The sequence below is a fragment of the Epinephelus lanceolatus genome, chromosome 5 (genome assembly GCF_041903045.1).
Source record: "Epinephelus lanceolatus isolate andai-2023 chromosome 5, ASM4190304v1, whole genome shotgun sequence".
Taxonomy (NCBI): Eukaryota; Metazoa; Chordata; class Actinopteri; order Perciformes; family Serranidae; genus Epinephelus; species Epinephelus lanceolatus.
In genome coordinates, this window is record NC_135738.1 from 39809444 (window position 1) to 39881532 (window position 72089).

At 40.1% G+C, this 72089-nt stretch overlaps 2 protein-coding genes across 6 annotated transcripts in view; both read left to right on the plus strand.

The window, feature by feature from the left end:
* Window positions 1–7856: 7856 nt before the first annotated feature.
* Window positions 7857–60276, plus strand: cbfb (core-binding factor subunit beta). 4 transcript variants are annotated; one of them, XM_033636070.2, is made up of 7 exons: window positions 7860–8368; window positions 9001–9087; window positions 15136–15252; window positions 38032–38148; window positions 40532–40627; window positions 43153–43218; window positions 55402–60276. In XM_033636070.2, exons 1-6 carry the CDS (start codon window positions 8291–8293, stop codon window positions 43180–43182), a joined length of 525 nt encoding a protein of 174 aa, XP_033491961.1. In that variant the 5' UTR covers window positions 7860–8290; the 3' UTR covers window positions 43183–43218; window positions 55402–60276. The 4 variants fall into 4 exon arrangements, with proteins under 4 accessions (XP_033491958.2, XP_033491959.2, XP_033491961.1 ...); XM_033636069.2 differs by having other exon boundaries at window positions 7862–8368; window positions 55397–60276; XM_033636067.2 differs by lacking the exon at window positions 43153–43218 and having other exon boundaries at window positions 7857–8368; window positions 55397–60276.
* Window positions 60277–63690: 3414 nt separating this feature from the next.
* Window positions 63691–72089, plus strand: part of phaf1 (phagosome assembly factor 1) — a 17165-nt gene continuing 8766 nt past the window's right edge. The window contains exons 1-9 of one of the 2 annotated variants that reach the window (XM_033636054.2): window positions 63691–64963; window positions 65178–65260; window positions 66220–66303; window positions 67137–67180; window positions 67583–67662; window positions 67773–67867; window positions 69999–70096; window positions 70556–70668; window positions 71505–71638. In XM_033636054.2, coding sequence (XP_033491945.1) covers window positions 64900–64963; window positions 65178–65260; window positions 66220–66303; window positions 67137–67180; window positions 67583–67662; window positions 67773–67867; window positions 69999–70096; window positions 70556–70668; window positions 71505–71638 — 795 coding nt within the window. In that variant the 5' untranslated portion in view covers window positions 63691–64899. The remainder of the gene's footprint in view (window positions 64964–65177; window positions 65261–66219; window positions 66304–67136; window positions 67181–67582; window positions 67663–67772; window positions 67868–69998; window positions 70097–70555; window positions 70669–71504; window positions 71639–72089) is intronic. The other variant, XM_033636056.2, reaches the window with a different exon arrangement.

Sequence of the window (72089 nt, forward strand, 5' to 3'; positions counted from 1 at the left end):
CACTTCCTGTGGCTTTAAGACCAAAAAAGACCCAATAACAGTAAAAGAGTGAAAAAAAGTCATATTATGCTTAAACAAGACGAGACTATAAAGATCAGGTTAAAATCTAATCATCAATAAACTATACCTAACAAACCTATTTAAAAGTGGGCATATGAAAAAGTCAGAAACAGAAACATACCATATAATTTTATTTATTTTTTACCTTTAAACTCAATTTAAACAGGCTAGACTAAAACTGAGATTAACAAAACAACTTAAAAATGAAATACCATAATCATTTTTTTTAAAGTATCTATAAAAGTTGAATTAAACTTAATTTCACCCTAGACTCAACACTGAGCATGTGAGAAGAGACTTTAAAACAAAACTATGTGAATTGACGTGAGCTGTGCTCAGTGTACTGTGTGGAGATGAGACCAGACTGCGTGTCAGAACTATTCGCCATGGTGACCACAGATTATCTGATTAATTAATGAACCTTTTACTGCATCACCAGCTACTGTTGTTAATCACTCACACCCCGTTTGGCCTGCAGCTAACACACAGAAATGGCCAGTTTGAGGCAGTAAAGTAGCGAGCTCTCTGTGTGTGATCCTCAGGCTATCTGAATGGAAGAAGTTCGGAAGAAATCAATGACATGGGTGTCATAAAAGGAATGTTTCTTTTCATAAAAAGGATTCAGAGCATATGCCGTAGCCTGAGGCCTTGTTTCTACCCCTAAAACCCTTGTAAGGATGAAAAGCAATGATTAAAACATTTAGCCTTTCAGCCTGCACAGACGCATCACAAGTACGCCAAAAACACTTTTTAGTTTTCGACTTTTAAAGGATAGCACCCATCTTATTCTCCATATTCTTACATGGAAATACGAGATATTAGAAAGACTGTCGTCAAGCACCTCCGCAGTTCTCTCCTGTTAGTCTGTGTATGTGTTATTAAAGCACAATTATATCTGTTTTCTCCTTCATTTTGTCTCAGGGGATCTTTGATACAAACACACACACACACACACACACACCGACAGCCTCACTAACACCAACAAAACAAACAACAAAACATGTCAGAACAGAAGAACTGCACGAGAGTGTAGACACACACACACAAACACACGCACACACACTTCAACCTGCAGGTTCTTGTTTATAGTTTAATTAAGATCTGTGTGGGTGATTATGAAACTCCTGTGGGAGTCTAATAGTCATATTTACTCTGTGCGTGTGCGTGTGTGTGTGTTTAGGTGTGTTGACTAGAAAGAAAGGAGCCGTCCTACATTTCAGGGGCGTGTTTTTATCCGCCTGTTCATTGCATAATAAAACATTCATTCCTCATTATGTAGCAAGTGCCAATATGTCTCAGCTGCAGAGCTGTAAATTTTAATTGTCTGCCTCTGAGGCTATGTGTGTGCGCGCAAAAAGAAAAATTGGAATACTGTTTTAATGTCTATATTCCCTAAACTTTCAGACATATTTCATAGCACTTTTTTAAAAAACATTTTCGTAGTACACTGATAGAATTTATAGTTACCCTTAAGCATTTGAGTCTGGGCTGTTTTATAACTCAAGGGCCTTTTTCACAGCAGACATTTTGACTTTGAAATTTCAAGTGCAATTTTAATGACAAGTCATAAATGACGTAGATATATAAGTTGTGTAACGTTATGTTAAAAATAACATTCACTTTTGGTTTCACATGGGCCAAGAACTGCGGTCTCCTTGGTGAAAGTCCGGTTCTGTTTGCTCCATCCACCTCCCTATCCTACTCAGATATCCTTGCTCTTTACACTACAGCCCCTTTTACACTGCCAGATTTTTGGCGAATGTTGGGCCATTTTGAAGGCAAGCTGCAAGCGTTTAGACACACAGGGATGGATTGGCGAGTTGATCCGAGCTGCCCAATTTTGGTTTAAAAAGAACGAGGTGCCCTTCCGCCTATTGATGACTTGTGGGAGGAGCTATTGATGACTTGTGGAAGGAGCTGTTGATGGCGCTGCACATGCGACCCACTGGCGGTAGACTAACAGGAAACAGCTGATAGCAGGAATGAGCAGCTAGTAGCAAGAGGGAAACACAAACCTGACAGCCACTATAAAGATGAGCAACTGAGGAGACAAGGAATTGCGTGCCCTCCTTGCCCTCGCAAACGAAGAAGCCATTAACCGGCAACTGATGGGAACGGTGAAGGACAGGCCAACTTATGAGAGAATCGCAGAAGGACTGACCAGCCGCGGCTTCCCTCAGAGTATGTCACTGTTTACGTCCAACGCTGAGCTACACATTTTGTTACTTGCTCACGCGCCCCATTGCCCCGAAAAAGGCGCATTCTGTATGAACAAAAGTAGGCAGGTGGCATTTTGCTGCACTTCCCGATTTTGTTTTTATACTGCCAATGCGGAAAGAAGACTGATTGGGCTTTCCTGCAAATTTCCACAGTTCCTATTTACAGTTTTTCTCGATTGTTTACACACATTTTCTGAAAGCATGCCTCATACTCTCAGAACTCTACACACAAATCAAAAAACACACACACAATGGGCAAAACCCCTCAATTCTCCTGCAAAATGAAACTTTACATTCAAAACAATGTTATTTCTTCTCAAAATGGTATTTTGTTTTCAAATGACACACACAAACCATCATATGAATAGACATTTATAAGAACCAGTTGAACACTGATGTGCTCAATGTAAAACACTATGATGAATGGAAAACACTTCTTCTCCATTCATCATAATGACTTAGGCCTTTTTTTTGTTCAGGGTTACACTTACTACAGACAGTACATATGTAAGTGTGTTGTAAAATATTTTAGAATATTATTTTTATACTCAGAACACACAAATACACAGTAACAAATACATTTTATTTTTCCCACAAAAACAATGTACACAGTGTACATTCCAACCAACACAAAGTTGCACATACAGTGGTCTACATACAAAACAACAGAAGTATTTACTGTATACAGTTAGAGTAAAAAAAACAAAAAACACTATGCTGCATCCTCTCTTCTGTTTCGGTCTGGCCATAGCACCTCATCCACATCACAAGCAATGTTTTCCCTGACCAAGCAGTGGGGGAAATATCGCCTAGCATGGCGAATCCAGCCATGAAAAGCATCAACTCCTATATCTCCACGTGTCTTCCATAGCTTGGAGAAGGGGTATACGCGTTTGTGGATTTCAGTCATACACTTTCCATCTCCAGGCAGAAAAATTGGCTCGGATCTCATCAGAGGCCCTGATATCAGGCCCCAGGAAGTGCGCTAGACTTTGAAGCCAATTTGAAATAATGGTTGAACCGTGTAACTACAACTTCCATCACATGATGAAATTGGGCCCAAAAGTAGTTTTCCCCATAGACTTACATTGTGAAAGAGACATCTGTAAGTCAGTGAATTCATGTTTGAGCATCACAACCTCTGTGAAATGACTCATTTAACTATCACAACTCAATCCATTCAGTCTGATAACATTTCAAAAGTCTAGAAGAGCCATACAATTATATCATTTTATCCCATTCAAGTTAGTGGAGGATTAAACTGGAAGTTAGACACTTGGCCGGCAAAGTCTCTAGTGCACCTGCTCTATAGGCCTAATAATGCAAAGGATCTGGATAATTTCACACCTGGGAAGTCAAACTTTCTCTCTCTCTCTCTCTCTCTCTCTCTCTCTCTCTCTCTCTCTCTCTCTCTCTCTCTCTCGTGTCCTATTACTGCATCTTGCTAACCATTCTGGATGCATTCTGGATGTCACTAACTCGGCTTCTTCTCCGGAGCCTTTGTGCTCCACAGTCTCTCAGGTTAACTCGAATTGCAGCGGTGCCTGGATAGTGTGATGTGTGTGGTTGTGCTGCTGCTGTGGTCCTGCCAGAATCAATCCTCCTTTTCTCATAAATCTAAACACATTTTGTCTTGCTAAAACACAAGTTGCAAAAAAGTTTGCTCAAATTATCAAATTAAAGCTCATGTGATGCAAAATGCTTGCCACAGTCAGCAAAATTTGAACACAATGAACACACCTGGCTTCATTCATTAAACATAACGACTCAAAATTGAAGACACTTGTTGCAAATGATGTGACCACACTTATAAAAGCCAGTTCAGAGTGCACAGTTTGCCTGGCAAGGGACAATATTGCCTGCGATGTAGATGTGGTCCTGTGGCCCGACCCAGCTCGACGACGTGATGCCGCACAATGATTGTGGAGTGTGTGTGTGTTGTATAGTTCCATAAATAAATAAAAAACATCACACCCTGAACATTGTTTTCAATGAGTATTGTTGTGTATAATGGATCCTCTGTAGTGTTTGCATTGAGTTGTGATGCAGTACAGTAGTGTACATACTGTATTTTCTGTAGATTTACATACTGTTCATATGAAACACACAAATCTATGAATGCCCAATACTCTACAGTGATATATTCTGAGAACAGATACTGTAAGCTTTCTAAAAATGTGCTTTGGCAGTTGTGAAAAAAAAGAACATTCTCACACACTGTACATTGTGTTTTCAGTTGTTTTGTTGTAGTCTGTAATGATGCGTATAGTGTTTAAATTTTTGCAGGCTTTGAGCAGCTGTTTTGGTGTGAAAGTTTGAGTTTTGAAGAGAGAAGGTGTGGTTTTGTTTATGTAGCTTTAGAAAAGTGTGTTGTGTTTAGAGTTTTGGGAAAATGGAGGAAAGTTTTGTGAAATGTGTTTTAGCAATTGAGAAAAACTGTATACACATATGATTATTGTCACACATGTATACTATCAGATATTAATATATTATTATTAATTATAATATTATTACTTTCATTAATGTTGTTGTAAGCTACTGTCATTACTGTCTGTCCTGCATCTCTCTCTGTCTGTCTGTCTGTCTGTCTGTCTGTCTCTCTCTCTCTCTCTGTCTCTCTCTCTTTCTGTCTCATTGTGTCATATGGATTACTGTTAATTTATTATGTTGATCTGTTCTGTACGACATCTATTGCACGTCTGTCCATCCTGGAAGAAGGATCCCTCCTCAGTTGCTCTTCCTGAGGTTTCTACTGTTTTTTCTCCGTTAAAGGGTTTTTTTTGGGGAGTTTTTCCTTATCCGCTGCGAGGGTCATAAGGACAGAGGGATGTCTTATGCTGTAAAGCCCTGTGAGGCAAATTGTGATTTGTGATATTGGGCTTTATAAATAAAATTGATTGATTAATTGATTGATTGATCACACGCAGAGGTGCGTGACAAGGCGCCTGCCTTTGACAACCTGGGAGTGAGAAAGGGCAGGGTGAGTCTAAGTTTGATATTTACTCTGTTTTTGGTCTCTATCAACTGTAACAACTACCAATATTTGGCTCCTCAGCTGCTAAATGCTCCAGCTGGTTGCTAACTGGGTCACTCTTCTGCTTGGTGCCTGCCAGGTGTAGAGTGGGTTTTCAGAGCTATTTCTCGAGAAACAGCCACCTGCTGTGGCCGAAAACAATGCAATGAGAGCGCTGAGGGTGAAACAAAACAGTAAAGGCCACACAGCTTAACAGCGAACTGAAATTCTCTATAAAGCCAATAAAAGCTGCAGATTCTGGTGATAAGCTCTGAAGGATCATCACTGTGAGTGACCCCTTTCACATATTCACATTTCCTTTTATACATTGTTATGAAAATATTAATCATAGCCACTTAGTAAACGTGGTATTATCTGCAAAACATAGTTTAAATACCAAAAGTACAAAAATACATTAGCTGCAGTGGTGTCAGGGTAGTTGATGAGGTGGGTGTACTACAAAGTAGATGGGTAGGTTATCGAAAAGGAAGTGGGTACACGCTTCAATATAACCAATGTTTTTTGGCTGATAGGTGGATAAACTGTAAACCGCCAGAAAGAGATGTTGGTTTACCCCATATACCTGTGTATACCCTCCATTACATCACTGATTAGATGAAATTTGTTTTGTGTGTAAAATATGAATCTGCAAATGAGCTAATAACTGTCTAGCTGTGTACACTAGGTGTACTTTACTGTCCCAGTGTACAATAATGGGTCAATTTATTGACTGAAGTATGTCTGACTCCGCTACCATAGGTGGCCCCCTTTTAGCTTGTTGGTATCAGACCTTTTTCTGGTTCACCTATTAAGTCATAGACCAAACAACTGAGTGGTGTCTAACTGTCCCACCACTTTTTTGATCAGGTTGCCATTCTGTGTTTTCCTGCCATCCATGTACTTTAAAGTATTTAACTTTTTCAGGTGACACAGCATGAACTGTGTCCACGTCTGTCCAAAAATGCACTACAGACAGTGGATTGTAGATTTTGCCATATTTTTACTGGCTTCTTCTTCTGTTACACTTTTATTGCTATTAAACTTCTGAGTCAAAGCCTGGGGCAAAAACTGTGGAGCACGTGCAGAGCGCCTAGGCCAGTTTGGGTCTGACTGACTATATGCATGAAGTAGTAATTTGACTCTCAATCACGTTATCTGGGTGGGTTAGTCTAATTTTGAGAAATTCAATTTGGTACGATTCCAGCGGGACTAACATATTTACATGTATTTTAAAAGTCCAGTTTTAGCCTGATTAACACAATGAATTGATTTTCTCTAATGTCATGTACATGTACTGACTGTAGTGAAGTATATATTGAAAGTAGCATTAAAGAAAAGCATCACATTTTTCCTGATCTGCCTTAAACAATACTCATATGCCTATATGTACACTGAAAAAGCTAAGTTCAAATACCCAAAGTACGCTGTGATAATAATATGAAGAAGGCAATGATCTTGATTTGCATAACACATTCCTCAAATGTCAGCAGGCCTATAAAACGGTTGACAGTGTCGCTGAGTTTTTGACTGATTTAACAAGGGTTCACTGTCCTGAGGCAAACTGTTCTGGAGAGCTGTTCCCTTCAGAACAGACAAATGTCTCACTACTTGTATTTCCCCACAAGGCCTGACAGAGTTTATTCACTTAGTTATTTCTTTAAATTAGATGAATAAAAACTAAACACTTGCTCATCACTCAGAATGTATATGTTTATAACATACATGTGCATGTTCTCCAAATATTCTCAAACATTTCTGGAGGATTTTAGGATTCTTGTAAGATTGATCTGATCAGTGAAACACAAACTATCCACCTCCCTTCTTGTCCCTCTCCCTCCTTTTTCACTTCTCACATAAGGATCCCATAAAGTTTCCAGCTCTGACGCATGCGCACTGGCAGCCCCGAGTAGCGTGTGTAGTAGTATTATTATTGTGAATGGGGGGGTGGAGGATGAGGAGGGGGTGGAGGTGGGGGGCGGTATTTTGGGTGTACAGTCACAAGAGCGACTCGACGGAGCCAGGAAGTAGACTGTTGCTGCTTTCAAGTACTTGTCGGGATTGCAGTAATTTTGAAAACTTGGCAGCTGTGCTGGAACGAGCCGCCAAAGTGTTACAAAGAACGAGAAACTAGATTAAAGAGGTTTGTTGCAACAAATGCTGGGAACTGTGACACACCTGTGCTGTTATATTACATGATGATACATGTTTTTAATTATTGTTTGTACATTTTTTTCCAATGTCTATTTATATAAGATTAACGCAGGTTTGAAGAATACAGCAAGTATCATTATGGGTTTTTTTTATGATGCTGTAACAGCTACAACTTTTGACTGGTAGGTGGATTAAAAAATGTACATTAGGCTACACGCCAGGCAGATATTTCCTCATCTGGTATCAGAGCAGAACACAGCTCTGTGCCATAACTTAAGCCGTCGCATTATAGGCTTTACTTACATGTGTTTCATGCATTATTTGTGTCCCAAATGTCCTGAATGCGCGAACCATCGGCAGGCCCACTGGGGAGGAGCACTTGAAAGTTGCAGGTAGAGCTGAGACACAGACAGAGAGCGCTCGTTTGTTGCCACTTGCTTGAGACCAGACGCTCGTCAAGAGGGAGAGAGAGGGAGGGAGGGAGAGAGGGAGAGACACACGGTCAAATTGAGCTTTATCTATCGCGGTGGGTCACCCAGTAAGAGCCATTTGGAGCCAGAGGCGACCCGTAGCGCGCAGGAGCCGCAGTCAAGAGGCAGATCATCAGCAGTCTGAATCACAGAGGCCAGCAGTCAGAGAGCACATTGCTCCACACACACACACATACACACACACACACACACACACACAGAAAAACACACAGACACGGAAGAGAAGTGAGAGAAAGAGAGGCAGAGTGAGGGACGGACGGTGAGACGAGCAGTTGAAGTTTGACGGTGCGGGATAATAAAAGGCGGAGGAGAGGCTCACACAGTCAAAGTCCAGAGGCCGGAAAGTGTTGGAGAAGATGCCGCGGGTAGTCCCGGACCAGAGGAGCAAGTTTGAGAATGAGGAGTTTTTCCGCAAGTTGAGCAGGGAGTGTGAGGTGAGTCTGCTGCGTGTCTACACACACACATACACACACTGGGTCCATTCTGTTAGACGGCGGAAATAAAGACAGAGAAGAAGAGGCTCGTTAGGGGAGAAAGGCATGCTGGCGGGACGAATTATTTTAAGCCTCATGCTTAAATTAATTTAATTACTTAAGTGTTACACAACCTACAGCTGAATACAATCCAAAACAGCAAAAGAATGATAGGCTACAATAGTGCAATAAGTTGTTTCACTTCTACCTCTGACCTTCTGAAATTGAAATTTTAGACTTTTAATTCTTGAATTATGTTTAACTCTTTACTTTTTTGCTTATTTAATACTAAAAACAATTGAAAAGAATTGTATAAAAAAAGTATTACTCTTTCCCTGTTTTTTAGTATATTTGATTGATAGCGGAGACAAAGACTGATGCCTTTTGCCTTAAATCAAAATTCCTGTGGCTTATCTTCAAATTACAGCTTCGCCTGCTGCTGGCAATGAGCATCGCCATTCACTGTCAAAAAGCCCCATATGGAGTGTTTCCTAGTCCAAATCAAACACATGCAGCATATACTCAAAGTATATTACTACACATGTGAGTATATGTATGTGGTGTTTAAGGTTTGTGTTTCCTTTTCATTGCAGATTAAATACACTGGGTTCAGGGACCGACCCCATGAGGAGAGACAAGCTCGCTTCCAGAACGCCTGCAGGGACGGACGGTCAGAAATAGTGAGTGTACAAAACTAAATATATTCTTTTATTCTTTGGCATCTCCTTGAAAAACAAGATCTATCTATCTATCTATCTATGAAAGAAACTTACAAACCCTCAGTAGTGAGCATTAATCTCAAGACAGCCTCCATTTAAACAGACAAATGAACTCTCATTATGAGAACACTTTGTGCAGCAGCAGTGTAGATACACCACACACATATTGCATGTGTGTGCCGATGTTTTGATGCGTCCCTGCACAAGGAAGTAGACGTGTTATCAGACATGCAGACCCACCAGGCTTAACTTCACTTACCGGCTCATGACTTCTTGCCTCTAAATTCTGCAGCTGCATCATCGTCTCAGCTTTGTTTTTGTAGACGCACACATTAACGCGGGTTATCACTCAGGTGCATTATGGTTACAACACACCAAGGGCTGTAATTTAGGGCCTAAAATTGCTCACCTTAAGTAAATATTACCTGTCATGTCTAATTTTGGTATAAAAGGTAAACATGTAGTGAATGACGTACAGCAAGTGAACAGAAAGATCAAAAGACCGTGTGATGTCCAATAATGGAATGCAGTCCTGCTGAATATGACTGTGCTTAAAATGATTCATTTTTGTTCAGAGCTAAAACTTTTGATCAGTTAGCAACAATTTGGATAATTGATTCATGCATTTTTCTCTGTAAAAAACAAGACAGCTTTGTCCGTCAGCTTTGTCATTGTGAGGATTTGCTGCTTTTCTTTGTCTAATGTGACAGAAACTGAATATCTTTGGGGTTTTCATCTAACAAAGCAAACATCCTGAAGATGTCACAGCAGGTTTTTGGCAGAGGTGTGGACTCAAGACACATCAAAAAAGACTTGAAACTTGACTTGGACTTACACACCAATGACTCGTGACTTCACTTGGACTTGAGCATATTGATTTGAAAAATACTTGGTACCTTCCCCCAGTCCAACAATTAAAAAGTGTGTTATTTAAAAAGTGTGCCTTGAATCAATTCATTTCCTGAATTAACCTATGCTAATGTCAATCTTTTTATTTCTTTTAGACATAAAACATAAAGAGAAGGAACGGTCATACAGAAAATGCCTGACAAATTTGGAAGGATAAAGGCAATTTTCAAATATGAGATATGATAAATACACAACAGCTCAGAAACATACAAGATTCATTCTAGTGTGGTACTGGTTATATGCTTTGAAAGTGCAATATCAGCACTACTTTTAATTCAGCTGCACATGTTTTAATAAACTTGTTTTAACAAATAAATACTAAATTTTAAATTTTGATACAGTATTACCATGTTGTTATGGTAGTATGAAATTTGGAGAGTGCGTTATGACTTGTTTAGGACTGGAAAACTCAAAGTTTTGGACTTGGGACTTGAGTGCAAAGACCTGAGACTTGTGACTTTCACAACAATGACTTGATCCCACCTTTAGTTTTAGGAAATTGTGACACATTTTTATTTATTTTCTTCTATTAGATCAAACAGTGACTCCAGAAAATAATCTGCAGATGAATCAGTCATTAAAATAATTATCAGCCTTGTTATTGTTTGAGTTCTTGTGCTGGTTCAGGTCTGTGGTCTGTCATTAGCTTTGGTGTTGTCTTGAAGTGGATTATACATCTGCAGTGTTTCTCCTCATTTTCATCTATGGAGGAGCAGCTGGTGGATAGTTGTTGCAGTAAGAGATAGTTTGTGTCACAGTGTCTCCCTCCATCTACAAACCGCACTTCTCTCTAGCCACGTCTTCAAATTCATCTGATCAGATGTCCAATTGTTTCGTTGCAAAACCAAGTAGAGCTCTTTTGTCTAATGAAATGTCCACAGTGTCACAACACCACAGTGTAAAATATTGTCTGTTATACGTAAGAATCCTGCATTCAAAATGTACTTAAAAGATAAAAGTAGAGTGTGCACTGTGCAGGGAATATGGTCTCCGTCGTGATTCTGTTTTTATTTATCATTACTACTGGATTATTAATACTCGTACACATGTTAACAGCATTTTAATATTATAGCTGGTTTATGCTTATTATAGGTTGTTAATAGGTTCTTAATCTGCACAGTAGCACAGCCAGGAGATAAACGTCCTCTACGAACACGTTCTCATGTCTTCCCTACTCTGCTGTGGTGAACTAAGTTTCCTCCACAAGTGCCACTGAACCCATGTGACCTTTTTTTTGTTTTCTTTCAAAAATGACTGTGTGTAGTGTTTGTGATGAGCAATTTATAACTTCAAAGGAAGTCACATTCATCTTCTCATTATGTAATTACTGTGTGCTTACAGTGTGAAGTCTGTTTAAAACTTACTATTTAATCGTGCCCTCAGCAAAAGGTGAAGTGAGGTGGAAATCCTTTAGGCTGCTCACACACACAAACACACACGCACGGGGCAACTTCTGCTGTCTTAGTCACCCTGGAGGTATTTTTCACAAACATGCTGCCATCATCGCAGGAGAGAGAGGGGGCAGGGGGTGCATCTAGTTTTACCGTCTTTTAGTGGGACATGATGCGTCCGTCTGTCTGTCTGTCCTCACTGTATTTATAAGCCTCTTCTGCAAGAATTGATGGCCACGGTTTTAATGGTTTGATGGCAGCTGTGACATCATGTCGCTGATTTATCTATCGGCCAGACGCCGCTAAAGACCTCCTGCTATTTTCATGGTCAGTGTGAACGAGTAGCCGACACAATGAGACTCGAACGTGCTGTGAAGGACCGCTTTTTATAGATGAGACAGAGCAGAAAACAAACAAACTGTCAACGGTGGGCGATTTATTAGGATGATACTGGATTTATGTAATGTTTAAAGTCCCCACCCAGTCAAAATAGTGTTTTGTTTATTGTTACTTCACTGTGTGGTCTTCACTGTGCAGAATGATGTCTGTGCAGTGTTTAGCATTAGAAGGCTGTTTCAACATTAATGTGCCGGAGGGGAAAGATTCTTTGTGCCCAACTTAAATCTGAGTTTAAGACGTGCACGTTGTGACATCACAACTAGTTTGGCAGCAATCGTGGCTCAAAATGAGACAAATGTAATGTGGAAACTTGAAACTTCCACTGAAGATACACAGAGAATTTTTCTCTTAAATGTAATGTAATTTCTTTTTTTTTTTTTTGTGGAAAAAGATGCAAAATATAATTGCAGACATTCCTTTTTGGCATTTTTAGAAAACATGTCTGTAAGGGATTTTTAAAATTCCTCATCTACTTAAACAGTGTTGTAAAAATTTTGCTCAGTCAAAAATGTAACCTCCACATAAGGAAAGTTTTTTGTTTCACTTACTGGTAATTTCAAAAAAGTGGTATTTATTTTACATTTCAGTTTACAACAAATTATTGTTTACAGGAAAAAAACATGGTTAAATAAATAAAAGACATTATAAAGTGGGCAAAAATAAAAGACAAACACTTAATACTCATGTACAGTATTAAGTTAATGTATTCCAACTGTTTGATATTTTACTTTTTTATGTATTTCCACTTTGCTTGTATTCTTTATTGGGTGTAGTTAATTTAATAACAAAAATAAAATATGCCTTTCATGTATTTGCACGTTAACAGATAATGATAGAATATATTTGATCAATAAGAAAAACAACATGTAACTCATCTTAAGATGCAGTAAATACAAACCTTTTATGTTATTTGTTGTTATTTATTAAAATTACAGGCTTATTTTACACATTATTTTTACCATATACATGTCATGTAAAAGTGTGAGTTCCATCACACACACACACACACACACACACACAAGGAATCACAGGGCGACACTAAACTGTTCAGGATTGATCTGATAAATGGGACAATAATTCAAAGTAAATTATCTTCAGCTCAGCTCATTAGAGATGAGTCGCTTTCTCAACTACTATTGATTTTCATGCTGCCCTCTCCTCTCCCGTCTCTCTGTCTCTCTCTTTCTGCTGTTTACTTTCTTTTATTTCATTTGCCCTGCTCTTCTTTGTCTTTATTCATTTCCTCTCTCTTTCTCTCTGTCTGACTTTACATTCATCACGCTGCCTTTACCACCGTCGTCCTGTTTCCCTTAATTTCTCTCCCCCTTTCTCATTTCCTCCACTTCTTTCTGCCTCCCCCTCTTTTTCTCTTTCATCCTTTGTCTCTCAGTTTCCCTCCATCTCTCTCCTCTCTTTGCCTCTCCTTCCCTCTTTTTTTTCCTCCCGCAGTAGTAGGCAGCAAATGAGTATCAGATGGTTGTAATCCAACACTTCAAATACAGCAGAAATGATGACTCGGGTGTTCTTTGAGCTCTCGTTTCTGAGTGTGCGTGTGTGTATGTGTATGTATGACTTTTTTCTCTGTGTGTGTCCATGTACGCACTTAGTCATTTTCAGCTTTCTCCTCCCTTTATTTCCCTCTCTTCCACTCTCTGTTGTTCTCTCCTTCTCTTTCATTCACTTTTTCTCCCTTGCTCTCTGATGAAGGACGCATTTGACAGGGTGCATAATTCATATGCTTCCAGCTCAGTCGCAGCCCTAATGCCATTAGTATTGATCTGTCTCAGCAAACATAACACACACACACACACACACACACGAAGAAAACAGATAGACACACACAGATGCGCATACAAAACAGACATTTTCTAACTTGATTTTCTGCCTCGCCTGCTGTAATTCATCGCTTTCTGACTGCAACAGAGAAATGCATTCTATTGATTTTCATTTTATTTCTGTTATGCGTGTGTGCATAAGTGTGAGTGTGTGTGTGTGTTTATCTTGATAGGAATGCCTCCCGTTAGAGCAAGAAACCATTTTACAGAAATGAAAAAATGAGGAAAGCTCCAGTATGATGTGATTATGTGTGTGTGTGGGGAGCAGTGGTTCACTTTGTGCTTTTGTTCTGAAAGGAGAGCAAAGAGAGACTAAGGGCAGACGAGTTTAAATAAAGGAGAAAAAGAACAATTGTGATACAGTCTGTCAAACTTAAACTCTTCCAGACTTAAACCCAAATAAGATATTTAAACTTGATTGAACATTGTGCTGTTCAAACTTCTGCAAGAACCCTCTGGAAACATTCCTATGAAATCACTATAACTGCCTGTACTTCAAAATTGAATTTCAAAACTTAATCTTGCACTGAAATGTGTTAGAATCTACAGTACTGGAACTTCTGTTTTTGATATTAAAGGGGCACTCCCAATGTTTACTTTTATCAATTTGGGGGCGTTGTGGAAAAAAACAGAATAATAAAAGAACCACTGCGGCTATTTTTATAATACTTGTATTTTAAGAAAAAAAAGGCAAAATTAACATATTCAAGCCTCATATTTTAGAAATATGGGGATTCATGGCTTTTCTTTGTTTTATGTTATTGTAAACTGAAAGGTTTTACGTTTTGAAGAATGCTTGAATTTCAATAATGCAACTCGAAAACATCCTTGTTTCGATCGTCCTTGCTCACTAAGTACCCGTTTCCAAACTCTGCGCCTCCAGTTTTGTCTCCAGTCTCCACTTTCTGTCAGAAATGTGAAGTCCCCAATAAATATGTACTCCCTTGGCCTAAGTTAAAGAATAAATGGGTGATGTCTCTTTAGGGATTTTCTCAAACTTGTCAAAGCTCCTCCAGAACCACAAAGAACATAAAACAGCTGTTTCTGCATGCTCTTTAATATTCCTCATGATGGTAAACTGAGTTGACATGTAAAAACAGTGGAAAGTTGTTTTACTATTCATAAAATGTAATGTGAGATGAACATTCGTTGTGCTGATCCAAATAAATCACACCCTACTCCGCAGCTTTATGCAGCACTTTTAGCCTCTTTTAGCTCAATGTTTCCGTTCTCCAACTGTATATAGACTGTACTCTCACAGCTCTTCTCAACAACCGTATTACTGTACCATATGAGACTGAGCAGCTCAGACAAGCAACTGCACACTACCTGACAGAATGAAACAACAGGACCAGAAATAAACAAGAAGATATTTTTCTTAGGAGTTGGTGGAGCCCAAACCAGACCTAAAATTCTGGCGAAATTTGTGTAATACTGACTGACATCATGCTCTCTTTCTCTCTCTGTTTCTCCAGGCTTTTGTAGCTACAGGCACCAACCTATCTCTCCAGTTCTTTCCAGCCAATCAGCACGGTGATCAGAGGCAAGTTCCTACAAGGGAGTATGTCGACTTCGAAAGAGAGACAGGAAAGGTAGGACAAGTGCAAGATATCCACCCTCTCCCTCAATCACACATACATACACTGGCCTGTCACAACAGTTAACATTACTGACTTTTCTATCTGGACATGACCTTGATCATTTTGCTGACCTTGATATTCCCTGCTGTGTTTACATGTGTTTGTTTACATAAAAATGTCACCAACATTTAAGCCAACATGATGCCAGAATAAACAGCAGGGTTTTTGCTGTCAATTATAAGTCTTGTGCAAGGCGATTCTCCCTTTTTTTCTCTCCACTCCCGCCTACCTGTGCAAGTGCAAAGAGAAATAAAGAACACTTCAAAGACGACACAGCGTAGCTTACTGGTAGCCTGCAGCTGCACTTTTGGAGTGGAAGAGGCACAGTCCTAATAGTCGTTAGCTTGCTTACCCCTGGCAACAAGCCAAAAAGTCAGTTGTTTGTAGTTTTAGCCTCCACAGCTTCATCGTCCACTCTGTAAATCCATCAGCAAATGGCCCGACTACCCGGCCGTCCATCCCCAGGAGCCAACTGCAGCACATGGAGGTAACTGCAGTGCTCCCAGACCATTGCTAGGCGTGTATATTAGTCACAAGAGGCATTACTTAGTTTTGATTCTATTGGCCAAATCTTTTATTAAGCCTCAAGCTGAATAATTTTGGACTCTCCCTATAGAGATAGTATAATTTTATATATACTTTATAGTATATACAGTACAGGCCAAAAGTTTGGACACACCTTCTCATTCAATGCGTTTTCTTTATTTTCATGACTATTTACATTGTAGATTCTCACTGAAGGCATCAAAACTATGAATGAACACATGTGGAGTTATGTACTTAACAAAAAAAGGTGAAATAACTGAAAACATGTTTTATATTCTAGTTTCTTCAAAATAGCCACCCTTTGCTCTGATTACTGCTTTGCACACTCTTGGCATTCTCTCCATGAGCTTCAAGAGGTAGTCACCTGAAATGGTTTTCCAACAGTCTTGAAGGAGTTCCCAGAGGTGTTTAGCACTTGTTGGCCCCTTTGCCTTCACTCTGCGGTCCAGCTCACCCCAAACCATCTCGATTGGGTTCAGGTCCGGTGACTGTGGAGGCCAGGTCATCTGCCGCAGCACTCCGTCACTCTCCTTCTTGGTCAAATAGCCCTTACACAGCCTGGAGGTGTGTTTGGGGTCATTGTCCTGTTGAAAAATAAATGATCGTCCAACTAAACGCAAACCGGATGGGATGGCATGTCGCTGCAGGATGCTGTGGTAGCCATGCTGGTTCAGTGTGCCTTCAATTTTGAATAAATCCCCAACAGTGTCACCAGCAAAACACCCCCACACCATCACACCTCCTCCTCCATGCTTCACAGTGGGAACCAGGCATGTGGAATCCATCCGTTCACCTTTTCTGCGTCTCACAAAGACACGGCGGTTGGAACCAAAGATCTCAAATTTGGACTCATCAGACCAAAGCACAGATTTCCACTGGTCTAATGTCCATTCCTTGTGTTTCTTGGCCCAAACAAATCTCTTCTGCTTGTTGCCTCTCCTTAGCAGTGGTTTCCTAGCAGCTATTTGACCATGAAGGCCTGATTGGCGCAGTCTCCTCTTAACAGTTGTTCTAGAGATGGGTCTGCTGCTAGAACTCTGTGTGGCATTCATCTGGTCTCTGATCTGAGCTGCTGTTAACTTGCGATTTCTGAGGCTGGTGACTTGGATGAACTTATCCTCAGAAGCAGAGGTGACTCTTGGTCTTCCTTTCCTGGGTCGGTCCTCATGTGTGCCAGTTTCGTTGTAGCGCTTGATGGTTTTTGCGACTCCACTTGGGGACACATTTAAAGTTTTTGCAATTTTTCCGGACTGACTGACCTTCATTTCTTAAAGTAATGATGGCCACTCGTTTTTCTTTAGTTAGCTGATTGGTTCTTGCCATAATATGAATTTTAACAGTTGTCCAATAGGGCTGTCGGCTGTGTATTAACCTGACTTCTGCACAACACAACTGATGGTCCCAACCCCATTGATAAAGCAAGAAATTCCACTAATTAACCCTGATAAGGCACACCTGTGAAGTGGAAACCATTTCAGGTGACTACCTCTTGAAGCTCATGGAGAGAATGCCAAGAGTGTGCAAAGCAGTAATCAGAGCAAAGGGTGGCTATTTTGAAGAAACTAGAATATAAAACATGTTTTCAGTTATTTCACCTTTTTTTGTTAAGTACATAACTCCACATGTGTTCATTCATAGTTTTGATGCCTTCAGTGAGAATCTACAATGTAAATAGTCATGAAAATAAAGAAAACGCATTGAATGAGAAGGTGTGTCCAAACTTTTGGCCTGTACTGTATAAACAGGTGTTAATTTTTTCAATTACTTTTCCATATTCAAATGTCTTCAAGGTCGGTGACATAAAATGGTCTTAATTACAATAATATTGTTATTCAAAATTATTTCTGGAATAATATATGTCGTCAAACAAATGTAGATACCTTGACAGGCCTACACACACAAGCATGTGCGCACACATACACACACACACACACACACATACTTCTCTCTCTCGCTTTGCACCTATTGCAAAGGTCATATGGTCTTACAAATGGTGAGACTCTCTGTTATCTGATTAAATGTGTCCAAAATGCATCTTAAACAACTCTGGACACAATCTCTGATTTTGGATTTGCTTTAATCATGTGCCCTTGACTAATCCGACATTGTTGACACACATGACAATGTGAAACTTAAACAGAAAAAAAATGGAGAAACACATACATCTACGTCTGCTCAGTCCGACTTTCTCTTCCTCTTTTATTTCATGAAACGAAAATGACAGTCCAGACACCCACACAAAGCCCAAAAAATTCATGTGAATTTATGAATGCCTGTGCTGAGTCCCATCCTCCTGAATATGTTGGATAGTTAGGTTGTGTACATTTACATCTAACATGTACAAGCCAGCAGCCCTTGACAGATTACAGATTGATTTGTGTGTCAGGTTGTGCACAGGTCAGCAAAGACAAATTCAAGGGCTAAGTCTGTAATCAGTGCCCTGTTGTTCAAAGTTTAGCCTTTAAACCAGTGAGTGCTGGGTATATACTGGTTTGCAGTGCTCTTCAAACGATGCCCGCTGTACTGAACCATCCACCAAATGTACTCACACAGGTTTAATCACTGCTGAGCTTCTTATCACACAACAAGCTGATGCTCGCGTTTGATCAAGATCAAAGTTAAACAACTTAAAGAGCTTAGAAGATGTTAGTCTGCTGCTGTTGTCAAGGTGATATCCACTGTACAGTGCAGCGGTGCTGCTGCTGTTGTGTTTATGTGTACGTTAATTGTTTCCCCTGGCGCTAAGCCTGGACTTTGTGTCTGTGTGCGAGTGTGTATGTGTGTCAGAGAGCCCTCCACGGACACTGGCCAGCTGAAATGAATGCTGGCTGGCGGCTCATTAAAAATGCATTCTGGGGAATCAATGGACCTCCATGCCCCAAGGCTGACGGACTAATCTCACACTGTTAATTATTTAACACAAGTGCCCTGATGGTTGGGAACAGTGTGTGTGTGTGCTTGTGTTGATGGGCGTTTTGCAGAAGAGTTTTAGATGTGGTGTGTGTGGCAGACAAAGAGGGAAAGAGACTGTATGCATGTGTATGGCAACGACGTAGAGTGTGTGGTCGGGCGCATGTGTGTGTGTAAGACGACACCCTCTTCTTTGTCATCTCAACGGTGCTCACAGATCTATGAAGTTTTAATGAGGTTAGGAGTTGTCAATGTAAAGCAGTTTCACAGTGGTTCTGTAGAACTGGAGCCGAGAGCTCTCTCTCTCTCTCTCTCTCTCTCTCACACACACACACACACACACACACACACACACACATCTGAGGATACTGATAAACGTGCTGACAGTCTGCTCTTTTCATCCATATTCAAAACATGTCATGATATACCAGCATAGCAACTCACATAAGTTACTCCAGATCTGAAACACTCTTTTCATGCAGCTCCAACAAAAGACACAAGTATAAGGTTTCACTTTTTACTTTTATGTAATATTCATTTATATTCCACTCGTATAAAAAAGGACAGGCGAGTGCAGAATGTGGTTTTCTGAGTGCAACACTGTGAAAAGACGTATTGTTTAGAAGAAAGTGGACAACCTTTACTCAGTCGTTCCAATGTGGAGCCTTTAATTGTGTACTGAGTGTACATTTTCTGCTGTGTTCCCATACCAGGATTCCAGCTTTCATTTCATACACATGCACACACATACACAGACACACATGCACACACACCCCGCCCTCCGATCCTGCCGGACCTCCCAGTAGAACAACTGTCAGGCCAAGGCAGAGATCTTGTGTACGTTACAACTTCTTCTCTTAATTACTGTCACAGCTAAACTACGCATGCACGCGCACACACGCACGCACACACACACACACACACACACACACACACACACACACACACACACACACACACACACACACGCATGGTGATAGTATTTCTCCTGCAGTAGGTTTTTATTGCTTCCAAAATGTTCTTTAGAGCCTGAAACAGTTTAGTAAATATTATTTACTTCATGGAAGACATACTACTTCATAAAACACACAAAGAAAGAGATTAATATCTAATAGCTATATACTACAACGTTGAACATAAATGTGAATAACAGAGTGATCAAGTTTGCTAACCTCAGTCAGTAGGTGCACAGTAGGCCTGTAATGATAATTACGTTATTAACTAATATATGGACATGACCTCGATCATTTTGCTGACCTCGATATTGCTATTTGTGTTTACATGTGTGCTTGTTTACATAATTATGTCACCAACATTTTAGCCAACATGATGCCATAATAAGAAGCACGGTGTTCCTTTTCTTTTTTTTTTTCCTCTCCACCCTCGCCAAGACAAATAAAACAATACTTAAAAGACGACACAGCGTAGCTTACCAGTAGCCTGCAGCCGCACTTTCAAAGTGGAAGAGTCACAGTCCTGTCAGTCATTAGCTTGCCAACCCCTGGCAATGAGTCAAAAAGTTTGGTCATTTGAAGTTTTACCCTCCAAAAGGTTCATCCTCCACTCCATAAATGCGCCAACAAACTGCCCAGCTCCCAGGTCGTCCATCCCTGGGAGCCGACTGCAGCGCACCAGCCGAATTATGGAAGTAACTATGGAGTTCCCAGAGCTTTGCTAAGCTTGTCTGTTAGTTGCAAGAGGCCCCGCTTGGTTTTGTTTTTGTTGGCCAAATTTTGTATTAAAATTCTTATATGTCCAATGGCCCGCCAGCGGGCCCTCCTTAGGTGATTTTTAAAGACTATGATAAGTAAAACAACAGCTGAATTTGTTGTTGTTTAAGTCGTCTACTCACATGTCATATTGTTCAAAAGCTACACTCCTCGCAGTGCCATTAATGCTGACCATTTCCAGATACAGTCACCACAGCAAGGTCAGTATAAATGCTGATCAAGCAAAAAACAATCAAACAGTTATAACTCACCTATGAAGTGTTATCATAATCCATAGATCCATATTATTCTGACTGAAACACAGCTCCCATTTCATTTTCCACACAATGACAATAGTCCGGATGATCTAAATCCAGCAAAATATTGAGTCCACACACATTATTATGTCCATAGATATCTGTCGACTGCCATTACATCATTTCAAACGTTCATAATTATTTACATATTATTCATAATTTCTCTGTCCTGCATGTAAACAAAATGACTGGCATATCTCAACATGGAGGCGCACTACTGGCATTTCAACTGAGCCAGTAGGAGCTTCCAGTGCTTGATAGCCAACCAGGGCCTGAGCAGAGGGAACACATTACCTGTGTTAAGAGGTATTTAAAGAGCCAGCGATTGACCAACCATACCCGAGGATTATTGGTCTTGTAGTCTTTGACACTTCGATGCTCCATGGCAGATTTTAACCCCTTACTGTCACCACAGACTGTTTTAAATGTGCACAAATGATAAACAAAAGGCAAACAAATTTCACTCATATTCATAAATTCAGTACATTAGTTTACCCTCTTTATTCAAAAGCGCTTAAAAAATACCCGAGAAAAATATGTAGAAAGAGTTTATTTTCTGTGACATTGTTATCTACTTTGAATTCTAACTATATAAGCCTTCATGATTTGGCCTCATTGTGTTTTCCACCTAATACTAGGAAACAGAACAATTCTTTTCAAATAAGATCATGCATGTACATGTACTAAACACACAGCTTTCAGTTTACTTTGGGTATACTTTGGATAGGCATTTTAGGTGACTTTAGGTAAATTTTACTGGATGCGTAAGTTTCAAACCGCCATTTTGGGCTTCTCCTCTAAAGGTACTACAATTTTATACTTTGTTACACTTTATATACCAGTATTTATGACTTTTTAAAAAATATGTGAATTTATTTTCACGTTTCAATTCCAATGTCTGAATGTTCTTAAGGACACCCTTTGAAAGGGTGCAGTTTCATTGTTATGCATTATTATGCTATCATCATTATATCAGTGCCATAAAATGGTCTCAAAATGACAATAATATTGTTTTAACAATTTCTTGGACAAAATAAATTGTCCAGCAAAAGTAATTGTTATGACAGGTATCGTGTACAGGTTACAGTAATAACTGAAGAGTAAAAAAGATTGAGACAGTAGCTCATGAAGTATGATTCAGACTGGAGTATGAGCTTACTGTTTTTGCCCGTCTTGCTTTATTTTTATTACTTTCCCCTACATATTTTCTTTCATTCAGCTTCCCTTCTTTTTTCCTGTGTTTGTTATTCTTGTGGCATTTTATATGAACATCCACACTACTGTCTCCTCCCTCCCCTTTACCTCTTTCTCTTCCTTGTGTTTTTTTTTGCTTCCCACCATACATCCCCCACTCCCTCTTTTTATCCTCCCCTCTTTCACTCACTCCTCACTCCAGCCGCTCTCCCCCTCCACTCCTTGCCTCTCTCCCGCCTTCATTTCCAAACACAGATGGTGCCAAACCAAAAGGATAGCACAGCCAGGTTAAACTTGGCGACTGAATATTGTGTGTGTGTGTGTGTGTGTGTATGTGTGTGTGTTTGTGCGCGCGCACATGCGTGTGTGTGGTGTGGTGTGAGTGTTTGAAAGACAGAGAGAAAGAGTAGAAGGCGCTCAGTGTCGTTGCAGGCTAATGGGAGCCAGCTGTGGACGAGGTTAATTTTAGCGTTAGATGCTAACTTGCTAGCAAGCATTAACCCAGTCCTGGCCATGAACTGTAGCATCAGCAGCTGACTTACTGGCAGCCATTACAACAACAAACAGCTTATTTTAGAGTGTTTACATTCAGTTGCTGATGATTCTCAAGGATAGAAGACGGTTCAAATTCCTTTTAGGAATTGGATTGTTCATCTTTTAGGATTATTGATGAACTTCATTGTTTTTCCCCCCTGAAATTTCTGCTGTAGCCCTACATACTGTACCATACTGTGATGCCCTAATTTTTTGCCATTACTTTTATTGTCACTGAGATACATTTTCCTTTAAAAAATACTTCTCTAACTTAACCTAAACTCTCTGCACCTCCCATGGTTCTTCACATGCATGCCCCCCTTGTTGGTAAATGGTTTTGAATTTGTTTGTTCGTTGAATCTATGACCACCGACCAATTTGAATGTTTCCATATTGCCTAACACCCCTCCCCTTCATTCATTCATCCATTTCTTGTCATCCAGCGTGTTTTGTTTGTGGTTTCCTTTGTGTGGAGAAACTGCCATGCTTCTTGTGTCTTTAGGTAAAGCACATACTGGTCTTTCCTTCCTGTCCCACACTCCATCCATCCAACTTGCCTAACCACCTCCTGTGTGTGTGTGTGTGTGTGTGTGTGTGTGTGTGTGTGCGTGTGTGTGTGTGTTTGTGTGTGTGATTGTATGGAAATGTAATGCATGCAGTTAATCTGGATGCTGTGTCACACCCTAAAAATGTAGGTAGCAGTTTCTGGTTAACTGGCTGTTTGAAACCTCAAGTTTTTAGCCAACTATGAACCAAATATATTTGGAGTGTGCTTAATGTGGAGTGCTGCTGATGAAACATGTTACATTTATTAACTTGACAGCAGCTCAGCAGGAGTTATTGCTCATTTTCATTACTCTCCCATTACATTTTCACTAAAGTGTCTGGGTGACGAGGCCTCAGCTGAGCAGTTATTCTGCCCCCAAACTGTTTTTCGGTCATGAACACTTGGAGCATGGTGGGATTTGGTTCGGAAACTGGAAACTGGCTCCAGTAGCAACCGTTTGCTGGTGGAAAAGTCATATCTGAGGATGTGACTTTAGACGAGGTTGAAACCACAGGAATTAATCAGCAAGTTTCACTGTTGAAGGTTGTTTCTCTATATGTGTGTGTGTGTCTGTGTGTGCACACTACCCCTGCATGCTGATGAGACGGTGGCGCCAGACTGACTGCTTAGCCTTACACACACATATCTATATACACACAATATAACACACAAACATATAAACAGTAAACAAAACCTTAAACAGAGAGAAAAGACTGAAGAGAGACAGACAGAGATTAGTGGTTGTAGTGGGGGGGGGGGGGGGGACGACTAAATGAGAAGCAGGCGACTCTGTCAGTTACATGATGGTGGAGGGTGGACTGTCAGGGAGGAGCTCAAACACACATGAGTAGGGATTCATTCATTCTCAAACCATTATATATATTCACACAATGTCTTTTTTTTTTTTATATGCCTCGGCACTGGTGTTATGTTTTCGGGTTGTCTGTCCATCTGTCCGTCTGTACATAAATACATTCCATTCTCGTTAACGTGATATTTTAAAAAACATCTCGAGGGAATTTCTTCAAATTTGGTAGAAACATCCACTGAGGCTTGATGAGAAAGTAAAGTAAAAGATTTTGGTGGTCAACGGTCAAGGTCACTGTGATGTCACAATACATGTTTTTGGCCATAACTGAAGAAGTCATGTGCTAGTTATGATGAAATTTCACACATATGTCTGACAGGATAAAATGATGAAGCGATGACATTTTCTATCCAAAGGGTCACAGGTCAACTTCATTGTGACATCATAATGATTCCACTTTTCTCGCCATTATTTAACATGATAACTCAGGAACAGAAGGGTAGACATTTGGTCAGATACCTACTAGGTGACACTAATCGTGGGCACCCACGTTGAATCTGTGCTGATTGTGTAGATCTTCTGTGCTGCTGGGTTGAAGGTGTGTGTGAAGCATCCATGTAAATAATAAACGGACTGTAATTTTGTTGTTAAAATTTTATGTTTCAACCAAGTACTGTATGGTTTTCACACTTTTCTAGCTTGTTCAAAAAGGACATGCAGTAAAAAATAATAATAAAAAAAATCTCTCAAACTTTAGGGGTGCTGGGATTCAATTTAGGGGTGCTTCAGCACCCCCAAAAATGGGCTAGAAATGCCTATGCTTGGCACTGAGTGATGATACAATATAGCCACACAAAAATATCGCAATACTATGCTGTATCGATTTTTTCCTGCACCCCTACTTTCTAGTTTATCAACCACTCAAATGCTTTATCGTTACATTGACAGTGGTGGCCGAGGCAACCATACAAGGTGCCAGCTGCTACTCAGTTCACACATTCACACATGTGGGTTGATGGAGCTAGGGATTGAACAGCCAATCTTTACATTAGTGCATGACTCACTCTACCTCAGCCACAGCCACCCATGTTCTATAATAATAATACAAGCCTGTTTTTCAGCAGCATTCATATTTGAAGCCTTGTGTACTGTTTGGTTTGTGGAGGTATTCAACCGCAAGGCAGTAATTCTATTTTTTTAGCACCTAGAAATCTAGCACAGAGATTCATGTTCCTCTCAGAATTAATTGCAGTAAATCTGATCATTCATCCAACTCCATTGTCAGGTCAAAACTTTTAGTTGTCCAATACTTTGCGAAAGGAACAACATTACGATCATCCTCAGCTGTACTGTTTAACAAATGTTAACATGGTGACATGCTAATGTGATAAACATGGTGAACATTATACCTGCTAAACATCTGTAAGTTTCATTGTAATGATGAACATATTATTAGCATTTAGCTAAAAGAAGTTTTTAACCTCACCCTTCTGTTAGTGTAGCTGCAGAGACTTGTTTCTGTTATGAAAATACCACACACTGGCCCTTAAATACACTCTCCAACATTTATTTCCTACTTCCTCTCTGGTCTTGAAACCTCCATCCCACATGAGATACCATTATTGTCCTAGTGGATAAAAGTTGTTTCAGATTAATAGGAGTCAATAGAACATTTAGCAAATATGGACACAGGTGTTGGTGAACTGTGTAAATATTTTATTGTACCTGTGCAGTGCTGCAACCCCACACCTAGAAAAAACCTACAACTTTAGCCGAACTGTGCAGGATGCCAAAGAACTGGACAGTCATTAGAAAATTAGAATTTTTATACGTAAAAGCTAAAGCACATCTATCATATCCCAAAACAGGACACACAGAAGTTGAACAGTATCATTGTTTGTAGAAGGTCAACGCTTCCAAGGCAATCTATGCTAAACCCAGACTGTACAGTGTAATGGGTGCAAGATGTTCTGGTTTACAGACTATAGCAGATTATGATGTGGTGACTATTCAGATCCTCCCACAGCCGTACATCAGTCCAGTCTCTGGAAAGCACCACGTTCAGTCAGTGTTTAAAGATGCCAACATGACTACCTCTGTCAGATATTTCAGCTGTGTATTCAAGTCTGTGTATTTGTCCTTTTCTGTTTGAGTTTCTCAGCTTTCAGGGTAAAGACAGAGAGAAATTTAGAGATTTCCTTATTCTTAGTAGTATACAGAATGCTGATATATTTCAACTTCGTCCTCCAGGCATGTTTCCCATTTATTCTGTCGATAGATCTGGTTACATGTACCATGCCTGCATCCCCCCAAATTAAAAAGTACTTGCTCTCTCTCTCTCTCTCTCTCTCTCTCTCTCTCTCTCTCTCTCTCTCTCTCTCTCTCTTCCTCACACACACGCACATACACACCCAAAACCCTTTAAAATCATTTCTTATCTGACACCTCTGTTGCCCTCTAATTTAGTCATCAGCTTTAAGCTTCCATGATTCTTCCTCTGTCACGTGCATATCAGCATTAAGTGTGTGTGTTGTTGTGTATGTGCACTCTGTGCACAGTGTGTGGTGTTATGTTACCCTCTGAACGGAAGCTGTGCCACCGGTGCGTGACTTGTCAGTGACATCATCAAAGCCAGACCACTAATTGGTTCCCTCTGCTACTGCTGCTCTGCATCCGAGAGTCTGTACATTGTGTGTGTGTGTGTGTGTGTGCTGTTGTGTTTTACATCTTGTACATCCTGACTGATTGTTTAGTACACTATAATGAAGCTTGTTTCATTTAAATCAGTATAAGTGAACTTTCTTTGGAGCCTCACAGACAGTTGGAGTCTCCCTGTTTAGAGACATTAATGCACCACAAAACCTCTTCCCTGTACACACACACACACACACACACACACACGAAGAGTACCGTTGAGGTCTCCTCCCACAGGGTTTCATATATCTTGCTCCAGGCCTTAGATCAATGACCACACCCACTCCCATAATGCATTGCAGCACAGGCACAGACAGGGTCCTCTGTTTATATGCTCTTTGTGTGTGTCCCAGTGTTTTATGTTGGCATCATGTCTTTGTGTTTGACCAAATCTCTGTCTGAGTGCATTTATGCCTACAAGGTGGAGGCAGAACACGTGAGTGTGTGTGTGTGTGTGTGTGTGTGTGTGTGTGTGTGTGTGTGTGTGTGTGGTAATAAAACAAAACAAAAAACAAAAAAAACCAACAGAGGTTCGGGTAGAAAACTGTAGAGAGAGAGGTCAGTCTGGTGTGAAATCCAGCATGTGTGTGTCAGCTCCATTTCTCTATTCTTAGTCCTTCTCTTCCAGTAAGTGTTTGCTGAGCTGGACTGAAGTATGCAACCCTTCTCACCTGGATTACACGTTTGTGTGTGTGTGTGTGTGTGTGTGTGTGTGTGTGTGTGTGTGTGTGTGTTTCTGAACTTGTTTTTTTGTACTTACAGTGTCCGATGTCCTCTCAGGTATTTAAACATAAGTGGACAGCCTGCTCCTCTTCTCCTTATCCCTTTTTACACAGAGATGCTACAGTACGGCTGCGACAAAGACCCTTTATTACGGAGCCTTTTTATACAGAACCAAACAACGTCGGCATAATGCCACCCACTCCAAAGTGTTATAAAACTACATGTCATGTTCACACACACACACACACACACACACACAGGTGCTACTTGCTACTGAACTTATACACATTCATACACTGATGGAACAGACAACGGGAGAAATTTTGGGTTCAATATCTTGCCCAAGGATACATTGATATGCAGACTGGAGCAGCAGGGGATCAAACTGCTGAATTTAGGATTAGTGGACGACCGCCACCCAATGATAATGGAGAAATTACATGGCAATAACAATCATTTACAATCTCTGTTATACAGGGCTGGGCTTAAAAATATAATACATTACTCATTTCTCATTACTCTTTTTAAAAGTTATATAATTACTTATTACTCCTACCAACAGTAATTCTTTACACTACTCATTGTATTACATTTCCATTACACCTCACAAAACTGGTAATTGCGTATCTCAAAATTCAGACTTCTTGTGTGCCTCTGTGTGAATGTCGAGATTGCTGGTAAGTGTAGGTAAGGATCCATTGTGTAAAATTTTTCTTTTTTCTTTCTTTCTTTTTTTCTTTTTATACTTAGGGGGTCTTCTGTTGCCTGTGACCCATAGCCTATTTTCCTAAGGATCAGTCTGAAAGATAAAGAGTGAATCCGCCAAATATCCCGCCACAAGCACATGTTTAGCCAGTGTAGTGCTACAGCCGTCCTCCGCAGCTAAAGAGGACAGTTTGAGGACGTGTTGTTTTTTTGCAGTGGAAAGAGTTTTAGTACCACTACCTGCAGCAATAGTGTCCTTGGCATCTTTTTTCCTGACAAATTCTAAGTAATGGGAATATTTCCAGCTGCTTAGGGTGAGTGTTTCCATCTTCCAAATTAGCTTGATGCTTTATGATGCCTGTGCAGAGCCACAATTACAAAAACACATCTACTAATGTGATTAATTGTTGTTCTTAATGTCATTATTGGGGTGATAACAAAAGTAAGGTTGTAATGAGTTATGTGGTTTTTGGGTAACTGTAAAATTATCACTGAAATTGTATTAGTAATTAGTTACACTATTTGTTACTGGAAGAAGTAATATTGTTACTGTAACATATTACTGCCCAATACAACTGTTAACTGGTAGCTGAATTTGTCCTGTGCTCTGATGGTAAGGAGCTCCCAGACTTAATTGTCTCCCCAGTTTGTCAACATTTTTGATTGCTGTTCTTTTTTGAGTTAGCTGCTAACTGCTTCAAGCTGCTTTTGAAATCGCCAGGGGGTGGGTTGCACACATAATGTATCCTCCCTGCTCACACTTTTTACGCAGATGTCGATTCGGCTGTGTGACTACCTCTGGGTTTTTGAAACAACAGCGACACCTGGTTAAGGTCAGGTTAGAGGAAAGGTCAAAGTTGATTAGGCACAAAGAGGGCTTAGGGAAATAATTAACAAGGATATGTTAGTACTGTGTTCATCTGCAGAACTTCACTGTCACCGCCTACATGTTTTACTTCTTTTTCCTACAGTATTCACTCCAGGCAACTGAAGCATGATTATTATGATGGTGGTTTTGGTTAAATACTGAAAAAGTCAATGTTGACTTGAAGCACGAGACGGGGCACACAAGCAGTCAAAAAATTGATTCATTCTGTATTAATAAAAAGGAAAAGACGAAATGATTTTTGTTTTTGTAATTTAATTTTTATTTATTTCTGCCTATTAAAAGTTGAATTTTATGATCTTTGCGAATCTCTCTCTCTTTGTCTCTCTGGTTTTGTAACTCTATCTGCAGCCTTTGTGTGGATTTGCATGATATTTCCATGCTTATGAATGCCATAGGAACAAACAGTGGTTTCTGAGCCCTTTGGTGCACACAGAGAGGACTTTGCATTGTAGTGATGCACAGTATGTGTCTACAGGCGGTTAGAGATGCAGAGGGGGCCGGGGCCAAGTCACTCAACTCACAATGGAAATACAAACTGCCAGTGAACCAGTGAGCAATTACTTTGCAATAGAAAACATATGACCTGACAAAAGTCTTCAGTATTTTAATTTTGAACATGAAACAACTGATGGAATTGAAGAAATGAGATGTGAGTCACGATGCCTTGCTAAAGTTTGCTTTCAGCTCAGTTCGTCCACAGAGAGGACAAAAGGAACACTGAATATTAAAAAATAAAATAAAATGAAAATAACACAGGCAATTTGATTTCTAGAAGACGATAGTATGTTATGTTCCTTTAACATCTGGCTCCTGCTCTTTGGAAGTAAACAACATATTTGACATCAGCCTTAATGACGTGGCTGTCACCAAGTGTGTGATGTGTGTCTCCCATGTTGTTTTGCAGCTTTTTATTTAATTACAGGGTGGGAAAGCAGAGGAAGAGAAAGTGATCATGTAGTGGAGAGTACTGTACTATTATACTTCTGTTGCTTTAGCAGGTGTGTGTGTCTGTGTGTGTGTGTGTGTGTCAGACAATAGGTCAATAGACGTTAGGCTGTATTCAGAGTGGGTTTAGGAACAGAAGGCCAGTAACGTGCTTTATCTCCACCGGCTGCTGGCACACCTGACACACACACATACACACACTTTTCTTCCTCTTTCCCTCCCTCTCTCTCTCTTGTGCTTTTCATTCATTTCTCTTACTGCTCTCTCTATATGGCTTGCTCTTTAACGTTTATCCTTGTCCCCCACCCCTTACGTGATCTGTATCATATGTATCCAGTTCATGTGAGGCTCAATTTACATTATAAGAGACTCCTCTGAGACATTGTATTGCGGTATAATCATCATACAATAAATTTTTCTCAGGCCTATACGGACATGGGTAATTTTGAAAACGGGGTTTCCCTTCCTTTGTTCTGAACAAAAAAAAAAAATCCCATTCACACATGCACTGTTATAAAAAAGAAAATCTTAATCTAAATGAAAGTGCAAAAACTCATTGAGGCGCTGTCAAGAGAATGCCAAACCAACAGGTGGTGATAAATCCCTAACCCTAAAGCCACACAGAGAAGATAAAGAAGATGTTAGCCAATCAAAAGCCTAAAAAAAGCTATTACCAGAAGGCTACCTGGAGCAGTGACCATCAAAGTGCATTCTGACACCTGTACCTTTAAAAAGAAACGAACATATAAAAAGGCTGTAAGTGCTATATTGTAGGCAACTGGACTTGCTTGTGTTTCTTGAAGACGTTTCGCCTCTCATCCAATAAGCTTCTTCAGTTCTAAATGACTGGTAACTGGAACTGAAGAAGCTTCTTGGATGAGAGGCAAAACGTCTTCAAGAAACGCAAGCAAGTCCAGTTGCCTATGATATAGCACTTAAGATTACCATAACTTGGATGACTGATTTTTAGCTGAAGAAATGTCACCTGATTTGTGACACCTCCCAAAGGAGATAACAGCCCACACTCTCTAGTCTCAAGCCAAAAACGGAGTATTCCCTGTCTACACATCAACACTGAAATGGAGTTTCTGAAAATTGCCTTGAAGGAGTGAAGTGCGAAAGGTTAGTTTTCAGTGACCTTAAACACAGTTGGTGTGTGGACAGAAGGCCAAAATGCATAGAACAAGATACGTTTTCACGTATACCCATATACATATGTGTGGACATGGCCTAATTTTATTTGTTTCATGTTTACTCTAAACTTTTCTGTGTGACGCTCTGCAATTTATATTGTAATGGCAATTCAAATCCAAAGGTGATTATCTGTCAGTATCATGCAGCCCTACCAGAATAGAGAATAGTTTGAGTAATATAATACATGAAACGTGTTGACTCTCTCTTCTTACCTTCATGATCTTTCTTTCTGTTTTACCTTCTCTTTTATTTCAACTGCCAGAAATGACAGCATGACATCATGTTCAGAAGAGCTATCATGTCTTTGTTGTTGGCTGTGAAAGAGGCACTGTGTGTCAGTGTGTATGTGTATGTGTGTGTGTGTGTTAGTGTGCTGAGGAGAGGGAGCATGAATCAGCAATGATTAATGTGATATGAACTTGAGTGCCATATTGTCCCGGCAGCTATCCTGATGCTCTTTTTTTCTTCTGTTTTTGCTCAGTATTCTTATCAGAGACAAAAAAGAGGGTGATGAGAGAGGGTATTAGATATAAGGGAACAAAGGAGGAAGAAAGAAAGAAAGAAAGAAAGAAAGAAAGACAGAAAGAAAGAAAGAAAGAAAGAAAGAAAGAAAGAAAAAGGCTGAGAGAGCATGAGTTGTCTGTGACTGGCTTCTGACTCACATACACACACACACACACACACACACACACTGATGTTGACTGTTTGGATGTAACAGCCTCCCAGGCACTCTGACAGTCACTGATGCAACATTCTTCTAGATAATAGCATAATTACTGCACTAAATCACATAAACACACACACACACACACACACAGTGAGAAGTGAAGTAGAAAAGTGCACATACTCTCACTATATCTTTCAGAAACAAAGAAAGACAGACAGTAATAGTGGAGGTGATGGAGATGGAGTGCCGGAGGAATCAAAAGAGGCAAGTATTTATGTTGTTTATTTGAATGTGTGTGTGTGCGTGCGTGTGTGTGTGTGTGTGTGTGTGTGTGTGTGTGTGTGTGTATGTGTGTGTGTGGGAGAGACAGACTACCACATCTCACGAGGCTGAAAACACAGATGCCCATTGTGTTCACACACCTCGTGGGCACTGCTCTATCTGTGTGTGTGTGTGTGTGTGTGTGCGTGTGTGTGTGTGTGTGTGTGTGTGCAGGAGTGGGCAGTTGTGCTGACTAGATGGTTGGCACCAGGCTGAATGAGAGGCACTGTGCCAACACATCCCTCTACATCTGCGTCACACACTGTCTGCCAACACACTCACACAGTGTATTAAGCACTTACAGTAGCTTGGAGGTTTAGATCAAAAGGGAGAGATTTGACTCGCCAACTGAAGGCTGGCTGTATCAGTGTGTGTTCAGGTCTTTGCTCAGCAGTGGTTTCGGGTTAAAATGGAAGAAAGTAAGAAAACTGTGCAGAGGAATTCCCACATTCGTTAATGAACAACTGCGAACATGATACACTGTGAATCACGAGGCTGCAGCTGGTGGCTGTTGTCAGGTAAAATCTTTGCAACTGCCAAAAGTTAACAATTCAGAAACACAAAAAAGTTTTATATTTCATCCACAGGCTTTACAAAGGACTTTGATCTCACTGGGTGGTCGAACGATTTTGAACAATGAAATCCTTCAGCTGAAGCTAAAACACTAAAATCCCCTAAATTTCAGTTATGATATTTTGCAATCTTCTCAGCATGTCTCAGAAACGTGATGCAGCGGACTGTCCACAAAAATGTGATTGAAATGTTAAGGACCAGAATCATAGGACACAGTGATGTAAGACTTAACATTACACACATGACTGTACAGGCAGGAGACAAATGAAAGGAAAAAACAACATTAAGAGTCACGTTGAGCCTCCAGAACAGCTTCAGTGCTCCTTGTCATAAATTCTACAAGTGTCTGAACTCTGCTGGAGGGATGAAGACATGCATTCAGAAGATATTCCCTCATTGGGTGTTTCGATGATGGTGGTGGAGAGCGCTGACTAACAGGCTGTCCCAAAATCTTCAGACTTCTTGGTTTTGGGATTTTGGGATTGTAGAAGCCATGCCATATGACTCGCATCATTTTAAACCATTCACTGACCCCTTGTTTTTGTTGGTCCCCATTTTGTTTAACTTGTCTTTGTGCTGGAGGATGCACGTGCAGCCGTACTCCTTCCTGCCAGTGGTTTCACACTATCTATCCTACTGATCAACAGGTTGTAGTAAGCAGCGCTGCACAGGCAAAGGCAGGACAGAAGGAGACTGCAACATTGGATTTAAGATATTGAATACTAAAATGATTTATGAGGAAGGAAATAAATGATTTATGGGGAAGGAAATGCATTCAGGACATGTGATAGAGCTCAAGGAAACACACAATGTATTTTAGTGAGCAACACTAAATCCCAACATGATGTTTGTCTTGGAAAACAGGAATTTCACATATACTGATTTTGTAAGGAAGTTTGGCAATGTATCATATTGAATAAGACTACCATCTGTTTTTTTGTACAAGATTTTTCTGCAAACGTTTAAAATCACAATCTGGAAAGTAACTATAGCTGTAGCTGTCATAATAAATGTAGTGGAGCAGTTTAGATTTGTGTCCACATGTTTTTAACCAGAGACAGTGGATAAAATGAGACGGCCTACTTTAGATTCGTTGACTGTATCTGTGTCATGTGGGTTTCACCACTGCCTCACCCCTTTAGGAGCCTAGCAGCAGTCCTGAGTCCATTTATTTCAATGGGAAGAGTGAATGAGAGTACAGATTATGACCGTTCCCTTAGTCCCATAGTCACTGAAGTAAATATTGGACCCATTTTGTCACAAGCCCCCAACCACAGCCCTAAAAACATTCAGGGCTGTGGTCTCAGACGCCCAGGCCCAACCATGCTACTGACTGTACACTGCTGAAGTCACCCCCCCCTTTTTTTGGAGCTTAACTCCTCTATTGTGGAGCTGGTAGCAATTTTATTTCAGCCATGCTTTTTGTTGCTGTGCATAACAGTATGACATCATTATGTTACCAGGTGGGAATATTGTTATTATCAAGATAAAACATTTTTAAAAAGTCATATTAGAAATTATACAGTGTCATCGTGAACAGTATGATATGGCACACCCCCGGGGCGGACAGGTAATTGCAAATGAGTACAACAGCACAAATTTTCCCACGTTCTCTGAGATGGCTGCTCTACCAAACTTGCACTCAGTTTTAGAGAAAGTCTGAATTTCCACTGTATTTTGTGCTGATTCCTTTTCTTATTCACAGAGCGCTGCAGTGTGTGAGAGTTCTCCTGTCTTCATGCGTGTGTGTGTATGTGTGTTAGTAAATGGATGTGGGGGTTGACATGGTTCTCTCTCAGAGGAAGTCTGTGGTTGGGCCGTTTCTACATATTTTCCCCTCACACACACAGACACACACACACACACACACACACACACACACACACATACACACACACACACGTTTTCCCTGTCAGACCAAATGAAGCTTTCTTTTAAAAGCACCATGCAGCCCCACAGATGTGGAAGCCATCTTTCTCTCACACATCTCCTGCTCCCTCACTCTCTCTCTCTGACACACACACACACACACACACACACACACACACACACACACACACACACACGCGCACACACACACACACACACAGAAAAACATTCACTCGAATAAACACAAAAACCCACAGTCTCTTGGAGTGCGGTCTCCCCTGCAACCCCGGTGCACTGTGGGTAGCTGTGGTAAAAGAGGTCCCTGTGAGAGGCTGTCCAAAAATAGCCTGAGTAAAAATGCAGGAACGTGGAGCTCGCCCAGTGTCACACAGAAAAATCCACTCATCTGTGTGTATGTGTGTATTTTGAGGGAGTGTTTCATTTTGTTAATTTATTCCTAAATACTTGTTTACTCAGATAAAAATACCCTCTAAAAGCTCTCTTCCCTGGGAAAAACAGACTGTCTGTCTGTCTGTCTGTGTTTAACTGCTTCTCACTGTCTGCTGTCTCTTCCTCATTGAGATCGATGTCATGGGAAAGTGACAGACAATGACAAATAAAGAAAGAAAGCAAATACCACATTTACTGTATCATACTTTATCATCAAATTTTTGGCTGAAAGATAAGTTCATACAGCTCTGTTTGAAAGCCTGTCCAAAACGTTGTGTAGGTCAGACTGTGTGTGTATCCATAGTTTCTCACTCAGCAGATATAAAGCAACATTTGTGTTCAATTGGAGTGGGGTTTCTTGCCATCTGACAAATGTGGGTCCAATATTCACTCTTCTTTCAGCTCTGTTTTGGTCTCCACCAACATCTGTGCGAAATATCAGGCTTTTTAGCTGTTAAATTCTAAAAATATGTACACCATAATGCAAACAGGTGAGTCCCCCCATCTTTCATAGTGAGAATATTTATCATTTCAAATGCATAACAAAATTTAGCTGACCACTTTAGAACACAAAACAGAGATTATTGTATTGAGTATCTGTTGAAGCTTTTTAACGTTTCAAACTATAGTGTCACAACTGCTGTCTGAAGCACACTGGGTTCCCCTTAACCTGACACTGGGTTTCGGGGCATGTACTATCTCTCATCTGATGCGAAAGCTGTCGGGAATCTGGCTCTCGAGCTCTCTCTCCTAACAGCGAAGCTGCAGGGCACATAGTGTCTCTCTCTTATTTGATGCTAACACTGCTGCGGTGTCTGCCTCATCTGTAATATAGCCTATATTCCTTTAGTCTTTGTCTTTATGATTAGGTAGGCCTGTTTCATCCTCATGGACCTCGCTGTTGCCTCCTGAATCTTACTGACTTCTTCTGATGTATTTAACAAATAAATCTTTGGACCAGCAAAGATTTAAATATTGGCTCTGAGAATGCATCATATCATGATGTGCATCCTATGTACTCAGATTTTAAAAGTAATAAAAACTTTTTTATATATATACTTTTTATAATAGCTTTCGACAGGTGGGGGTTGGGCCCATTTGGACTGCGGGGTGCAGGAGTATACTTTATGGGCCAGACTGCCACAAGGACGTCATTAAATGAATATTTGTGTATTTACTGAAACTGTCGAAAGACATATCTAGTGCATAAATAGTTCTTGAGAGGATTGAAAAACAACTACATGGGCAACCTTACTGTGTATTGTGCCACTATTTGACATCTGGGAAAGATAACCTTTTCCCCAATGTGATCTGACAGAAATATGTGAAATGTCACTGCCTTTAAAAAATGCATTATGTGGTGGTTGCACATATTGTGTTGAAATTGCGTGGTTGGTGGTCTTTGACTACCTATGGGGTTGTAACATTAACCACCTTCCATTGCGTGATCATGCTGAACCAAGGAATTTGTGTCCATGATGATAAATGATTTTAATTGGCTTTCCACTGGCACTGTTTCTGTGCTGCCGGCACATAATTTCAACACAATACATGCCACCACCATGTAATGTGGTGTTAAGAGGTTGTGGTGATTTCACATATTTCTGCTAGACCAGGTTGCTTTTCCTATAACAAAATACCTTGGCAAATGTTAAGAAACGGTTTAATCCACACTGCAGCAGCTTGGATTTACCTTGAGACATGGTTCTGTGATCCTACTCATGTACACATTCTCTCACCTCATGAAAATACACACAGACACACACACACTCACATATTTGGTGGTTGCATTGCTGCCCTCCTGGCTTAGAGCCATGGCCATGTAATATAACCTGGAGTCTGTCTGACAGTGTGACGCTGTAGACTGGGCCTACTGTGCTGCTCAGGGGTTAATAAGTAAACACTTCTAGTCTCCCTATTACTACTGCTCATTCTCCCACTGCACTGCTCTCCCTCTCACAGATAGACAAAACAGACAGCACAAGGTCAAAGAAGACAGACTTAATCATTTGTTGACAGCCTACTGATGATATGATGTTTTGTACTTTTTTTTGTTATTATCAGACTGAACTGAAGACATGAGAACTGGAGCATTCTCACATTTACTTTTAATAAACAAATGAGGTCATTGTCTCAGGATAAAATACCACAGAGTCATATTTTAGCGCTATTGGTGTGTGAAAAAGCCATTGATCAAGGCACAGTTCCTGGGCTGTGGCAGCAAGAACACACACACACACACACACACACACACACACAAATAAAAGAAGAAAACATTTTAAGGCATATGATATTTATTTTGGATCATTTTTTGTCCACTCAGTCAAATACAAGCGTTTACTTTTCCACTAGAACAGCACTGACATCCTGCAGCACCAAACACAAACATGCACACACACACACACACACACACACACACACACACGCACACACACTTTATGTGTGTGTGTGTGTGTGTGTGTGTGTGTGATTTACTAGTCCAACACTCAATTGTACTGGAGAGCTTTTGACGTAGTTGGTGGTTTTTCCTCTTTCACAGCAGTAATAGCGTGGGGAGGGAGGAGAGGCCTCCGTCTCCCAAACACAGAGCTTTTTATTTTTCTGGGAAACCAGCTGGTTTTTGATTTCAGAAAATTGCAATTTTGTGTGTAATTCCAGGTCACATCAGGCTGCTGCTCCTTCCTTAGGCTAATGTACAACTGGTTAATATTTTTCATAAGAAACAGAGAATCAATCTTGTATAGTTCTGGAAAAGCAGATCTCAGTTTTCATGTCCTTTGTTTATCATTCATATTTTGCATGCTGTTTCCTGCCATAGTGAAACCTTAGATTTACTGAAGAGGAGTACATCAGAGCTTTAGACAGTTTTAAACATCACCAGCAGAGGAACTTCACAGAACAACTATCAAATCTCACACAGGACACATGTTCAATGAAATATCAAAATACTGAACTAATGCTCAGTTAAGATCTGATCTGTTGCAATAATAAAAAAAAAATACATTTCAGTGCTGCAGTGATGTTGCCCAAAAAAACAAACAAAGAAAAAACTCTGGCATTACAGTAAATGCTCTCTCTCTCTCTCTCTCTCTCTCTCTCTCTCTCCCTCTTTCTCTCTCGTTTTCTCTCTCCCCAGGTCTATTTAAAGGCTCCTATGATCTTGAATGGGGTGTGTGTGATCTGGAGAGGATGGATTGACCTACAGAGGCTGGATGGGATGGGATACCTTGAGTACGATGAGGAGAGGGCGCAGGTAACACAACACATGTATACAGACAGAGCAAAGCTGAAGTCATAGAGTTAAAGGGAAATTTCGGTTTATTTCAACCTCTCTTCTATCGTCCTAAATTTGTTTCAAGTGACTAGTGACATAAAAATAATAGTTAGCATGTTTGCCGTTAGCCTAGATACAGTCAGGGTGCATAGTAGCATCAGACCTGTTAAATTGAACGGGCAACCTTCAAGTGCAAAGTTAGTCCACTAAACAAGCTTTTTTCCACAAAGACGCCTCATATCGTTAGGATAAATGTCAGAGAACATATAGAAAATGACATGTAAACGTGTTGTCTTACCTTACCGGTGTGGTGCCATGTTTGTTTACATTTACCTCTGCCGAAATATGGCGAGCTCTAGATAAAGCCCAGCTGGATACTACTCCAGGTGGAGGTGTCTCGTCCTCGGTCACATCCAGACCTTGAAAACAAGGCTGCAACCGGTCCCATTCCTTGCAACAGAGGCATTCCTCTTCTGTGGGCACTGGGGCACAGCATTCACAGGTACACCACCAATCTCCAGAGCTACGCAACCTTGCAGCAGCCATTCCACTTTGTGAAATTGAAAAACGGAGGAGGAGAGAGAGAGAGAGGCGCAACAGATAGAGGACGAGAGAGGAGGAATGGCTGCTTTAAGGTTGCGTAGCTCTGGAGATTGGTGGTGTACCTGTCAATGCTGTGCCCCAGTGCCCACAGAAGAGTAATGCCTCTGTTGCAAGGAATGGGACCAGTTGCAGCCTTATTTTCAAGGTCTGGATGTGACTGAGGACGGGACACCTCCACCTGGAGTAGTATCCAGCTGGGCTTTACCTAGAGCTCGCCATATTTCTGCCACGCTTTGGAAAGCAGAGCTAAATGGCAAACAAAAATGGCGCCACACCGGTAAGGTAAGACAACACATTTACATGTCATTTTCTATATGTTCTCTGACATTTATCCTAATGATATGAGGCGGTCTTTGTGGAAAAAAGCTTGTTTAGGGGACTAACTTTGCACTTGAAGTATGCCCGTTCACTTACTTTTAACAGGTCTGACGCTACTATGCGCCCCGGCTGTATCTAGGCTAACGGCTAACATGCTAACTATTATTTTTATGTCACTAGTCACTTGAAACAAATTTAGGACGACAGGAGACAGGTTGAAATAAACCGAAATTTCCCTTTAACATTTGGGGGGACCAAATCTTCCCCCAGAAAAAAATAATTACAATTTGAAAACTCATTCATCATAAGTAAGTACAGCTGTACAGTATAGTACTACTCCAGTGTGCAGTAAATAAATGCTACTTCTGTCTACAGAAATTACACATGCAGCACAACATAAATGACTGACACTTAGACTTCACATGGGCTATTTGACCATATTTATGTAATAAAGACATTAATTTTAGTTGAGTACACTCGTGAGCTGTGTTCTGCTGGGGTATGGCAACACCACTTGGACAAACCTCATGCAGAACTGCAGTACACTGTGACACTAGAACCAGTGGTCATAATGATAAAGGCAGTTTGTTAAGTTTGTTCATGATAATGATTTGCAAATAATTTCAGATACTTGTTTACATTTTATATAAACCAATTTTACACTGCCTCTTTAAGTAAGGAATTTCACACAGTTATGGCGCCTTACAACCTTACCACTCTGTCTGATCGTGGAATGAGGGAACAGAGTTGTCTTGCCTTCAAGCTGGCATTGGAGGTAGCAACAGCGCTGAATCAATGTCTCTATAAAGAGGACAGCCAGCAGGACGGGATCATGGGAGGTGTGATGTTTTGACGAAGTGTTATGCGTGCAGCCACCTCACAAGATAAGAATAAAAAAGAAATAGGCGATAGCAGTTAGCCGCTAACTCAAAGAAGTAGAAAAACAGTCACAAATGTCCACAAATTGGGAAAACAATGAAGTCTTGGAGCTCCTTACCCTTGGAGCAGCAGAGGAGATCAGCCGCCATATAACAGACAGTAAATGATTGTTATTGCCATGTCAGTGTTATTATCTACAAAGTACTGCCGCCGCATATGTTATATGTGATACTGTAGGCTGAATTGTGTTACATGTCACACCTGTTATGCCTCTTTTGATTCCACAATGCTATCTAAAATCACACACTGAAGCAGCATGATGCTGCTGTTGATTGGTTGTGTGTAAAAATACAAAGGCAACATAAAGGGGGGACTTCCTAGCGGCCCTATAGCGCAGTCTTTGTGTAAACAGGGCCATAATTACTTCCATGAGACAGGGTGATGTATTCTCTGCATCCTTCTTGACAGATCTTAATCTTTTCCTCCTGAAGTCATATCCCTGTCTCTGTCATGTGTAAACAGAATTCACTCTCACTCTCTGTCTGTGTGTGTGTTTGTACAGCAAGAAGATGCTTTGGCCCAGGCAGCGTTTGAAGAAGCTCGACGCAGAACCAGAGACTTTGAAGAAAGAGACCGATCACACAGAGAGGATCTAGAGGTGAGAGGGCCCTGTGAAGGTGATGTTTATAGAGGACCGATGCTGCTCTGCCTTCTCAAAGACAAGTGGACTGTTACTGGACAGTGTAGCTCCAAAGTGCGCTTCCTCTTTAAACCTATCTTAACCTCACAAAGCCAGCCTAAATGCCATAATGTCATAAACAGCCACCCTCCTGACTCTCATCAGCCACTTCTGTAAAAGTAACCTAACACCATACTGAAATACATTTTTTCACTTCAGGTCTGTTGCACCTCTGACCACAGCCATCATCTCCGTTGGGTGTGCTCCACTGCACCTGTAAGCACACCCAACGGAGATGATTCAGTGGCCACACCCTGAGTACACTTTTACATTATTGGAGGTTATCAAATACAAGAATTACAGCTGCTATTAAGTTACTTTGTAAAGTAAACACTTAAATTAAAAAAATAAAACATGATCCAGCAACTGCATGAACTTTTCAAACCTCAAATTTATTCAGGATCTGACATCACTGAAAAATGTTTGAGACATTTTTTTCAGTTTGAAAATGGGAAGCAAAGACAACAGACATTCAGGTAGCTGGTTTATCCAGTGCACATGTAGAAAGGGCTCATGTTGATGTCTGAGTGAAGCTGTTAGTTTTCTACAGGGGTTTTTCACGCTGTGTTTCCTGAGAGTGGAAGTCGGCACAGGCACTGGAGACATACTTACAGTATGTCTACTTGCCGGTCAGTAAAAATATAGACTGTAGAGGGTAACAAATGATTTCAGTGGAGTCTCTTCACAACCTGCTGAAGACTACAGTGACTGATGTCAACAGATTTGCCGACAAGTTCTCATTTACTTCAGTTTAAAACTTTGGCCAACAATTAACAAAGCTAAGTGTTTTACACATGAAGTGAAAAAGTCATATCATCCTAAATTGGATAAATAGATAAATGGATAAATGGATGTTGAGTGTATCCCATCATGCAGTTAGTCATAGCTAGGTTTTACAATTTAAAACATTTTTAAAACAGTTAAAATTCTCATATTTTCCCTTTTGATATATGCATTGTCCGAGATATTACATGGAGCTAAGTTAGCACACACATGCAAGTTTTTAATATCATCTACTATAACAAGTTTCCATTTAGATTTTAGTGTAATATCTACTCTCAGGTACTTAAACTTAAAGGTGGTGAAGAATAGTCACGGTCAGGGCGAGGGACGGTAGCCGCACCTGCTGAGGTGACGTCCTCCTGATGTCCTGACATCAACGTCAATTCACTCACAAGCCCTCTCAGATGGCAAGATGTTGTTTCCAGCTTCTTTCCCAGTTGTGCCAGACAAAACTCAATGGAATAGTCCAATTTTTAGGATGGAGATGAATAGATATCCTCATTATCAAAATGAAAACTCTAGACATAGTTGGTCCACTTTGAACATGGTGCCCTTGTCTATTCTGATTGCTGTAACCCAGCGAGCTCCCAATCCATCATCTAATTGACAGTCATGGAAACTTAAAGTGATGATGCATTTGCTTGTTGTTAGAACAACATGACGCACAGCAGTCACTTATGCAACTGATTGTGCCATAGTTATGCTCCATTTCTCAATGGGAGTGGTAGAGAATCTGAAGTGAGTCTCTGAAGACTGTCTACTACTGCCGACTCTCGGATCACACAGCGTGAAAAGCCCCTATTTGAAATGAGTCCTCCCTCGGCAGACCACAGAGAACAAAGTGAAATTTAAAGTTTTGTGGGCTGGCTTTGCTTGGCTAAACTCAGCCTACTGGAAATTTGCAAAGAGTATTTTTAGTTTCACGAATGAATAGTTCTAAAGCAGACGTCATCAAAACAGCTTGTTAACAGAACAATTTACACTGTCTTACTCGCAAACCAACCAAAAAATTATTTTGCACTCTAAAATGACATTACATATAATTTGTAATTCTATATTGATCTGTGTTAACAGAAGACTAAACACCATTTTATGAAAGCCACAGAGTCAAATTTCCAGTAGGGTTTTCTTTGTTTAGCGCTTTGGATGGCTTAGGGTTGTGTGACGTGTGGTTGTGTGCTTTTACAGAATGTTTTTGATTTAAATAGTATTTTCACAGTTTGAATCATAGGTCTAGTGCATGATCAGTTTGATGATAAATCTAATCTGATAATTGATTTGATATTATTGATCTATTGAATGACTGATTCAGTTTTCTCAGATGTCCCAAAAGCCTCAGGAGGGAAAGTAGTTGATTTACTTTGTGCTGCAGATCACAGAAAAATAATAATAACAATAACAACTGTAATAGACAAATTCCATAAATGTAAATTTAATCGAATTTTGTTAACTGAATTATCATCATGTACAAGTTTGTGCTGTTTGCAGTGTCTTACATATACACAAATTCAGATATTCATATGCTGTCAGTTTGAATTTTGTAATCGTCCCAAATGCATTTTAACTACTTGAGACTTTCCCAGCAAGGCTTTGGGGAGATCAATGGCATCCTTCCTAAGTTGTCGAAGTTACGAATGAACCCCAAATTGTTTATTTTTTAGGACCCTGTGGTTTCTAAAATCTGGGACTGATGACACACAGACAGACAGCCAGCAGAACAGAACAGGGTCTGTGTCCTTCATTTCTCACCATCTATCACACTGTCATGCACTAAACCACCCTGTGTGTATGTGCATGTGTGTGTGTGGTTGTGTGTGCGTATGTGTGTGCACATGTGTCCAACTGTTTAATTTATGTATGAGCAATATTGTGTTTGTCCATTATTTTCTGTGTGTCTGTGACCACAGGCAGCTGTGTGTGTTTTAATTTTCATGTATGTGTGCGTTTGTTAGTGTGTCTATATGTGAATATGCATGCACTTCTAATGGATTTTATGACTATAACATCTGCTCCTGCTTGTTTGAAGGGGAGCTATTATGCTTTTCCTTATTTTCTGTCATATTTATAATATTATAATGTTAGGTACTCATATTAAATCTAGCCAGAGTTTCAAATAATGTGGTACACGAATGTAAAAGTAATCCCTGTGAGCAAAACCCTAAGGCTTCAGACTGTTCTGAATACTCAGTTTCCAACATCTTTTCTACTCTTAAGACAAGCTGATGTCAACTTGTAATGGATTTCCTTATATGGTAATCTGCTCCAGGCACTCTGTTGCAATTGTTTACATTCTGTAACTGACACTGCTACATGTAGCTACACGCTAACGTCAGGAAAACATGTCATTTTGGTTGCCAGTGTTGATAATCTTTCTTTGATTTCATATCATGTTCCTGCTGGAGCTTTTATTGGTAATGTCCAATGGGAACAAGTGCTGCTATATCAAATAATCTTTCCCCACCTGCAAGTACAGTGCTACATGTAGCTACATGCTCACATCTTGGAAACTTGCAATCTAGGTTGCCAGTGTTGTTGATTTATGATCAATCCTGCTGAATCATGCAAATCATGAAAATTTTTGCTTATAAGCTTTTATTAGTAATTTTTCATAGTAGAAGGTGCCACTATTGTTATACATTTGTTGTTACATATTCATCCTCCAGCTGCAATTAAAGTGCAGGGAGGCCGAGATACGGAAGACCCAAAACACTGACCAATCAGAGCAGGCTGGGCTTTTTCAGGAGAAAAGCTTAAAGTGACAGGCACTAAAGTGGAGCATTTCAGTCAACGGGTTAGAACAGGTACATTCAGGCTGACAGTATAACTAAAATAGTTTTTTTTTAACATTAAAGCATCTAAACATGTTCTAGTACAAACCCAAAATACAAGTATGAACCTTAAATTGAGCATAATAGGTCCCCTTTAAAGCTTGTGTGTCGTGAGACAGAAATAGCAAGATGTAACCATTTCACAGCTAGTTTGCACCCTGACACGAACCCCCCCCCCACACACACACACACGCACACAAGACCTACCACAGCTTTTCAACACATGGTCCTGCACAAATTAAAGAGAAAGGAAAAGCAGGAACTCAGCACATGAAGAGAACAGAGGGCTGAGACAAACACAGATGAGGGGAACAGAAAGACAGCAGAGAAAGAAAAGAAAGAGAGGCATTTATTGAAGGTCGTCTTTCATCTGACTGATCTCATGTTTCCTCCCTGAGGCTCAAGGAGAGAAAGAAAACCCTGTGTCTCTGGCTGAATCAATATAAGTACCATCACTATCCCCCAAAATACCCATATACCCATATAAAAAGGCATTTGATTTGGTAATGGGAAAGATTTAGGTTAAATAAAAAAAATGGAAACTTTGTCCCACTTTAGATTAAATTCTGGTTTCATAGAGAGTACTCTAGCCATTTCTCTACTAAATCATACCTCACATTTTTTCACTGGCATAGGCTTCCTTAGTATTTAAATAAACTGTGTTAAACAGTAAAGTGATAGTTCTTTTAACAAGTTTCTTGAAGGTCAAGTTACAGGAGTAGTTCAACATTTTGGGAAAAACACATTTTAGTTTTCTTGATGGACTAAGTTGAAGTTGAAATTCTCATTTTTGTGTGTTAAGTATGAAGCTGGAGCCTCTTTGTTAGTCCAGCTCAGGATAAAGACTGGAAACACTGAAAAACAGCTAGCCCCCAAAGTAAAAAAGAAAAGTAATGAATACCATAAATCTAAACTGATTCATTCGTAGGTCTAAATTTAATCGCTAGTTGTAGTTTTAAAACTGGTCTCCAAGGTAGGAGATAAACTTTTGCCAACATTGCCTGCAGGAAAAAGATTCACATTGCCTTTCAGGGCTTTCAAAGTTTTTCTTGCAAATAAATTCATAAGACAAATAAACAAAAATTATAATTTTTTTTACCATTAGCTGTGTGTTCTTTTTTTCTTTTCTTTTGTTTTTAATCAAATACATTTCTTTGCATCTAGTTCACTCCCTGACCATTCTAATGAATGCACTCAATCAAAACACCAAACACACCACAGTAAGTGTTATTTCCGTGGAGTAAACACATTTGTGGATAGAGCAATTATATACAGAAAGAAATAATTTTAAATCCAAGCACTAGCTCTGACGCTCTTTTTACGGCACATCAGATCCATTTTTGTCTCTACCAGAGCATGTGAGCGTGCTTTTAACAGCATGCAGTGCATCTCTCCCTAGATGTGATTTCGAATTTAACGAAAATGAATAAACCTCAGGATCAAACATGTACTTTCAGAATTTTGGATGACTTATGACTGTTTTTCTTCTCTGACAAAACTGATAAATGCGGGATGGTTATAATCTCTTTATGGAGACATCATAAGATGAAAACAGTTTAAAATCCTACAGGTTTGACTGTACAGATTCCAAAAGTTCTAAAATACCTTCATGTATTTTTGCTCATAATCTGCACAATCCTTAGAAATTAAATCTTGTCCTTTTTAGGTTGTTTATTTGTCTGATATTCCTAAACTGAGGCCCTGGGCACACAGAGTGCAGTGCAGTAGCGATGTCAATAGAGTGTTGGTAGAGAGGATTAGACAAGCTGTTGCAAAATTAGTTTCATAACAAAATAAATATGCATATGAATCAAATTTTAGAGTTCAGATTGCTAGGAACAGCAGTCACAGAGATGCAGATGTGCTTTAAGCTGTTTCTCAGGGTGTGACTGACGAGCATTGCTGAATAGCTGCACAGATTCAGCCTCTGCATTTCTGTGGTCTGAACTCCACCTCTCCTTCTGCCTCCCTTTGTCTTCAGTTGGCTGATCTAGTTATCTGTCTGTACTGTTAACTTCTTGTGTCTGTCTGGCATATAGAAAAGGAAAGACATGTATGCATTTGTTGCACAATATGAAGTTAAATAAACTGAGATGATTCCATGTATATTTATAGTCTACATTTGTAGAACATACATTTTGATTTCCGCTCTTGAAAATCAATAATAGATGATCAGGCAGAGAAGCAGAAACGCACAAGCGTGGCACAAGGAGCAGTGGGGGAGAGAGGATAGCAGAAACAGAGAAGGAGAAATATGTGAAATATGAAGAAGTTAAATAAGGCAAGACATGGCATAAAGGGTCTGGCATACAGTTATACGATAGTATAGGCATACATTTGGCATGCCTGCATCGTGCATGAATGATAATATCTTTGAGAAATACTATTTGTACAACATTTCAGTAGCCTGGCATCGTCAGCCCAGTTTGCAAATGCGAATTAATCTGGAATCTCTCAGTTCATTTTTGATTTCCCATGTGACGCTATCAACGGCTGTAGATCAAAATGCCTCTGGAAACAATTGCATAAACTTACAGCCAATCACAGCAATAAAACTTGATGTAGCACTGAGCGACAGGCAAATGTTAACAGTCTACAGCATGCAGAGATGAGATTAGCTGTGATGGTGTAGCATTAGTATGTCTGTGAATGAGTGTTGCCATTTTTGCCGTCAGAATTTAGAAATAGTACTTCGGCAGCTATCTTGATTGTTTTTGAAAATGCCTTAACGGTCTCGAGTATTCCCTCTATGGGGTCCCTGGTTCAAGGGTGCGCGACTGTGGTCATTGATATGTTTCCAGGGTCTTACGTTTCCCAGATTTATATGACACATAACTGGGACACGACAAAGGGTCTTATGTTCCCCAGCTCTGTATTTTCATAGTATGACATCAGTTAGGCTAGGGGACTAAAGTCATGACTCTAAGAGTAATGAAACTGTATTAGCTAGGTTTAATTCCCATTTCTAAACAGACTGAGATTACAAAAAGCTCAAAGGGTCAGGTTAATACAAAATATCCATAAAAACTGACTTCCCCCATCTCCAAACAGGTTAAGGTAGCACAAAGACCAAAGCTTCACATGCACTCTTTTTTTTTCGTCAGTTTTAATCCTACAATTGAGTCTATTAGCTCTTTGTCTGATATGTCTTATGTACTGATATGGAGAAAAAACCAACACAAATTTAGGAACGAAGACTGACAAGAAAGTGGCATGAACACCACAGAAGGATTGATGTGTGTCAACAGATTATTGAAAAGGGAAGTTTAGGAACCTGGGAACATACTAGATGCACTCGCACGCAAGCCAAAAATAACATCATCATGTATTTTGCATTAAGTGCAAAGGCTCCACAAGTTGTCAGTCACTGTATCAAACCTGCCCTACATCTGATAAACAACTGTGATTGGCAAAGAAAAAAAAATCAATTAAAATATGTGCTTGCAGATTATTCTTTTTCCTGGGCTAACATTTCAGTATAATTTACATAGAGCACACACAAGGTCTTGACTGATATACAATATAATTGTAACAATGTTTTGTCTGATGTCGCCACAAGTGGTATTCACCATCTAAACATTTAGCATTTTCAAGCCAGTATCTCAGTCTGAGAAAACATGTCTAAAACATTCCTTAAACATACCACTGAAACCCAGAATAAGGAAGATGTTAAAGCTTATCAGCAGCTGTAAATGAAACCATTAGATTTACTTATGTGTTGACTTCCTGTATGATCAGTAACAATTAGCGTGAATTCATAATAAGCGCGTCCACATTTTGCCCCTTTTTGCCCACTGGCATTAGCAGTTAATCAGCTGTCCTTTGGTTCATGACCAGTCTCTTTACAACATCATGTGCAAATCTGAGAATCCATTTGGAAGTTAAGCACCTTTTTTGTGAGAGGCCACTCCCATTGCAACACACACCCTCATACATACACACACGACCTCTTTGCCAAATTTCAGCCTCCTAGGGCAAAAACTGTAGCCGCCAAAGGGCGGGGGAATCTTCGCGGGCCGACTGGCTGACTAACTTCAAATCCATTTGTTTTATTGAGATGAGTTTCATTTCAGTAAAGCTCAGCAGGAAAGCAGTGGAGTCTTTTTTTCACTGGGTGCTCTCAGAATATGAAGCTGTTTCCCCTATAATTCCAGAGGCCTTGTCATTTTGGCAGATACAACATTTTTCATCCAAAAGAAGTGATATTCCAGTCATTCAAGGTCAGGAGGTACCTGTCAGCATGATGGATGGAGAAGCAATAGATTGAGAAGAAATGCGCCTTTTAACTTCACTCACACGCACATGTACGCACACACACACACACACACACATACACACTCTCCAAGTGCTCAGCAGAAAGAGATTTGGTGGTGAATGATGAGCTGGCACTGAAAGCATTAATATATCATTAGTATTGATCCCCATCAGACCCCCTGCTTTGACTTACCCACACACACACACACACACACACACTCACACATGCAGATACTGTACAGGCACATGTGCACAAACTCGCAGATACAGCAAATCTGCTCTAAGTTCGTCACCGAGCACACACACACACACACACACACACACACAAACTCTAGTATTGAATTGTGGTTAAGCAGCCTATAGTGGCCTAGCAGGCTTCCATCTGTGTGTGGATCAATACAGAAAACTCTCCTGCCCTTATGATTAGCAAAGACCACTCCCTTCTGCAAAAACAAACACTACACAGCAGCAGCAGTGATGCTGAGTGAAAGTGAAGTGGCATTATGTTTGTTTTCCACTTCATAAACTCAAAGTCCTCTGTGTTCACATCCACATTTCTACAGGCCAACTTTTACAGATTTTGTTGCAGATCAAATCTCATCAGTGTCCATCATATGAAAGTATTTTAAATCCCTCCAACCTCAATAGCATGTAACTAATATTGTAAATTATAAACAGATACAAATATTTGCTTAAAAGGAGGGACTTTAATGAGCAGGAAGTCATCTGGTCTTCATTGTTTTCTGACTTTAATTTATACATCATACTTCATTCATTTTGCTGAGCACATAATGACAAAAATGTGACGCGAAACTCAGGTTGAATAGGCCTCTTGCTCCCAGCAGACATTTTGACTTTGGCTTACACGGGTGTAACTAATCACATGATTAACTGCTGCATGCCACTGCAATAATTGCTGCAGCAAACAGTTATTAGTTCCACCTGTGCTACTCCTACTGTGACAAGTCAAAATGCTTTCTGTCTCTGAATATGATTAATTTAGGAACGATAAAAGGAAAAGAGTGCTCTGATGCTGGCAACACGTACAGGAAGAAGTGGACAGATTTGACAGGAAAGAAAAGATGCAGGCAAATTTAAAATATAATTGCCATGAGGGTTTTTTTTAAATTGCTTTTTGAATCACTGCATAATACCAGATGTTTAAAAAAAGAAAGGAAAAAAACAGTGAACATTTTTCAACAATTTAAATGAAATTAAATGACTTTTTCAATTCTGCAAGGTCCAAGATTAAATTCAAAAACATTCAATAACCATTTTTCTTTCCTTTTTTTCAAAATTGGGGCAAGACCAAGAAGTTTTGGGAATCACTGCATCAATATTGTTTATTGTAACTCCACATCAAGTCCTAATTGTACGGAAGTGTAATGCATTTACTGGAGATAAAAGCATTTGCCCTGTTTATCTCAGAAATTCAGAAAAACAGAGCAGATTTTTTTGTTTTCCTCAAGTGACAGCATTAGCTTCTGTATAACTGAGCCACACACACACATATATCTGATAGCAGCAGTTTGATAAAGCAACAGAAGCTTCCCAGAGGAGACAGACAGAAACTGGAGTCAGTCTGGCTGTGAGGAGTCAAAATGGTAGTATGACATACTGTACGTGTGTGTGCATGTGACTGTGTGTATGTTGCTATTATGGTGAGTCATTGAGATGACACAAACTACATTCCAGATGAACTAAGCGACCCCTTTACTATCTCTGTCTGCATTTCTGTCTGCTCTGCTCTCTGCCTCACCTCTCCTCACACTTTGTCACCCCCTCTCCTTTCTCCCTGCCTCCCGATGTTCCTCAGCTATCACTTAAGTGTAAACATATAACCACAGGTATTTCTTTTTTTTTTTACAGCAGCAGCAGGTCATGCCACAGGCTCATAAACACACACACGCACCACACTGCACCCACTCATGAAATATATTTAAAAGTCTTGTCATACTGATGGCTTCTCATGATGACCTAATGATCAACTTGGTGTGACTGTGTGTGTCGTTATCTGTGTCAGACAGCCTGCATGTCTGCCAGTTTCTCTGTCTGTCTGTCTGTCTGTCTGCCAGCTACCTTGACTAAAATATCAACATCAGTAAAGTGTATAAACAGCAGCACTGAGCCCTGCTGTGACAGAACTCTCTGGCCTCCTCTAGTGACACTTTGTAGAACTGCAACTTCCTTCATTGGTGCTCTCACATCACCAGTGGCGACTCCTGCCAAATTTCTCAGGGGGGCAATTGTTGTGATGATTGCTGAGGTGACCCGTTCAGTGGGTAAATTTGAATTAATTTGGCTCTACAATGACTGAACAATCCACTGTGGTCATCAACAGACTACTTTTCATCAGTTTGCCCACACAAATACCTTTGAATGTAAACAGAGACCTGTTTTACCATTAATCAAATAAAACTGAGTAAGGTATTCACTGAGTCACTGTCAGTCTTAATCAGAAAACATTTTATTATACCTAAGTGGAAATTCATTTTGTGTTCTGATTAAATGCAGGCATACCCTACAACTTAATACAATGCGCATCACATAGTATCACTGCTCTTTGACCTGACCTGAATGTTTTTTGTTGTTGTTTTTCAGTTTCAGTTATATATTGGGGGGCATTTTGGGCATTGGGGAACGTGTCCCCCTCAATGTATATGGTGACTATGGCCCTGTCAGCGTGCATAATTAGGCTGCAGTTGTCTGGGTGCGCAAAGGTGAAGTGTGCTAGTCTTGTCATACAAAGTTTGATGGAGTGTCAACTGGACAATATGGAGATATTTACATCTTGAAAGCCAGACTACAAATGTGGATAGACACGGAGAAACACACACAAGCCTAAGACATGGTAAGATACGATATTCCTCACTATATGAAGTGACTGATAACAAGATCTGTATAATGGATTGTAAAGAAATTCGTCAGGTGTTTATTTTGTAGACATTTAATCTGTAGGCTATTTATAGCGTGATGGGATGGCAGCACAATGATGTGTGTGATCACTGGAAAGCTCCGGTCCTGCGCTCCGGTTCCGCTGTTTCACGTGATATGCGTGGCTTCTCGCTAATGGTCGCGGAGAATATCCATAGAGAAGAACAGGTGTGAATTTGGACGCACTATGCGTCGTTATTTTATAACCTATATGGTTAAAAAGCCTCTTGGATCAGCTGGAAACGTTAGTCATGTTGATCTTGGATGTGACCGCTGCGCAGTGGCGCTGCCTCATGTGATGTCGGAATAATCGGAAAAATTAGTTTCCGACCGTAAAGCAATATTTCAGTAGAAACGGTTGACGACGTGTTTTTTAAACATTTTGAGTGATAAAATACAACACATCTTCTTTGTAATGTCCATGATGTCTCCACATTACCACCTAAATGCTCATGAACACACAATGAAGTAAGAACGACTTCCCAAATCGGACCATCTGAGGAGCACATGAATGATACTTGGTGGTTTACGTATGACGAAAACACGTTGGGGCAAGCCCTCCTGGAACCCATAGAGATTGCATTGGAGTGCCTGCATTTAGAAAAAAAAAGCATTTTACATGGAGGTCTATGAGAGTGAGTCGGGGTGATTTCCCGCCAGGCTGATATCGCCCCAAAAGGCCGGAACGTGACTTCACACTGCCTCTGATTGGATATTCAGAGGCAGGACGAGCTGTTTCAAGTGAAAATGATCAGAATAATTAATATATTGTGTGTATATATATGACAATAATGATGATGATAATCATACATTTATTATCATCATCTTTCTTTTCTTTTGTGGCTCAAGGAGGGGCGGCGCCCTATCGCCCTCTATTGGCCAGCCGCCTCTGCACATCAGCCTACAGTAGTAGATTATTAGTAGTATTTGTTTTCACATCTGGGGTCTTGTTGGTTACCCATTGTGCCCTTGAAATTAATATTTTATTTTAATTCACCCATAGCATTCAAAAGAAGTTAAAAAAACAACAACAGATAAGTGGTATATAACAGGGGCGGAGCATGGAGGAGGGTGGGGGGCTTCTGATGCTCCAGCCCCAAATATTTTCTCAAAAGCACAGAGTCTCCTGATTTATCAGCACCACTCCAGCATAGTATTTACACCAAATTCCTACCCTACCTTGGTTATTTAATTTAAAATTAGTAACATCAGACAATTTCTTGTCTTTTTAGGTGGCAGGAGTGAAAATTAGTCATCCTCAACATTTGTTGTATTTCAGAATGATGAAGACAGTTTAAGAACAAAACATGTCATGAATTACACATTACCATGAATCCAACATATTATTAACAAAGATAAATGAGCCTATTCACTAAAATAATAGTAATTTACAATACACAACATTATTGATAGGCTGTAACCATGAATCCTTGTGCAGTCATGTGAGGTACCTAATGCTACGTCACTGTGCAGAATCTATCCGTAATAGCGAGGTGAAGCAGTTAGCTAACAGCTGGGCACTCCTTAAACATATTGGCCAGCTAGCTTTATTATTATTCCAAGTGTACAGATATTGTACAGATCGTTTAGCCAAGCAAGAGACTGTGACATACTGTCAGAGTTAAAGACCCCCAGCGAAAGTGCAGAGAGTTTTCTCAAGTGCAGCTCAGTTTTGGGCAATATACAGTGGGTACGGAAAGTATTCAGACCCCTTTAAATTTTTCACCCTTTGTTTCATTGCAGCCATTTGCTAAAATCAAAAAAGTTCATTTTATTCCTCATGAATGTACACTCAGCACCCCATCTTGACAGAAAAAAACAGAAATGTAGAAATTTTTGCAAATTTATTAAAAAAGAAAAACTGAAATATCACATGGTCATAAGTATTCAGACCCTTTGTTCAGTATTGAGTAGAAGGACCCTTTTGAGCTAGTACAGCCATGAGTCTTCTTGGGAATGATGCAACAAGTTTTTCACACCTGGATTTGGGGATCCTCTGCCATTCTTCCTTGCAGATCCTCTCCAGTTCTGTCAGGTTGGATGGTGAACGTTGGTGGACAGCCATTTTCAGGTCTCTCCAGAGATGCTCAATTGGGTTTAGGTCAGGGCTCTGGCTGGGCCAGTCAAGAATGGTCACAGAGTTGTTCCGAAGCCACTCCTTTGTCATTTTAGCTGTGTGCTTAGGGTCATTGTCTTGTTGGAAGGTGAACCTTCGGCCCAGTCTGAGGTCCTGAGCACTCTGGAAGAGGTTTTCTTCCAGGATATCTCTGTACTTGGCCGCATTCATCTTTCCTTCAATTGCAACCAGTCGTCCTGTCCCTGCAGCTGAAAAACACCCCCATAGCATGATGCTGCCACCACCATGTTTCACTGTTGGGACTGTATTGGGCAGGTGATGAGCAGTGCCTGGTTTTCTCCACACATACCGCTTATAATTAACGCCAAAAAGTTCAATCTTGGTCTCATCAGACCAGAGAATCTTATTTCTCATAGTCTGGGAGTCCTTCATGTGTTTTTTGGCAAACTCTATGCAGGCTTTCATATGTCTTGCACTGAGGAGAGGCTTCCGTCGGGCCACTCTGCCATAAAGCCCCCGGGCTACAGTGATAGTTGACTTTGTGGAACTTTCTCCCATCTCCCTACTGCATCTCTGGAGTCCAGCCACAGTGATCTTTGGGTTCTTCTTTACCTCTCTCACCAAGGCTCTTCTCCCACGATTGCTCAGTTTGGCTGGACAGGTCTAGGAAGAGTTCTGGTCGTCCCAAACTTCTTCCATTTAAGGATTATGGAGGCCACTGTGCTCTTAGGAACCTTGAGTGCTGCAGAAATTCTTTTGTAACCTTGGCCAGATCTGTGCCTTGCCACAATTCTGTCTCTGAGCTCCTTGGGCAGTTCCTTCGACCTCATGATTCTCATTTGCTCTGACATGCACTGTGAGCTGTAAGGTGTTATACAGACAGGTGCGTGCCTTTCCTAATCAAGTCCAATCAGTTTAATTAAACACAGCTGGGCTCCAATGAAGGAGCAGAACCATCTCAAGGAGGATCAGAAGAAATGGACAGCATGTGAGTTAAATATGGGTGTCACAGCAAAGGGTCTGAATACTTATGACCATGTGATATTTCAGTTTTTCTTTTTTAATAAATTTGCAAAAATTTCTACATTTCTGTTTTTTTCTGTCAAGATGGGGTGCTGAGTGTACATTCATGAGGAATAAAATGAACTTTTTTGATTTTAGCAAATGGCTGCAATGAAACAAAGAGTGAAAAATTTAAAGGGGTCTGAATACTTTCCGTACCCACTGTATGTAGTAGGGGGTTCCTGGTCTGTTTCTCTTTCAGCCAGGTGGTCCTTGGCCTAAAAAAGGCCAAAGACCCCTGCTTTACAGGATGATTTTTATCCTTGGCAGCTATCACGTTTTCCCCAACGATGTCCAGATTGGACATATTTTTAGTCATCCTGTTGTCTCTAATAGCTTAAAAAATAGTGGATACAGCTGCTTTAAATGGGGGGAAAAAAGTTCCCGGGGGATCAGAGTGTCGGACCCCCTCAGGCTTAGGCTGATCCATGAATGTATACAAAGTCTTGCTCTGCCCCTGGTCTATAACATAGAGTTGTTGAAAGCAGATATTAGGTTGTTTTCAAGTGATCATTTTGTTAGCCATTTTTACTGATACTAAAGGATTCATAATTGGTGTATAAACAGTAGATGCGTCATACTACTAAAAAAGTTGCAACAATATATAAATATGTATCTTAACCTATAAAGAGTTCATACTTGAAAACTGTACTTAATTTATTGTCTCTTTCTTTGATCCCTTTCTTGCTATCTCCCCCATGTCTCCTCTTTTCCCCCCTCTTTCATCCTTTCATCCCTCTCTCTCCCCAGTCCAGACGACAGCAGGACACCAGCCCTGGCTCAAACATGGCCAACGCTGACGTGGAACACAAGATGCGCTGAGGAGGAGGAGGAGAAGGAGAAGGAGAAGCAGGAAGTAGTGAAAGGGCGAAGAGGAAAAAAACAGGGCTGGCTGTCCGTTCCCTTTCAATACAATCAACTGAAAAAATTTGTCAACTAAAATTGCAATTGTTGACCAATTGTTCACTATGATTACCTAACAGGTTTGATATCATTGTTTTCACATGCCAAACATTTTTTAAATGTAGAAGAAAATAAGCCTCCTGAATTGATTGAATTGAAAGTGAAGCAAGCCCTAACATAGAAGGATTAACAGGAATAAAGACACAACAGACCTGGGCAAAAAGTAGCTGAATAAAGGAAGGAACTCAAACAGTTGAATTAGCATTACAATGCAAATGTGACACATCCAAAACTGAAGTTGTTTGTTAAGTGTTTCACAAAAAAATTTCTATATTTTTTGTCCAGGTCTAAAATGATTTGATGGATCAAGTACCAAAAGTATATTTTCTATTAAAGCAAGATGGTGAAATTAGAGGGAGAGAGGCTGTAAGGGGGCATGGAGGCCATTAGTGAGGGGAGAGGGAGCAGAGAAAAGAGAGATTTGTTTGGCTCAGGGTCACGGTCGGGGCTTATCGGTAAGGATTACCAGTAGAGCATGCATCAAATGTGAGGTGTTGACAGTTTGTTAAAAAAACAAAGAGAGAGAGGAAAATATCTTTGCATTGTTCAGTGTTGTGCAACACTTCACATTTGTGAACATGCCCTTGTTAACTCCAACTATACCTAGCTCACTTCCTGAAACCTGCTGTTTTCTTAGACCAAAGTTCACTTTGCTGGAAATGGAGGGAGGGGGGAGGGAGAGGGGGAAGGATGGGGTAAAAGACTGGGAAACTGAGTCGCGTTTTAAAAGTGGGCAGGTGGGAGGAGAGCATCCAGAGAGAATTATGCCAGGTTGAATGGTTAAGCAGTGTTTGCTGTACTATTATATTCAAGATCATTTAAAGGTCTAGTGTGGATCTAGTGGCATCTAGCGGTGATGTTACAGAACTAACACTTCACCCGTGTGCCAAGCATGTAGGAGAACTCCGGTGGCCGGCAGGAAAATGCAAAAACATGAATGGCCCAATCGAGAACCAGTGTTTGGTTTGTTCATTCTGGGCTACTTTAGAACAACAAGGCGGACTCCCTGGGAGAGGACTCGCTCTGTATGTAGATATAAACAGCTCATTCAAAGGTACCAAAAACACAGTGATTCTTATTGTCAGGTGATTATAAACTAATGAAAACATACTTATTAATATGATATACCATTTCTGCCAATAGATGCCCCTAAACCCTACAAACTGGACCTGTAAAACATAACTATTGTGAGATGCCCATGACTAAATAACGGTTTATGTAGCAACAACCTCGAGGCAGGACAGCTAACAGAGCAAATGGCTACAAACTCTGCTATCAACCCAGTTGGCAGAATAAATGTTGGCACTGTGCGTTTATGCAAACCACTGATTATTTACATTTGTATGTTTCAGATGCAGCAGATATGTTTAAACTTTACATTTCTTTACATTTAAATTTTCAGTTTTATGTTGTGGCATCATCGTGGTTTATGTGTAGTTAGGTACAAGGTTTTAGGTCAGGAAAACATAATGTTGGGTTCAAATACCTGCTTTTGTCACTCTGGACAGATCCCAAACTCTTGCTTAAAAAGACCCGTGTTGGTCTTGAACTGTGGTCTGCTGCTTGGCAGCTGTCTCGCCCAGGTGTCACACCATCCACTATCCCCTCCTTCTTCTAATGAGAAACTCGGATCATATGCAGTCTAAATGTTGGATGTATAAAATGTACAAATGTAATATATCTGTGGTTTGCAGAAATCTACAGTGCAACCAGTATATTATGGTGGCTGGGCTGCTGCTATCTTTGGCTCTGGAAACAATCAGAAAATGATAGGGTGTTTCTGTCGGGTGGAAAAGGCGGGTGGGGTGGGGTGGGGGGGCAATCCAAATGTTCTTTGTCTTCTGAGGGTTTTGCACTATGTGATACAATCAGACTTGCTCTCCACATGGATTTTCTTCATATGCATGAAACCAAACACAGGCCTACCTATGTTCTTTATTGTTCCCTATGCAGCCTATTTATCATGAAAGCACTCTCTTTACAGCGCTTTGATGAGGAATAACTGGGTGATTCAGGTCTAAGTCATTGTGAAGCCAAATGTTGGTGGTCTCTTGCCATAGACCCAAACAGTAGCATGCTCAACTAGGTACAAAAGCATCCTTTTTTTTAACCTAACCAGGAGGTGTCACCCAAGTGGACTTGTGACGTGGTGTGACTGTCAGGCAAAAATAAACTCCAACCTTTTGCATGAAGGTGGAGACCCTTAATTTCAACCCCTTTCTTTTAAAATTAAGTGTATTTTTCAGTGCCACAGAGTCGTCATAACTTAACATCACTGTCTAGTGAAAACCACGTACCTCCAAATTTTGTAATTTTGAATTTTTCAGCAAAACTGAATGATTTAAGAGTTCCTTTATAGGTTGAGTAACATTTCTTACTCTGTATGCTAAATGAATTGTTAAAAAAGCCACTGGGTTTTCTGACAGTGCTTCGTCACAAAGCTGAAAACAGGGCTTTTTTCTTAGCTCATGAAAAGTTGACATTCAGGAGATATGTGGTTTTTACCAAAGACGACAGAGATGTTAGGCAGCATACTGTAACATGCTACTGTTCAAGTGGATGTCAAAGACACAAGCTCACAACCTCTTCAAAAACACATCAGTTGCATATGTAATATATTACTTCTGTTACTTCTACCGTTAAAAAAAAGCGAATCCAGTGTAATTAATATCCACCTGTTGATCGATCAATCGCCCAGATATCCCTCATCATTAAAGGACTTTCAAAGCCTAAATGCAGTCAAAATACTATTCCCTGTCCTGTTACAGCACTAGTGTAATGAAATGGTATGTTTTGTTATTGTATTGTTTTGTTTGTGTGAAAGTCATGATGTTTACTTTTTATATTACTTCTCACCTCTGTATATGTATTCATTTGTGTTCATCTTTCAGCTTTGTTATGAGCTAGTAGTAGCAGCGCTAGGCTATTTTATGTCAAGTTAAGTTGGAAATTGCAAAACGTCTCCAGAAATTTGGGAGTTTTGAGGACTTTTGTTGCTTTAGTTCTGCATTGTTTCATGTGTTCCTTTTTATTGTTATTTTTATTGGGGTTTTTTTTTTTTTTGGTAAGTAAATCCACTTCCTGGGTTAAATACATTGAATGTGGATCGACTCAAGCCCTTTTATTTTTTTATATTGTGCAACTAGAAGCTCATTTCATTTTCCAGTGTGTTTTACCTTTAGTGCACTCAACGGTTTTATTATACTTGTTCAAAGCAAAAGAAAAAAAACCCTCTTTGTTAATTAATGCTTTTTTCTCAGTCTGACATATTAAGAATTTTGATGAGTTTACATGAGCTAAGAAAACTGGTCATTTTGATAGCCATGTGTTTGTAACATTTTACAAGAAGTTTTACAGTAAAGAAACATTTTTGCTCAAAATAATAGTTGAAATTTAAATGAAAAAAGTTATTGAAGACTTCCTACAGCGTCATTAACAAAAAGCAAACCAAGTCATCAAGCTCATGGTACAACAAAGACAATGCAGGATTTTTATCCTGATGTTTGGGTATTTGGGAGGACTTAATTCAGATAAGGTCAGAGAATTACTTTCTCATGGGAGACTGGGGAGAACAGCTTAAATGTTTTAATTTTTCTCAGTGTACTGATCATGCAAAGTCAGCTGGCCTCGTGAGCCAGTGCTTAATTAGTTGAAGAATGTGGCAAACATACTCTTTACCTAAGGACACTTTGGTGTGATAAGTGGTGTGTTTTTTGGGACTTGGCTGAGTTGGATATTGTTATGTGAGAGAGTCCAGCAGATGAGATGCAGTAGTGGAGTCGCATTAAAGACTCTGAATGAGGGGTTGAGGCGGATGGAGGGACAGAGAGAGGCATTAGAACATGTGGGAGCATAGTGGCTGTTATATCTTTGAGTCTGACAGTGTAGAGGGTGGTGGAACCAGTGGGAACTGATAGAGCACTGGGTGTCAACCAGTACAATAAGAGGTTAGATGGGTGGACGGTCAGAGGCAGAAGTACGGTTTGAGATGGGCACCCCCAGGCTCATTGTATGCTTTTGGAAACCTCTAAGTCGTGAATTTATTGGTTATGTCTGTACTACAGCTAGATGATGTCCAATCAAGCTGTGTCCCTGATAAATCTTAGAAATAACATCACCCTTGGGAGTTCTCATAAAATCTGCCATGTCTGCAGTTCAGCTATATCCTTATGGATTCCAACAGTGTGCTCAGGTTAAGAAACATTAGTGAGGGAGTGATTGTAAAAGTGTCTAGGTTGTAGGTAGAAAGTGACCGCCCTGTCCTCACTACTCACTCCACCAACCCAATGTATCATTAAACCATTATTTAGATGGTTACCCATGTAAAAACCTTGGTTGATACTCCATCTCTCAATTTTCTTAATGCAGGCATTAAGGCAAAAAAGAAATCACAAACATTGTCTTTCTTTCTTTCGTTTTTTTTTAAACTGTTTATCTTCTTATTTGTTTAAGTTATTTATACTTTGGTTTTATTTAGAGATCCAAAGAAGAACTCTGTGATATTTAGTGGCTTGTACACACTCTCCAAGTTTCTCCTTCCTGTGTGTGTGGTCTGTCTTTCCCTCTGTTTTAGGGTTGAGCTTGTCCTCTCGGAGGAATCTGAAATATGAGATATTCAATTCAAAATGTTGGATGTTTTTCATAATAAACATGTATGAATTCTTGCATTTGTTTCTGTTGCTGTTTGTTTTTTACACTGAAACGGACACTTCACTGTAATTAAAGACAGGGACGTAGCACCATCACCTGGGCCCTGTGAATCATGTCTCTTACCTTTTGATTTTTATGCCTCTGCGCTGGCAATAGCCAAAGCAATCCATTGGTACGTCCATCCCATTCTCGTGAATGTGATATCTCAAAAAAAGCCTTGAGGGAATTTCTTCAAATTTGGCAGAACATTCACTTGGACTCAACAATGAACTGATTAGATTTTGGTGGTCAGAGGTCACTATCAGTGTGACCTTGCATCTGTCTCATTCTCGTAAAATTGGAATCTCAAGAACACCTTGAGGGAATATCTTCAATTTTCGTACAAATGTTCACTTGGACTCAACAATGAACTGAATCAATTTTGGTGGTCAAAGGTCACTATCAGTATGACCTTGCATCTGTCTCATTCTCGTAAAATTGGAATCTCAAGAACACCTTGAGGGAATTTCCTTAAATTTGACACAAGCATCCACTTGGACTGAAGTATGAACTGATTAAAATTTGGTGGCCGCAGATCAAAGGTCAAGACTGGTGCGACCTCACAAAACATATTTTTGGCCATAACTCAAGAATTCTTAAGCTAATTATGACAAAACTTCATCTAAATGTCTAATAGGATATAATAATGGAGTCAACTTCACTTTGACATCATGATATTGTTCGTAAAACACTTTCCTGGCCATTAGTCAACGTCATATCTCAGGGGCAGAAGGGGAGACATTTGGTCGGATACTGAATTGGTGACATTAATCTAGGGTGCCCACCTTAATACTATGCTGATTGTGTAGATCTTTGGTACTGCCGGGGGGGAAGATGGGTGTGAAGCATCCATGTTTTCGCAGACATGGATGTAAACTGTAGGAGAAACTTGACTGGTGCGCAGAGGCATACAACAGTGGGGTAGTCAGCCTTCTCTCCCTTTCCTGTTCTTTCTTTTCTTTTCTGGAACCTTGATTTCCCTGACTTGGGAAAATGACGGTGTATGTTGATTCTCCAGCAATGTTAGCACTCACTAAATCCGCTTAACTCCTGCCTTGTGCAGGGGCAGACTGAACCATTTGTGCCTTAAAGGGGTGAGAGGAGCCTCAGAGAGTGTCCACTTTTTTATACAAAGTTCAGTCTGTCAGCCAATTTTAATTTAGTTATGGCACAGATTATTTAGAAATAAAAAATAAAAATTTCACTCCAGGCTTTACAAGGGCCCCCCTCCCATAGGGGCCCTCGGTAATCAGGCCCATGCCCCTGATTAATGATCCCACATAGCTTGGACTACACAGGTGTTTCACTTTGCCTGATGGGACTTCTTCTCAAGACTTTGTGGTGACTGTGCTTGATGGACATTTCACTTTCACATTTGTTTTGTTTCTAATGTTAGGTCAGGAAATGAACACTTTAATAATTATTATTACTACGTAGAGTTTTTTAACGTCACAATATTCCCAGCATAGCCTCACCCTCCTTTAGCAAGAGCATTCTGATCAGCTGAAAGTGAAAACACCTGTGTGAGCATGCACAGCCTTAAAAAGGCATTTTCACAGCAGGCATTTTGACCTGTTTCAGGAGGAAAGTTTATGACATTAGCTCCCAGTAAGTCATGATAGTGTGACAGTGAGCCAGCAGCATGCACAGTAGGACCCTGAATCTGCTAGATGGAATTGAGTCATCATTAATGTTATCATTTTCACCTGCATTTTTTGTGAAGTCACATGTCAAAATTTGTACTGTTTTAAGCATATGCGCTATGTCTGAATGTGTGCCTATTTTTCTGATCCTGTACATTGAATGAAACTAGTGGAATAGATATGTTATCTCATAAATGAGAGGTGGCAAAGGAGAGCAAGCTCAAGAAGCAGCACAAAGACAAAGTAAATGTGCTCAGGGGGGTCACAAAAAATATAATGGATGCCCACGCAACGGTTCAGCATCTGAAAATGGCCCTCCTGAGTGAGAAATGGGAGGCCTGGGAGCCAGGGTGAGAAGAAATGAAACACTAAATATGATGCTCTATATCAGCCAAAAGGAGCCAGCTGCTGAGGAGAAGAGCTAAGTGACTTTAAGAAGGAGAGAGATCACTTGTGGCCAAAAGTTGCTTTTGCTTAAGGGAGAGTCTCCAAATTTGCAAATTCAGAAATACACAATGCACTGTAAAATAATCACTTTTGATTTATTTGAATGCGGTTGTTATACCAACAAAATAACAGACAGTGCAATGTTTTAGCAGGATGGAGAAGCAATTAAATTAGGCCTTTTCATACAAAGAACAAACAAACAAAAAAAACAGCAAACCGATAAACCTCAACATCAACAAGGTATGGACTACCTGTCAAAGGGTCTTGTTTTGTTATTTCTATAATGTGTTCTGATGTTGCTTTTTATTTGTTTTCCTCCCAAAACTTTATTTAAATTTAATATATTAAAAAAATATAGCATATAAGAAAGGAATAAAATCATGAAACAGTTGAGGCATCTATTCAGATAGATGTATAAACATATGGAAACACTGTAAAATGCTAGACTAAGTTGAATATGATTAATGAGGGTGAGCTTAGCTTACATGAAATAAAACTATATAAATTAAGATAAAGGGAGGTTCTGTTAATGAACGCCTTATTACAATAATAAAATGCAAAGAGGTTTGTTCTTTCTTGCTTTTCATTATTTTCAGCCACTTTCTATTTATTTTTTTGTATCATATTCAACCCATACAGCTATCTTAAACAAAGAGAGTTATACATTTTGATAAGACAACAAAAAAGGACAAAAAACCCCACCCACATACATATGGGTATCATTTAAACAACATCACAAAAAATATAAGGCTTTACATTTTAGTCCATTTGCATTTGTGAATATAAATTTTTCCATATAAAATAAAAAAGGTTCAAGTTAAACAGTTTTTTTTGCAACCAATAGCAATCTTATCATTAAAAAAAACTATTTTTTCTAAATAAATAACTGAACCAGTCAGCATCTTAAAGTAATATTCTAATATAATATATTCCAATATCATTTTATATAAATGCATCCATAAAATAATTGACAAATAGTTTCAATTTCATAATCACATAACACACATTTTCCATCATACATCATTTTTCATCAAAGACAAAAAAATGTTGCTACCAATGGTCATCGCAGGAGACTTTGCCAGGCGTCATAACTCCTCCTACCAAGCTCTAGGTTTGAAAATATAAATTAATAGTTATTGGAAGTCTGTCTGGAATTTTGACAAGATAGTCTGTGTCACCAACAAAACCAGAGAAGTCTCATTTAAATTAATACATTTAATTTAACAAGCTGCTTGCAACCGCTTTTGGCCACTGCGTCAGCTGACCATGACGTCATCACGCTAACGGAGAACACAGGAAGTTGACTGATCAGCTGATCCCGCTGGCTGTTGTTGATGCCCGAAGTTGCTGTTGTTTGGACACTGTGTTGCTCTTATCTGCTCCTGACATTGAAGACACATTAAACCCGAGTAAGGGACACAGTGGACATTTACCGGCCGAGGAGCTTCCGAGTTACAAGCGAAGCGTCTCTCAGAGAGGACTTTGAATTTGTGCACTAGCGGCAGAAGAGCTAACAGCTCCAAAGCTTGAACCTTCGCTGAAAGGAAGAAAGAAAAACAGCAAAGACAGCCGACGGCTTGGCGTGCTTTCTTTGTTTATGTCGTGCCAGTCTGAACCGCAGTATTCATTTTCTTTGTCTTGAATTTAGAATTTTTTTCTGCACATACGTTATTTATATTTATACTTTATTACCATAGCGCAGAGGGCACCTAGCTCGTCAGCTAACGTTAGCCCATAGCGCAAAGAAACAGTCTTGTTGTCAAGCTTTGATGCTTTCGTAACCGCCCGGCAGTGACACATAGCTAACAGTCGCAACTGTCCGTTTTGGAGACATTATTTTGGTGCCTCTAATTTTTTTTTTTAGGTGTTTGTCACTGGACCAGGTTTTGTGTTGGTTCGTTGGAGACACACGACAGCACTGTAACCGAACAAGTGGATGTTAATTTGAAGCCTGAAGGAGACGTGTGTGGCTGTTAGACACGTCTGACTTATTGCTTGTTTATCCTTGAGTTTGAATCGAGTCATTTTTTTTTTATCTATATCGATTTTAAACCACACAAACGAGTAATAGATTAACAGACAGCTGGCCTTGTGCGTTTTAGTTTGGCTGGCAGGTTGCGTAACGTTAATATTGTGTGTGTGCAAGCTGTCAGTCTCTGCTGGGTAACTTGTTAAGCTGTAATTTAAAACATACGTTTCTCTGCAAGCCTTAGGTGTTCAGCCTCAGGTGGCTCTGTGGATGTCATTTTGAATATTTAACACGTTTTTTATTACATATGACGTGTGAGAGTGGCCACCTTTCATTGTAAACCATAGATTAAGCAGCTGTTTGATGCTCACACTCATGAATTTGGTGTCTTTAGTGAAATAAGTAGATAGAGTTATGAATTAAAGTAGCTGTCTGAAGACATTGTAAGACTGTGCCGTGATCAGGGAAAGACAGGCGAAGAGAAAGGGTCCCTCAGAGGGTCCCATTGTGTCTTGAGGTAAGCTGCCCCCCACTACTTGCCAATGCTGGATCTGGAGGTGGTGCCTGAGAGATCATTAGGAAATGAGCAATGGGAATTCGCCTTAGGTGAGTTTTGCAACAACTATTTTAAGAGCATAAACACAGATGGAGAAAGGGAATGAGATTATATGCCATTCATTTATGTTTGAAGCCACATGCATGTATCAAATTTACAGTCATTTTCCTTGCATGTTATTGTTAACAGTTGATGGCACAGTCTCTGTAATAATAATGTTGCGTCTCTTCATTTGTGCATGCATGTGTATGTCTGTGTTTCCAGGGATGCCATTGGCCCAGGCCATCTCTATTCTACAGAAACACTGCCGCATCATCAAAAATGTCCAGGTGCTATACAGTGAACAGGTGAGATGGTCAAATATCTGTCTTAATTATGTGCTCTGTTTCTCACTTACACATACGGTCACAAAAAAATAACCACCTTGTTTCGGAATCCGGTTGGAGGCAGCGGCCCATTTTTTTTTTTTTCAGTTTTCCTCTGTGGCATTAGCTGTTTCAATCATTTTACAACCCCAACTATTTGGATTTTTATAACACTTTTGGCTAAATTTCTCTATTTGGTCAAATACTTGCTGATACATTGGTATTGCTGTGCATTTAAGGTGATGAGATACAGGAACGCAGAACATATGTTCGGGGTTATTTAGATATAGTGTTGCCATTACATAGTGTGTCCACCAGAGAGCACTAAAATGTGTGTTTTTCAAACGTGTCCTGCACAGCACTTATCTTGGTCACAATTCTTCAAAAAAGATTTAAAATTAAAATATATAAAACCAAAAACATGTTACATGTCAGTGTAAAAAAAAAAAATCCTTAAATTTTGGATGAAATCTGTTTCAGTAATGCCATTCATGTCAGGATCCCACCACACTTGGCTCCGACTCCACATCCACACACCTGTGTACTTAAGTAGCAGCCATTTCTCAACAAAAAGTCATAATAAAAAAATTGCTTTCTTTATCCCTGTCCTCATTATCATCTCAGCTGGGTTCCACTGCGCATCAGCTTATAAATGAATTGTCTACTTCCATACAACAGCATGTTGTGTGATACTGGCCCCATTTAAAAAAATAATGCGAACAGCCAAACAAAAAAATCGGATCAGAGCAATAAATCTGAATTGAACACAAGCATGAGCAAGTGTGAACGTAGAGAGTCCATTTATGTCTTGATTAAACTCTCGGATTGTGCCTTGTTTCCACCTAAGTTGAGAAAGAGCTGATTTTGATTGTTTGCCTATCTGCATATCTGTTGACGAGGGCCTTTTTGCTAATTAACTACTTTGTTTATCTTCCCTCCAGACGCCACTCAGCCATGACCTCATACTGAACTTGACTCAGGATGGGATTAAACTGCTGTTTGATGCCACAAATCAGAGACTCAAGGTGAAAACTGTTGACTTTAGGAGACAGAAAGCCATAAGCTCAGGGTCTGGATATTTATAAGTTAACATTAGACAGGAATTTTAGCAGGGGGTGAATTGAACTTGCGCACCAGATACTGAGAAGAGAGGGCTGTGGTATTTCTCTACAGTTATTTATCAGCAACAGTTGCAAAATTTCGAGTGTGGCTGAGATTGAAAAATGGGAGATGGTGCGGTTTGGCAGCATATGCCGATCCATGTAGTGATATACCACTCTTGTTCCACCAGCATATACAGTTTCACACCGATACCACCCCAAGACTCTGTACTGTTAATCTATATTTTTTTGCTGTCTTTATTGACAATGAAGCACAACGTAGCACTGTAAATAAAGGAAAGTATCACTTTAAGTTAAGACTTATATTGTTGGCATATGTGCAATGCTTTTGAAATGACGGTTGAATAGTTTCAGATAGGCATATCCTCGCTGATGTACCCTGAAACTAATATTAGAGCTAGCCTTAGCTAACATGGCAATTGACTACGCTGGCTACGGAACATTAACCAGCCATACATATGACATGTTATTCATTTATTACCATAAATACTTTGAATGACTATCCAATTGCTATCAGGGGTCAGCATACCACTCCAGGGACCGGCATGCCACTGAGGGATCAGCATATGCAGTTGAACCACTAGTGGCATACCATTAGCCATTTTTTGATCTCAGCACCACTGAAAGCTTCCTCCCATTTCTAGATAACCGGCAGAGATATTAGACTTCTTCAACTTTGTTATTGACATTTAACTAACCATAAGTTATGTAACTTTTTTCCTCTTTTTGAGTGACAGGTGATCGAAGTGTATGAACTGAGCAAAGTCAAGTTGAAATACTGGTAAGTAGATATATTAATGCTAAATTGAGGTGAAAGGTGTTAAGAAACTAAAATGGAATAAAAACTAATGCAGCAATGATTAAACCATCTTAGACCCTTGTTACAGTATATGGCCTTTTCCTGTGGGCATGGCTCTATATAATGGTCATTGTATGTGTACACTGTCCATTGTATGTTGCCACAGAGACTGTTTTCAATTACAAGTCATAGCTCCTTCCAGTATGTACAGGTACTTAGTGTAATGGAGTCTGCCTGTGTTAATGTGTTTCAGAAGGTCTATGTGTATGATTGTCTTTCAGTGGAATCTGTTTCACTTGTCTGGTAACAGCTCCTCAGCTAATGCAGTACCCCCTATATGAATGTTAATAGATGTAACTGTGGCTGTGTGTGTACTTGTTTCAGTGGAGTCCATTTCAACTCTCAGGCCATTGCCCCCACAATAGAGCAAATAGACCAGTCATTTGGAGCTACGCACCCTGGAGGTACTTGACAAAGCATAAACACCCCAAAAATGTCTCACAAATGAAACCATATTCTGATCTAATTTATCTCTGTCATGATATTTTTTTCATCTTCATTCCTCCCTGGCCAGTTTACAACGCTGCAGAGCAGTTGTTCCATCTCAATTTTCGAGGCCTGTCCTTCTCCTTCCAACTGGACTCATGGAATGAAGCTCCGAAATATGAGGTGAGAGTCAGTTTGTTGGTCAGTCAGTTAAAAAAGGGCTGAGATGTCCTTTCTTTACATCCCAGGGGAATCAGGGCAGGCTTGTGATTGAAGTGATTTCCTTGCATATGGAGAAGGTCAGCCTTTATGTTTGCCTTGAGCATGCCCCTGAATCCCTGTCAGAATGATGTGATGTTGTGGTAATAAATAGCCTAATGTGGGACTGAATGCAGAAACCAAATGCATGCTGAGAATGTGATTGTCCTGCTGCTTGTTTCATCTTGGGCACATTTCTTTTTCTTGGATGCCAGTGATCCAAAATCCTTAGAGATGTGATCCTCATCACACCCTAGGATGCAAAACCTTTGACGCAGGTTTTCTGAAATGTTAAAAGGAACTGTGACAGATCTCAAAATGCACCAAGTACAAATTCAAGTGTTCTGCTGTTGAGATGTCAAAGACTCAGTGTTATGTAAGCAGTAAAAGTCAGACTGCAGCAGAGAGTTTAAGGAATTGGGTTGGTTCAGGGAACACAAGTTCATAATTAAATTCTTCAAGACAACACTGACACCCGGCAACTTACAGTTCAGACAAAGTCAAGTGTTTACACACAGTCTGCTAACTGCAGGTTAATACATTCATAACGTGAGGTTTTTGCCTATGTGGATTTGGTTTTGGATTTAAGCATGTACAGTTAGTCAGATGTCTATTGTATATGCTCTACAGCTGTGAATGTCTTGGCTGATGTATGTCATAAAACAGCTGCTCCACCATCTGCTCCATTCTGCAGCTTGCTACTGTGAAAGCACACGTCACATATTGATGGTTTTACTGCTCTCTCAGCTGAATTTCATATCCCATTGATAAGGTTTTTGCAGCTTATCTCATGTTTTTGGTTTAGCCATTCTGCAGCCCCAACATAATCTGCAATATGATTACTGCATAGATTATTTCTTAAACCTCCCAGTCTGCCCTGTGCTGCATGTTGAGCTGGTTGAATGGTTTTGTTTTGTTTGGTTGACTGAAACAACAGCTTGTGCTTGTATCGTCGTGTGCAGGTTCAGTTTCAGCTTCTAGTTTGAGTTAGAATATTTGCATGTCTTAGTCTAAAGTTCAACACTGAGCTGTCGTGTGTTTCCTGTTTGTTATGTGTGTATAAGATGTTAGTTGAATGTGTTTGAGATTCTCTGAGGGTTTTTTAGATAAAACTGATACAATGCACTGAGTAGGCTTGGGTGGTATTAAGGTATTACAGTATACCAGGATAAGTAGTAATCCCAAAGGTATGATTTTCAATACCATCAAAAATACAGATACTCCTCCATTTAAAGGGCACTTCACTGCTGGAAAGATGGCCTTTATAAAACTAGGATGTCTATTCAGTAGACAGACACAAATACTTTTGAAATTGTTGCTACAGAATCAGAGAAAATAGAGAAAAAGGACACTTTTGCTCAAGATAAAGAAAACCTACAGCTACCAGAATGCAGTGAACTGCACCAGACTAATAGAGTGCAGCAGGAATGAGTCCTAAAACCCCAGAAATGAGTTTGCATTTTACCACTCACAATTCCCTTGTCTCAAAGTCAGTGTGTTTTTTCAGTGGGTTTTTGGTTAGATGCCTTTGGTTAACACAGTCTTAAGAGACTTTCAGGTGTTGTTCTGTGACATAAAGCACATTAGTAAATACCCTACTTGTGAACTTTGAACCTACTATAAGTCTTAAAAAAGGCGGTTGCTAACATATATCTGACTGCGGCCAGTTTGCTAGAAAAAAATCTCTTACAGTTAACAATAAACTAAAACATGTTTCTGGAAACATTTGAAGTGAGAAAAAGGCAACTCAGTGACTGAATCTTTGTTTATATTTGATAAGCGGTGCCTAGTTGTACTGTTTGATCGGATTTTGGTCCGGGTTTGAGAAAGAGAGGGGCGGGTCTGTCTCTTGATCTGCTTCTATACCTGAGTTTTCACCTCTGAAACATGGGTGTTTAGGTCAGTTATTGTGTTTCTGAGACGATTTACCCCACAGTGCTTCGTCAAAATGATCACACCTCTCTGTGCATTTGTATTTTCTGTAAAACATCGATTTGTTGTGAATATGCACACACATACCAGTCCCATACTACTCCCAGTTGTTTTGCCTTGGCAGCCTAACTTTGCCATGGGTTTGGCCTCCCTGCAGATTCCACATGGGGCCATGGTCAAGAGGATGCACATCTACACTGGCAACAACCTGCAAGAAACAAGGTAACATACCTCTACCAAAGTTTATTATTCCACAGAATTATTTGGAGGAGTTGAACCATCTGAATCTGCATCGAACTACTCTCAGTGAAAATACAGTAAACATTTCCAAACAAACCAAACAGTGTTGAAGAAACACTGATTTGTACTGGGGAAACTGCTTTATTCAGTGTTTTTTGCGGTTTAAATCACTATGTCTTTAAATCACTATGTCTGTTAATCTTCTGATAATCCAGCTCCCTGTAAAAACCTCCTAAACAAAGAACACAGAAGGAATCCCTAACCAGGAGAAGTTTCAGCTGGTTGCAATCTGCAATCCTCACACCTAGCTGCCACTAAATCCCCCTAAATCTTACACACTGGACCTTTAACCTGTGATGAATTGAACAAATGTGTGGAGAACAACAACAAAAAAGCCATAAAAATACACACAAACACACACACTGTTCTCTGTGTCCTCAGAGCTCCGGCGATGCCGCTGGCTTGTTTCCTTGGTAACATCTTTGCAGAGTGTGTGGATGTCCTGAGAGATCAGGCCGGGCCTTTGGGACTCAAACTCCGCCTTCTCACTGCAGGTAACATATGTCTCTGTGTCTCTGTATGTCTTGAGGACTGGGAACTAAGAATTATGATTAGAAGCAGCATTTGGCCAAAGTGTTTTCCTCACATGTCCTCATAGCTACATTTGATTCACAGGATGTTTTTGTTTCTCTTGCCTGCAGACTTCTGTTGACATTGCTACCACAATCTGTAACACTGCTGCAAAGTTGAAATAGAAAATTCAACCAGTGAAGAATTTTGTTAAATCATCATCCCCATTGTTCACATTCGTCTGTCTCCACTGCTGACTGATCTTTAACTATCTAACTTTTTTGTAATTTCATCTCTTATGACCCACTAGAGGTGCGTGGCAGTGAATCTTCCCTCTTCCCTCTCCCTCTCCCTCCCCTTTATTTTGCTGTGTTCAGGACGTTCCTGCGTGCAGCACTCAGATGGAGTCGAGATTTTATAAAAAGGTTGCAAGACTGTAAGCAATATGCTTTCAAGAGGAGTACGAAAATCGTAGTCGCAGTGCTGTAAATAATGCAAATATGGTGAGGCAAAATGCCAAGAGAGTAAATCTGGGGTTGCCTTTCACTTTTGCTGGCAAGTGTGCTTACAAACAGTAACAATATACCTTTTAACTATGTAACCCTGACATGGACAAACGCTCCACAGATTGAGCTGCAGGTCTCTGGCTGGACCATGTAGATCTATCTGTAAGGCAAACATGGAAAAATGTTTTTGTCCAGCAGTCTGCACTCACGGAGACAGTCATTATCGATGGCATGCTGTTTAACTTTGCTTTTTCGTCATGTATCTGGAAATTTAATTATTTCCTTTCTTGTGGTGTTGTAATGTGTGGGAGCAGGATGTGGTCCAGGTGTGATGGCTGATGCTAAAGTGAAGTCCCTAGAAAGGAGCATCTACTTTGGAGATTCCTGTCAGGATGTATTGGGTGCTCTGGGTTCGCCACATAAAATCTTTTACAAGTCTGAGGACAAGGTAGGAAAACTCTGTTCCTTTCAGTGTTGTTGTTGATTAAGCTACTTGTATCATTTTCACTAAGCCCTGCTCGTCCTGTCCCGATCTACATCCTGTCCTCCATCAGTCTGACAGCTCAATATCCCCCCGGTGATTGTGATAGTTTCTTTTTACCCAAAGTAATCAAGTCTTTTACGAACCGAATGGCCATTATCACCCAACTCTGCTCTTGTGCAAAGTGTTTTAGTGTCTATCCGCTCATTGTTCTGGTTTAATGATCACAAGTGTACGTTTGGGTTTAATCTCACCACTTTTCTTAAACCCTTCTCCAGTAGCAACAGGCAGAAAAACCCTGATAAACCCGCTGTACACTACCTGCACTGCACCAAACAGCAGACAGGCAAGAAAGTCCAACATTTAAAGTGAAAATAGGCATGTTTTTTTTTCTTTGACTTATTATGATGAAAATGTC

What these genes read in the sequence shown, in the direction of transcription:
- cbfb (XM_033636067.2), top strand. Translation starts at nt 8,291, where the DNA reads ATGCCGCGGGTAGTCCCGGACCAGAGGAGCAAGTTTGAGAATGAGGAG. An exon ending in GGGACGGACGGTCAGAAATA is followed by an intron (nt 9,088 to 15,135) that starts GTGAGTGTACAA and finishes CTGTTTCTCCAG; the next exon opens with GCTTTTGTAGCTACAGGCAC. An exon ending in CACACAGAGAGGATCTAGAG is followed by an intron (nt 40,628 to 55,396) that starts GTGAGAGGGCCC and finishes CTCTCTCCCCAG; the next exon opens with TCCAGACGACAGCAGGACAC.